Here is a 72,089-nt window from a genome sequence, read left to right as displayed (position 1 = left end):
TCATCCAGAGACTGCTGTTAGCATCAACACACATTACTTGAATACAGAGAAGGTAATAACATACATAAACTACTCGCAGGCAAGTTTCGTACCAAAGCTGGTGAGACAGATTGCAAAGGCCTGGAAAGCTGACAAGGGCTGCCTGTAATCCATAGTGAACACATCATCCCCAACCTTCCCAAACTGCAAGAGTACCGTGTCCTCATCCCCTTTCCCCTCTGGCTGACTGGGATCCACGGCTGCAACCAACTGAAAATTCTTTACAGAGGCAACTGTAACTCGACCATGGAAGTTTAGGCACCAGCATTGCAAGTGCTCGTGCCATCTTGGAGCCTTGTTCCTCAGAATCATGGACCCAGAAGTGGCAGCTGGGCTTTGCATCTCGGAAATCTTCATTTCATGGGAATTTTCTTTTACCCAAGGGCACTGCAGTGTGGATAGCATCCTTCTAGGCCCTCTGGACTTCAAAAGGTTGAACTTGTAGGAGACCTGTCCGATCTCAAAATTGCCGGCTGGAACCTGGGGACTGATTTGCTTACTTGCAAATCTACGACTTGCTCTATTGTTTGAGGGCTTTGCTCCAGTATATGGTGGCTGGCTGTCATATATCGTGAATTTGGTGCCAAGGAAATCTGAGCTGCAAATTTGATTGGGCCTTCAGCAGGAACATAAATGGAAATATTTGAAGGATACAGTTTTCATAGCGTTAATTTATCCAGACTTCAAAGCTAGTTTTTTTTTTTTTTTTTGGAGGGGTGGGGGGGGTTGTCGAACAGAGTGATAGATGCAGACTTTGAGGAGCATACTTCATCGAATGGTTCATGTTAAATTAACAGAATAAATATGGTTGGCCACATCAGAATTAACTATCATGGCGTATAGATATCTATAAAAGGGAGTATAGTAATTGCCTAATTTGGAAAAAAAATAGTACATTGGCATGCAGATATAAAAACAGTTTGTGAGAGGCAAAGATGCACTGATGCAGAGCCAACGAATATATTCAAGTTGGGGAAAAATATGAAAATTGTTCCCTATCTTTCAAATAGCGGAAGGTGCAGCTCCTCTCCAGTCATTGGAGAGGTGCAGTGAGAGAACAGAGGGCAGATGCTAGGGTTTTAAAGATCGGATCAGATCATAGTTGTCAAGGCGGGCGCCTTGGTCACCTTGGACGCCTAGGCGGGTGCCTTGAGTCGCCTAGACACCTAGACGCCGTGACAACTATGGATCGGATCGGCTGATTCTGGCTGGAGTCAATCCCTAGTCCCCCCGATTCAGCTCGGCCGATTCTGTACGGAAAAGCTCTAGATGCCTGGAATATATCAATTCTGGGACCGATCCAGGTCTGGATCCCGATTCCGGGTTTTTAAACCCTGGCGGATGCATTCCTCCAGCAGGCCCCTCACCCCTTCCCTAACTGGAGAGGATCTTTACACAGTCTGATTGTTAAATAAGTGCCCCATTCAAAAGGCTATCAAGCCAAGGGCATACCAACCAATCAATTCCAACAAATACAAAAACCTACATAATATTGCATTCTTGTAATCAATAACAAGTTTTAAGATACATTAAGCTTGGACCTCCTCAAAAGATTATATAAAACATTATTTGTTCACAAAATATTGAATATATATATATGGTGGTCTACTATATGTAATAAACATTAATTATAGATTTACAACAACAACAAACTCAGAATTATCCCAACTTAATGGGGTTGGCTACATGGATCCAATCAAACAAAGTAGGTAAAACTGAGATGAGAAGTGAAAAAATAATCATAGATTTACACAAAATATAAAAGATAATAGCTTCAATTAATCAAGAAAAATATAATTTCTTCTCCAGATATGACAATATTTAATATTAAGCAGGGTTACACATTCAATGTAAACGATTAGCAACACCATTTACCTCAGCTTCCCAACATAAGCATTACTTCCTTGGGACAGGTCATCAGCGTCAAGAGAGATTATATACTCAGTGTGAGCACCATGCCTAAATCTTCGTGCAGCTAAAAGAAATTTCCCTTTATCCATCAATGCTGCAATACCAACCAAGGTAAGAAAGAAATTGAGATTCAGATTAGAAACCCAAATGCAATCAACCAGCAAAAAACAGCTTACACGGAAATTATTTAGAAGAACAAGATGAGAGAAAAACTCAACAGTCCCAAAACAAAATGATCTCATAAAGAGTTCCTGATACTTTCCACCCTCAAAAAAGTAAAAGTGAAATGTCAATGTTCCTGGAAATATTTTAGTTCCAACTATACAAAAACCAGTGATTTTCCTTCACATGCATTTGCCTACTCCTTCTCTTTCTAATAAAATGTCCCAAAAGAGTGAACAAAATGCTCTTCTCATCCCTAAATTGCTGCACAAAAATTACGCCTTTGATACAGTTCCATAATCCATAGAAGTCATAGACATTCAATACTGTTCTGCCACATTGGATGACTCGGAAACCACAACTAAAAGAAAAGAAACAACAACAATGAAGTACCACATATCTTATTAAATATTTAAAAGAAAAGGAAAGGACGGAGGAGAAGATGAACCAAATAATGGTTAAACTATTAATCTGTTTAACACCCACCTCCTAACCATCAAAAAAAAAAAACACCCACCTCCTTTTGAGACACATTCACTCATTGTACAAACACACCCAAAAAGATAGCAGTGCCAAATCTTCAAATTTTAAAAATGTGTACGAAAAAAGTGGCTAAAACATTCATTTTTATTAACAAAATATATACACATTAAGGTGGAGGGTTGAAAAAAAAAACCTCCCAGACAAGATCCCAAGACAAACCCCACTCAGATGGGAAGACCCAAAATTGACTGAACTCAAACCTCTCAGATTAACACCAAACTCTAGGAAACAATAGTCTTTAGGAATGATAAGAACCCCTCAAAAGATGGGAGTGATCCAACAAGTGGTTTGGGAGCAGTTTAGGTAATTGAGATCTCATGGGCAGAGATCCCAGAAACAGCGAAACTGAAATTAAATCCAATCCAATCAACAGATTGACCTGAAACTTGGATCAGGCCTCAATCTCAGTAGCTTAATTCAAATACCAAAGTATGATACATAGTTGTCAAGGTGGCAAGGCGACCCAAGGCAGTGGACGGGTGCCTAAGCACTTAGGCGACAAGGTGACAAAGGCACCCTAGTGTTATTTTTTTATTTCCCTCTTTTCTAACATTATTTAGTATGCTACAATATATACCTCATATCATCAAAAATCAACATTAAGCCACATCAAGCCATAAAAAATCAACATTAAGTCACATCAAGTCATCAAAAATCAACATAGAACTAGAAGACAGCAGAACTGAAGAAGCAAGCTATTGGAAGTTTAAAACAATCAAAACATACATTTGGTTTATACTGTTCTTGGAATTGGTCATATTTCCTGGTATACCAAGTCTCACATTTGGTTTATATTGTTCTTAGAAAATATGATCTTATCTATAAGTAATTAAATTGCTCACGATTTAGAGAAATGTCTATGTTCTTTGAGAAGTTTGATTGGTCAAACAATTTTATTTTTACATGAGACTTTTTGTAGAACACAAAACCAGCTTTCCAACAAATCCAAGATTGCTTAAATCTGATTTATATTGAAGGAGTAATTTTTCGGTCAAACCTTATTTGATGTGTGCGAATGCTGTCAAAACCGCTTTGAATGAAAATATTTTTTATATTTCAAAACAAATGAATATTTTACGCACTTTTGGTGTTTAGCAATGTTTTACCATATTAAGATTTATGGAGTTTTTGGATCTGAGAAAAACTCTAGCATGAGAAAGTTGAAATTGCACCTACCGCCAAAAATCTAGTTTTTGTTCTTGAACTAGGGGGGTTGACTTTTTATCCTTTTGGAATTTTATTTTTTTATCTATTTTTATTAGATTCAAATACGAGAATATTTACTTATTTAAATATTTATGAATAATATCTTAAGTAAATGAAATAACAAATATAAAAACATTTACTTAGATGATATTTGGCATAAATAAGGGTCGATAACACTAAGGCGAGAGTCGCCTAGGCACCTAAAAATCCGCCTGGACGCCTAGGCAATGCCTTGACAACTATGGTATGATAGCAATCTAACAGCTGGATTGAAGTTAATTTTAAAAACAAAATTTCTAGAATTGAGAAAACCCAAAAAATAGTGATTTTTAAGTAGCAGTAGAATCAGGCCTCAGATGGGCCCAGCTTCTGGTTGAGTGTTATGTTGGGTTTTTGGGCCCGATTAATGTGGATTGATCTATTAGGCCAACATTAAACCGGGTCCACTTATCATGGGATAAACTAACCCAGTCTAATGTGGGGATGGACTAGGGTTAGGCTTTCGTGTTATATATAGTTGCCTAGGTCCCTGCTCTCTCCCATAAGATATCATAACTTTTACTCACGGGAGTTACAGAGGGAAAAATCTCTGGGAAAGACGGGAGAAGATTTTGGGCAAAGGTGAACCTTGGGAATGTGGAGTAGCTCAGTTGGTTAAAGCTTTGTGGATCTACATCAAACGAGAGGAAAGGTGTGCAAATCCACTCTACTCTATTTATTATTTCTATTGTTTGTGTTCTAGTATTGTGAAGAGCGATTTAGACCATTTAATTTATAAATGGGGAGGATCTAATAGTGGCATCAGAGCCAGGTCTTCTTCACATGCTAGAGTCAATTGATCATAATAAAAGTATGAATTAAATATTTTTCTTGGGATTCGGATCAATCTCAATGGGAATTTTTTCTTTAAAAAAAAAAAAAACCAATTGCAACCATAGCCGAAGCTATGATTGAGTAAAAGAAATTTTCCGGACAAAACTTGTCCGGCAGTCCATCGTTCCGGCACGGCGAAGGGCTTCACAGTGGTGGCCTGGTCAGCGATGAACTGATTCCCGCCCACAGTAACCTGCTGTAACAGTTTTTTTTTTTTTTTTTTTAAAAAAAAGGAGGCAGCCAAGGCCACCAACGTCCGGCGGTCCATCGTTCCGGCACGGCAAAGGGTTTCATAGACTGGAATGCCTTTCCAAATCTAGTTGTTCGTAGTTTATACATTGATGGCATGTTTCTCTATGATTTATATGTCACTTCTTTGTAGATTTCTCTTCATACAAACATCAAATCAGGCACTCATGTTGAAAAGTAATGCAGAAATAGCTAGGCTGCAACTAATTCTACAGGAACATCGTAAACTCTTCAATGAAGAACAGCATCCACAGAATATTTTGAGGCTTTCTTCAATCGGTTGATCTCAGATTTGCAGGGAATTGAAATAAAAAACAAGAATAGAAACAAAGAAGAAAAATGGTAAGAAAAGAAGATGGATGGATGAAAGAAGGGGGATAGGGATAGGTGGGGTTGGCTATCTCAGCCTGGGCATCTCACTTCTCAGCCTCTCTCAGGACAATGCATTGCAAACAGCAACATAACTTTTTTCATTAAATTGTGGGCTCTCAAGTGCTGATTACAATGTTTATATAGCCTAATGGCTGAGACAAAAAAAGAAAAAAAAAAAATAGATACAAGACTCTAACTAGGATTCCCAGCAAAAATAGAAACTAGACTCTAACTAGGATTCCCAATTAGAAGTACAACTCGAACATAACTAGGAAAAATAAATAAAAGTCTAATAAAAATAAAACCTAACATCAGCCCACGTGAACAGTAACTCGAGTACTGTTCACGTGAATAGTAACTCATGAACAGTATTTTTCCTTGAGTGGCATCATGCTTCGATCTACATTAACTCTCCCCCATTTAAAAGAAGCTCATCCTCGAGTTTGACAGAGAAGCTCCATTGAACCAACAAAAACCTACCACATCATCAGACCAGGCTGCCTCTCACAGCAGTTGAATCCCACAACTACACTGAGCTGCTTTTTGGGCTTGTTCCTGCGCCTACACATGGACCTGTGATCTACATCAGCTCTCCCCATCTTGAAACAAAACTCGTCCACGAGTTTAGTGGAGTTATCAGACTTGCATGATCAATCTTCAATCGGAAGTAGAATTTGACAACAGTTCATCTTGTCTATTGCCTCTCCTTAGCTTTGATACCAAATAATGTAGAAATATCTAGGCTGCAACAAATTCTACAGGAGGATCGTAAACTCTTGAATGAAGAACAACATCCACAGAATATTTGAGGCTTTCTTCAATAGGTTGGTCTCAGATTTGCAGGGAATTGAAATAAAAAAAAACCAGAATAGAAACAAAGAAGAAAAATAGTAAATAGAGAATATGGACATAGTTCGAGAACTCGCGAGATCTCGGCGACATCTCGCCGAGTTTCTCGGATTTTCGAAATCCCGAGACGAGATTGCCTGCGAGTCTCAAAAGTGCAATATCTCGGCGAGATCTCGGATCTCGGTGTGGATCTCGGTTTCAACCCTTTTTTTACCCCACCAACCACTTAAATACCTTACCTAACTTGCCAAAAGTCGACATATCTCGGCGAGATCTCGGATCTTGGGTCCAGATCTCGGGTTGACCCAAAGTTGAGGCTTCGAGTTGGGAAAAAAAAAATGCACCAACTCGGTGAGATCTCGGCAAGATCTCGACTCGTCTCGGTTTTTCCAAGAGCCGAGTTGGTACCGAGACCCGAGTTTTAGTACCTTGAATATGGATAGACAGAAAACAGGGATAGGGATAGGTGGGGGTGGCTATCTCAGCCTGGGCATCTCACCTTGGGTATCTCACCCTTCTCAGCCTCTCTCAGGACAATGCATTGCAAACAGCAACATAACTTTTTTCATTACATCGTGGGCTCTCAAGTGCTGATTACAATGTTTATATAGCCTAATGGCTGAGACCAAAATACAATAGAAACTAGACTCTAACTAAGATTCCCAATTAGGAGTACAACTCAGACATAATAGGAAAAATAAATAAAAGTCTACTAAAAATAAAACCTAACATCAGCACACGTGAACAGTATTTTTCCCTAACTTGCATCATGCTTCGATCTACATCAACTCTCCCCCACTTAAAAGAAACTTGTCCTCGAGTTTGATAGAGATGCTCCATCTCCATCGAACCAACAAAAACCTGCTACATCATCAGACCAGGCTGCCTCTCACAACAGTTGAATCCCACAACTACACTGTGCTGGTTTTGGGGCTAGTCCTGTGGCTACACATGGACCTATGATCTACATCAAAAAGGCTAGTATGTCCCTGATTTGTTTCCTAACCAATTATTCTTCTGGATTTTTTTCCCCAGTTTAACTTGATTTACTAACAGGTAGTAGAGTAAACCTAAACAAATGCAATACATTATCTAATTTTTTTTTTCACAAGCATCCGGATGTGGCATTGCTTACTGACAAGAATTAATGGCATTGCTTATATATGATGTAAAATTTACTTGCTTTTAAACCACTACAACGCTTAACCTGGGTGAATGATAGCTGTGTCAGGCATCATTTCTTGACCAGGTTAGACTTCAAACTTGGGAGTATGTCAAATCTCCACCTCCTATCAGAGCAATGAACGCTTAATTTAATGAAATAAAAAAAAATAACAGGATAAATAAATAAACTTTGATCCTCCCTCAAGTAAGAGAAGACCTCAGAATATGACTTTCTTACCTAAGGCATCTTATATAATTTACCTTCACACCAAACATCATTCCAAAACTCTATCCTAAATGGTAACAGGTTGAGGTTCAGTATGGAACTTCCCTAATAACATTGACGGCGTAAGTTAATGGCTAAAATGATAACAGCCCCTCTTCACTAGGCTTATGGGATATTTACTCCTTATATAATGCAACCTGTGTCAGCTCCTGTGGAGCAAGCTGGGAAATGCTGGAATTTTGGCATTAGGGGTGGTTTGATTTCCCAAACCCCAACCATTGGGGTTGGGGCAAGGCAAGTCCTGTATTTGGCCCGCACCATTGCCATTTCTAACCTTTGAGTTACTTAATCTTTAACTTCAAATAAAACCATACAACCATCGGTCGCACATGTTCAGTATATACGTTGCCTTAAACTTGTACAGCCTATAATAAATGTTTCAAGGTGAAAAAAACATCTTAAGAGTCCTGAGAAATCCAAAAAAAACAATATATGAATATTCTCCTAGGCATTATGATGACCTCACCCCAACCTTTGGGAATATGACAATGGCCATAGAAAAATTGTAGGATAAATATCTGAAAAACAAACTATTGAAACATGGTTGGAGTTGGCATCTACGGTCATCTAATTTTGTAAAACACATTCCATCCTTAAGAAAGCCAGTAGAATAAGCGCCATAGGGTTGTTAAGTAAGCTTTGACGGTCAGTTAAGCTCTCCTGCATTCTCTCCTGCATTAGCACCCTTGTGACGTCTACTTGTCAAAATTATATTTTGGTCATCAACGTAGCAGATGAGTTGAAATTAGAAGGGACTGCTTCAAATAAAATGAAAATCACTAAATTATTTCTATGTTCTCTATGCGAATTATTCCCAACTACATCTGAAACACTTCAAATTGACTCGTGAGAACAGGAAATGTAACAAGTTTCCTTGTATAAAGGTAAATGGCTCAAATAGAGAGTTTAGATGATTTCACGATAATTAAAATTGACTGGACAGAGCAATTATGATCTCATGCCACCATCTTAGTTATGGCTTATAGCTTACAGAAAAGTCAATTGAAAAAGAATGTAAAGTCAAATTTGTCACTTTCATATTTGGTATTGGTAAGTCAAATGCAGAGATGTTATTCAATTCAAACAAATTGAGCTACAGCTACTTTCAATGATCCAGAGAAGAAAGTTCTCATAAGACTGAAACCGACTGAAACCGCGTAAAGCAGGCATTGCATTAGCATTTACTTACTTGGAGTCAGACCAAGATAAAGATAGAAAGTGGAGGTCTTCTTGTTCCGTTTGATAAAACATTGAAGGGGAGAGTCACGGGGTCCCGGCTGCATTTAGCGTGAAATGAATAAGACATCAATCCCAGAACCAATTACTAACACCTAAAAGAAGAAATATTGCTTAAATTGTCCATTGACTGTAGATCAATAACCCAAAAAACACCCATCAACCAAAGTTCACTAAAAATTTAAACCAGCGAAACAGAGTTCTAACGCTGACAATTCACTATGAAATATCAAATTCTACCCCAAAATCAGTGTCCACTCATACAAAGTATTAAACAAAACGAATGACATACTGATCGCGAAAGAAGGTTCTCAACAGGGGGAAAACAAGCTATAAAACCGGGAAATGTAATTGACAAGAAGGCCATTTCCGTTGTGATAACCAACAGTCCCAAAGACATGGATCTAACGCCCTAACTGTACCAGATCCAACAAACCCGAAGGAATCACCAAATAAGAAACCAGTGAGGAGAGGAAAAAAGGCAAAACCTGTTTGAGAGAAGAAGGGAAAGTGATCTTCCCGCAATGGAGAGGAGACCTAACGATGCCTCTGGTGACGTCTCTCCACCTCTTGCATACACAAGCACAGGCAACGACGTTCTTCCGGAGAGGCCACCGATCTTCGCTCGACTCGACTCGCTGGATGATCTCTCCGAGAAGCTCAGGGAGCATTTTGGACCAGCAATCCTCATCTGGAACCACTTGGATTCCTTCCTTTGCTACACCATCACCGTCTCTGCTCTGTTGTTGTTGTTGTTGTTCGTTCGATTCGATCCCTTCTGTTTTTAGGGTTCTGAGATCCTGAGAGGAACTCAAGAGACCCTTCCGAGGACGAAATATCCTTCTCAGAGACATTACTTTGCTACCTTCTTCTCGTCCTCATAGATGGCCCATAGATAGATAGATGGAGAAAGAGAGAAATTGACAGAGAGAGATTTCTCGAGACCGAAACGAAGACGAAGACAGAGAGAAAGCAAAAGCAGAGAGCAAAAGTAATAATTGATTACCGAAAAAGTAATAATAATAATAATAGATTTTTTTATTTTTTTTTTTTGATTTTTTGGCCCTTTTTCTTGTTATTTGGTTAACGTTTTAGTTGTTCCACGCAGGTTGTTCCTTCCATTTTACGTCTGTGTCCCTTTGACGGGGTCTCATCGGCTGATGGGTAACAACCTCAAAAGTTAGTTTCTGATAGGTCTTAGTGTCTTACGAAGCACACCCCCTCCTCACTATAATACTACTCATTTACCCCTATTTCGAGAACTTGCCGCAGATGGTCAAAACACCATTCATTCTCATTCCAAAAGTGTATATATGAGGCCTAAGGAAACTGAAGGTCCTGAGTTCGATTCCACCTCCCCCCTTGGGGCCATTCGTCTGAGAGAAAACTTCCTGGTGAACATGGGGGGTCCAGTATCTCCTAGTTCGTGTGTGTTGTGGGATCGTGCACGAGCTCTAAAGGAATTAGTCGGCCAAAGGTCAGCCATCTCCAGTTCCCCAAAAAAAAGTATATATATGAGGAGATGTTCTCTGCACAACAATGCACTAGGTAGGGGTGTAAAAATAAACCGACCATCCCGACCCAGCCCTAACCCGCCCTAAGCTCGGACAGGGTTGGGCCGGGCCTGGGGATAAGGAAGGGTTGGGTTGGGTTTCATAATTGCTAGGCCCTGGCAAGGCCGGACCGAGCCTGGTTTGAGGTCTCAGCCCTAGCAGGTCCAACCCGACCCTATATTAAAGTATTATATACTATATAGTACATTAATATATTATATATAGTATATAATACATCAAAAAGTGGGTTGGGGCTTTGTTAAGTGGGCTTTGATATACATTAATATATATCAAGTGGGTTGGGGCTTTGATAAGTGGGTTGTGTTGCCATGATGGGCTTTGATAATTTCACTATTCAATGGGCCATCAGGGCCAATCAGGGTCGGGTCGGGCTGGGCTGAAGGTATACTTGGCCCTGGCAGGGTCGGGTTGTGCTTGGGTTTAGGTTAAGGCTTCTAGGGTTGGGCTAGGGTTAAGGTCAAGCTTGGCCCAGCCAGGCCCATTGACATCCCTAGCACGAGGCGCATGGGCAAGGCGGGGCAGTCATTTCACTCAACCCATAAGTTTGGGCGCAGCCTACGCTCCCAAAGCAGTCATTTCACCCCCATTGTGTCTGGGCGTGGCCTGCTTCCCCCCCCCCCCGCACAGAACATCTCTCTCTCTCTCTCTCTCTCTCTCTCTCTCTCTCTCTCTCTCTCTCTCTCTCTCTCTCTCTCTCTCTCTCTCTATGTATATATATATATATATATAAATGTGTGGAAAAAGAATGTTAACCAGTCACATGATTCCTGCACCTAGGCACAGGAGCACACGAAAAGACCGTTTAACCCCCCATTGAAATTAAAAATCCCATCCAACCCCATGCCTCTGTGTACACTCTCATTGGCCCCCACATTGGTACAAGGGCTACGCAATTCCGCCTTTCATGGGTTAGGACGGTCATTTCACCTCCTCTGTGTGTAAGGGTGCCAATTTGGAACTGAAACCATATACCGAAATCGAAACCGACTACATAAAACCGCACCAAATCATACCGTTACAAATTTGGTACAATACAGTACGGGAAAACGGTATTGCCCTCGGTACAATATGGTATCGATTTCTAGGCTGAAACCGTCGATATGTACTGATACTGTATCGTATTACACTATTAGAGGGTGAAATTGTAAATTGAATATGAAAACGAAAAACACTAATGCCTAATCATCCTTTCGGCCTTTCCCTTTCTAAATCTTCATGCTTCAAGCTTATTCCTCATTTTGACTCTCTCTCTCTCTCTATGGTCGATGGTGCAGATTCTCTGTCCTAAATCCTAAAGCTTCAAATTTGTTCCTTGTTGTGACTCTCTCTTTTCGGCTTAAAGTGCAGGCCTTATTACTCTTCCTATTTCAGCACCAAGACGACATTGAAAGGATGTCATATACCAACTAAGATCATCGTACAGGAAACAAAGGTAGCCCTTGTTGCAGAAAGCATCTGAAGCATGACCAGCAACCTTTACGATACAAAGATTTGTAGTTAATAGTTCATAAGGAGTTGCAGTTCACTTAGCATCACAAGGTTCAGTTTCAAATAAAGTTCCTAAAAAATCTGTAATATTCAATTCCGTGATGAACCAAGTGAAATGGTGGTGATATCATGTAAACAAAAAATGTAGGATATGGAGGATATGGGATTCTTTCATCATAAATTTGCTAACACTGTTTGAGTACTGGTATAATACTCTGATCTCTTCGCACAGCTTCGTACAGCGGTGCAGGGCTGTATTTTTATATGAAAGGCAGTATCACCGTTTCTGATACCGAATACGTACCGTTTTCTCTAATACTATTTAAAAACTGAATCCACAATGTTTTCTATACAATTTATATATCGTACTACATACGATATCAGTATAAAAAATACACATCTTATGCAGTACAGTACGGTATCGATATTTGGTACCTATTTTTTGTACCGTACCGAAATATTGATACCGTACCGATTTTTTGTTATAACAATATTGTAACCTTACTTTTTTCCCTTATTTTATTCTCAAAAGTTATTCTAGTCATAGATAAAAAATGATTTTCAAAATAAGTTGAAAGTGATTCATTATTATGTCATTGTCCATATGAAATGGTAAGATTACCCCTGTATGAAATAACTTTTGGGAATAAAACAAAGGGCTAAAAAGTAAGGTTGCAACTTCTTAGTATATATAACTTGTGTTGATCTTGATTGAAATGCATTGTTGCTATTGTTATCAAGAAAATTGTAGTAATCAGTGGTTAGGTCGAAAATCGAAGATACTTGGGTTTTCAAATGGAATTATCTAACGTGAAACTAAGATCCATCTGGTGACCCATAAGTTGTGGTTGTTACCTGTGGACAGGACTGGGCTGGTGACGTTATTCGAAACCTTCAGTTTGAAATTTTGTGTTGTATTGATGTGATGAGTTGTGGTGGTGAAGTTGGTCGAGGCTGAAGTTGTAGCAACGGCCCTTGGAGTCTCTCGACCAACATGGGAATCCATAGATCACACATTTGTCTTTGAATTGTTTGTTGTTCACATTGTATTGGAGCTACTTTGCATACCTTTGAATTCTTTTTGTTCAATAATTCTTAATTTCACTATCTAAGGGCAGTGAGGATAGGGAAGGCCAAAATGGACCAAATGCACTAGCACCAATTTTTTCAAAAATGGCATGGGGGAGGGAAACATATGTCCATAAATTTGTGAGACTTTACAAAGCATAGAGCACAGTTGATGTTTGTTGAAATATATCAGTCTATCTACCGTAGGTTTGATGTGATGAAACTAACATTGAGAAGATGGTCTATGGTATTACGAATATGTGGATGTGAATATGTAAGGATCTATTCAACTCTAAATACTCAAGTGGTCTATCATTCATCAAAAAAGAATTCAATTGATCAAAAATAGGCCCAACCAACCAGATGATGTCATCGAGCAAGCATCTCAATGAAATATCCAAGACAAGCTTGAATGATAAGTGACATGAAGTTGGGAAGCCAACTTGAAAATCAAGCTTCACTTCAATAATATCTAGTGGAAAGTGCTTTAATGCTCAGATGGACATAGACACCTTCAACCAGTGTTCTACTTTAGCATAATGAAGTCTTAGGATAACTTCACTTTTATATTTTTATGTAATCCTAAGTTGTATTTGATTCTTAAGCATTAGAACCCTAGACTTTAAAAGGTCCCTAAATACCTAATTGGAACAATACCCTAACTTAAGTCGCTAGAATAATGACTTAATTCCATCTAGACACAAAAAGTTGTATTAGAGTACATCCGTGCCCAGTAGGAGATGTCCATACTCAAGGACAAGACGTCTACACAGTATGCGAAGATTCTGAAGTTAAATGGAAAATAAATCAATTATTTAGTCATAGTACGTTTGCATCATTAAGAATATGTTTGTGCCCTTGGACAAATGCCTACACTCTTGTGCAGCCTACACTCTTGTGCAGATGACCTAATAGTTTAAATAAATTTAAGGTCTCTGTCTAGAGTACGCCTACACCCTTTTGCAGACGTCCACACACTTCATTGGATGACCTCACAATAAAAGGGCTCTCAACCCAGACCAAGTCCCTCAGACTGGTAAATATACGCATTCTTGTAAGAATGACTGCAATTTTGGAGCAAACCTTCGCACTCTGGTGAAGACGTCCACATATTAAAAAAATGGCTATTATTTAATGGTCATATTTTCGACCATTTGAACTATGATAACTATATTTTTTACCATTGGAGGCCAGGAGATGTTCAAAAAAGTTAGCAGTTGTTTGCACTAGTATTAAAAGCTTATTTTGGGTTGGTCTTTTCAAAAACACTTGTGGCCTATAACTATGGGACTTTTGGACCTTGGAATACAAGGCTTTGAAATGTCATTTACACATCTTTTAATATTCTGTTTAAGAGTATTTCATAATCATAGTATTGTTATAACAACTTGCTCATACTTCTTGTTTAGAGATTTCATTTGCTTGAGCTTAAACTATAATATCTAATTTTTGAATCTTGAGTTGTTTTCTCTTTTGAAAAATAATAGTTGTTGTGGGATATTGATGAATCTCCAAATGAAATCATTAAGGTGATTAATTAGGTTTGATTTTGAGCCTTGGGAAAACACTTAGGTTAGTTATGAACTAGGAAAACAATTAATTGTAAGGGCTATTAATAGTGAGCCTGAAGTTACTAGGTTTGAGTGTAAACTAGGAAAGGGTTTATTGTCGGCCTAGAAAAAAAATTTGTGAGAAGGCTTGATCATTGTCTTTTGAAAAGTGATCGTTATAGTGAAAAATCAAAGAATGTGTGAGTGTCTCTTGGTAGTAGATGAAGGCAAGATTGTCTAACTACTCTAAAACTATTGTTTTCATCTTTTGAATCTTTATTCTTTTCATTTTTGTTCTTCGGATGTTTAAATACATTTTGTCTTTCACTCGCAACCATTGTATTATCGGTGGGTTGATAGAAAGTTTTTATTTTTTTCATATTATTCTACTAAACCCAATTCACCTCCTCTTGGATTGAATGTATATATCGAGAGAGAGAGAGAGAGAGAGCATAGGCGATGGAAGAAAAAAAATTAAGTTTAGTTTTAAATTTTGAAATTACCTAATGTAACTTTCGATTCAAATAAAAACACACCACCCCAAGGGCGATCAAAGGAAGGTTACAAATTCTGTTTGTAGTCTACTTGGTTACAAATAGATGAACCGTTATGTAAAAAAAAAATCCAACACAATCTAACAATAAAATAATAATTTTTGTTTTTTGTTTCATTATTTTATAGGATTCTAGATGCTAAATACTCTATTTGACATGTTCAAATATGGCACTGAGCAAGCTATATGATTATTTCTGTGAGATTAACAAAACCCAATAAACATATGATCTCTGGAATATAAGTACAATATTTTGAGGAACAGAATTTTATAGGCTATAAGACTTACAAGAAAAAAAATAATAATAAGACATATAACTCAATTTTAAGGGTATGGTAACTCTATTAACACAAGAGGTACAGGGGGTTGAACTATGCTAATCCTTCCAATGCTCATGTAGAGACATGAATGGATAGTAAAAAATCTTTATCATATCTGATTATCCAAATCATTTTATAATTAGAAAGATTATATATTTATTGGGAAAAGGCTAGGCACACCACCAGGGTGCCTAGCATGTGTCATCCTCTCTCTTTCCACTTTGGAAAAGACCTCCTTGTGCTCCTGTGTCCGGCCCTATTATTGATGTATACTGCTAGCTAAATGAAAGCGTAGCATACCCAACCCTCTTCCATAATTCGTATTTTAATATATGCAGATATTTTTGGATTCAAATCCAAAAATCCGAATCCTCAAAGGATACAAATTCAGCTCAAATGACATGATCGAATTCGGATGGTGGACATGCTAATTAGATACAAATTCACTTTGTTTATATCCTTCTATAGGTGGTTTTCTAACCTCTTATCATCAGAATATTCTCTTTGAGATTGAGCACCCATAATCCTCAAGTTCAAGTGCTTTAAAGCACACTTTGAGGATAACCAATCCACGGGTTAGAATGAAACCAAGCAGCTTGTCTAGAAAGGATTTACTAACAACACAACTTGTTAGTACCACATGAAAAATGTTGGTAGTGGAGAATGCCTGATAAAAATTTACCCCCTAGCCCCGTGGAGTATACAATACATGTTTGATCATATACATACAAGAGAGGTTTAAGGTTACCTCAAAATCCACAAGTGCAGGTTCTCTAAAGGATTGTAACACTTGAGTCAAGTACTTTGCACGGACAATGGAGATGTTCTTCCCAAATTAGGGATTTACAAACCCTAGATTTCAAAAATTGAAGGAGAGGTCAGAGAAGAACTAGAGGATGAGAGAGAGAGAGAGAGAGAGTGGTTGCCACACTTTTTAGGTATTTTGAAACCCTAAAATCGTAGGATATGTGTGGAATAATAATGTATCTCTCTGCTCCCTAACTACGTATATATAGAATATCATCTTGTATTCTCTCATTTTGAGTGTGTCAAACAAGTGTTATGACCTTATAGGATGTTGTCACTAAGGTTGCACATGCAGAACCTAACTTATCTACATTATTTAGTATCATTTATCCAATAAATAACACTAGTTAAATAACTAGTGTATAAACATTTGAAAATAACATAAACCCCTAAGTGATATAAAATATTATATGTAAGTACCTCCACTTTAACAACATCACATAATAGATTTTCGAATATGAAAAATACAACCATTGAAATCCTAATACATTGAAACTTTCAGTATAGAGAATCTCGACCATAAATTGGACATAAAATATTTTAAAATATAATTATTTAATAATAATATTTAAATGTATTTGTAAACAATTTTTAAAACTACCACAAAAATTCGAAATTTCATAGAATCATTGTCAATAAATTTTCTTAGGATATTCTCCCTAATCAAAAAGTAGAAGTGGATTCCATGTTAAGCATCTCCTCCACTCACTAATATATATCATGAATCTAGCGTACTGATATAGCCAGTATAGGCATCAACCATTGGCATACCACGACACATATTTGTAGTGATATCTTTTAGGTATGGGAGACAAAAATAACTATCAGTGAGCTTTATTGCATAAACAACCGACGGTAATCTATAAAAGATTCTCACTTAGATCATGTCCAACAAACATACAATATGAATGTTCATGTCCATATTCTTAAAAATATTCCAAGAAATATACAACATGACAACCCTATAAATAGTATACTCAATATTGTCCATTGTTTTGGACACTTAAAGGTATGATATTAGGATAACACCTCACACATAAAATGATAATGCAAATTATATGTTTAAATAGGGACTCATAGACACACGTATCTGACAAAAAGATGCTATGGTACTTTTTATCATTAGATATATAGGGAATAGTGGATGCACAACCTGTGAAATTTTGTGTGTTTGCTAACCATTTGAGATCTATCTACACTACTTCCAACCTTCTTGATCCCTCATTTATTGATAGTCTTTTCGTGCCAATTATTTCTACTGAAAATAATTATAATATTATTGCTATTCCTATGGAGGAGGAAGTTAATGGGTTGTGTGTTTCTTATTAAAAGTATTGAAAATTTGTTAAAAATTATATTCTTTCTCTGGTTGTTGAGTTTTTCTATGATGTTTCTCTCCCTTTTGATGTAAATCAGACCTTAATAATACTATTCCTAAAAAAAGAAAAGTCTACACATGTTGATTACTTAAACCCATAAGATTATAGCTAAATTGTTAACTAATATGCTTGAGCCACCTCAAGCCCGATTTATCTCCCCCTTTTAAGAAGCATTTGTCCCATGTAAGCAAATTTGAGATAATATTGTTATAGCTCATGAGATCATTCATTTCTTGAGAAGTCATAAAGAAAAACTTGAGTGGGTGGCTTTTAAATTGGACATGTCAAAATATGATCGTTTGGATGATGTTATTTGGATGCAAAATTGGAGAATCTAGGGTTTTGTCCCCAATTGTGGGATATGGTTTACTATTTACTTTCATTTTGTTCTTATTCTACAATGTTGATAGGTAATAGATTTGATTATCTTGAACTTTCTAGGGGACAAAACCCCTAGGGGAATTAGACAAAGGTGCCCTCGGAATCCATATTTGTCATTAGTGCAATAAAAGATTTTTCTAGGCTTTTATATGTATATCGTCACCTTAATATGTTTCATGGACTGAAGATTGGAAGATCTGTCCCAAAAATTTCTCATTTATTATTTGCAGATAATACATTTATATTTTGTAAAGTCTCTAGGGATGATATGTGTAGTATACAGGTTATTCTCAATCTTTTTCAAGTCCTTCAAGTCAGTAGATCAGTTTTGTTAAAAGTGGTGTTAGCATTAGTAAATTGATTTCGGTTGAAACCCAAAATATGATTTATCAGATGCTTGGGGTCCATACAATTTGATGATGGATCAAGTCTATTTAGGTAGTCCCATTACTTTTCTTCGTGCGTAGTCAAATGCTTGGAATCTTGTTGTAAATAGGGTTCAAACAAAGTTAAGAAATTAGAAAATTCCCTTCTTGTCCCAAGCTGTTAGGACTATCTTGATTAAATTTGTTCTTAATTCAGTCCCAATGTATGGGATGTTTTATTTTTTTTTTATTTCCACACTCAATCTACCAAAATTTGGATTCAATTAATGCTAATTTTTGGAAAGGTTCAATGCCTAATCCCCAAAATGGTCCTTAATTTCTTGGAGTTCAGTGTGTGGGTCAAAATCTTTGGGTGGTTTAGGATTTCATGCAACTAGAATGCTCGATAAGACGTTGCTTCTCAAATTATCTTGGAGATTATTAATCAACCCATCTATTTTGTGGGCGCAGGTTTTAAAGTTGGGCAAGAGATCGTTGTTTGGTCTTGTAGCTCCTACATCAGCGCGGGGCCAATGAGATTGTGTGCAGGGCATCGACATAGATGAGATTTTTTATTTCATGGAGAGCAAGACGGTAATTTTGTGTGCTCCTATGTCTGGGCAGAGGATCCATGCAGCCAGACATTATTTATTTATTTATTTTTTTGTCAGTCCTAATCTAATCTAAGCTAGAAGGGAAGGCTAAAACAAGCCAATAAAATCCTACAACTACCAAAGGGGAGGGGGTAGAGGGGTGCCTTTATGACACATGCAATCTAGGAGAGTCGATACCTTAACCTCCTGGGGGGGGCATGCACTCAACCGACAATGTGTCTAACCAACCGAGCTAGTGGTTGTTTACGAATAAGGAGTTGTTAGTTCCAAGTACTTTACGTAAGAGAATTTCTATTATTTGGAATAATTTAATGAAACTGATGCCTATATTTCAAAAAATGGTTTGTTTGAAAGTTGGAAGTTGTGATAACATTATAGGTTCAGAAGAATTCGTGAATTCCTTCCCTTGCTAATTACACCATGTCTATGGAGCCTTTAGTCCATTCTAGTGTTACTACTATTAGTGATTTAATATCTGATGTTATGTGGAACCTTTCATTAATCCATAATTTGTTCCCTAATCATATTTTTAGAGCCATTGTTTCTCTTCGTCTAAGCTATGCTCCATAAGAATGGGTGTTCACTACACGGCTTGTTGTTTCCTTTATTTTGCGGAAGTGTTGATGCCTCTTATTGCTATTGATAGTCGAGGGTTTGGAACTTCTTGTAGAAGCTAAATAAATATTGTAAGGTAAAACTTTTCTATGGAAACTGTTAGTTGGTGTCTTATTAACTAAAGATAAGGCTTCTAAGGTCATATCTCTTGATTCAACTTGTGTTTTTTGTCATAAGGAACATGAAACATTGTGACATCTGTTCTTATCCTGTGATTTTTTTAAGCATCTTTAGATAGTAAGACCATTGAAGTCACACCGAGACTCTCCAATCATTTTCCTTCTCTCATTTGATTGATTCGTTTTTTATTGTTAAATCATTTTTCAAAAGCAGAGAAATGTTTTTGTTATGTACCCAATTGGGCCCACTCTAGTGTATGGGTGCTAGAATGAGTCAGTCTAATATTGGATAGGTTAAAAGGCTTGATTTAACGTTCCATCAACTCCGGAGTTTTTAGTGTATCGGTCAAGTACCTAACAATTTTTTATTTTCTATTATTACAATATCTTATTATTTCATTTTTTTATGGAAATAAAAAACTTATATTACTAAGATGAAAAATTTGCAGAGTTTTGGACAGGCCATAGATCCATACAATTACAGCATTTGAAAGCTATACTAGTGAAATTATCCGTTTCTTCAGCCAGTTCAAAATAATATTAATTATCTTGTTACTTCATTTTGCTAGCTCGGAATAACTGTCTTTTGTCAAGGTAAGCTAAATCCTGAGACTATTATCCATCTTATGTATCGTTGGGTTTGTGATTCTCAATTGTTTCCTGTTCAATCTGATTTACAATACTTAGAGCATTCTCTTACCCAAAAAGACTATCTTGAGATATCTTCTATAGGTCGTTATTGTTATGTACATAAAATATCAAGGAGAAATAATAGGGAGATTAGTTATAGTCTAGGAGTTTTATAATTATTTATATTAATTAAGTAATTATGTTTTATGCGGGTAAGTAGTTAGGGAGACGTGTGGTTAGTAATAGAGATAGTTTGATAATTATCCAAATTTGTATTCTCATTTATAGTTGAAGAATGTAATGGAAAAAAGGGAATTTGTTCCTACAATTTCTCTGTTGGATAACAGAGGTCATGGCTTCCTCAATAAGGCCAAAGCCGCCCGACTTCATCTGCAAAACCACAATTTATCTAATTTTCTATGTTATTTTTATCTCTATGCTCCTATTTTCTCTCTTTGTGATTTATCTCTCTTCCGACCACATGTGTACGCAATAATTGGTATCAGAGCCAAACAAGGTGGAGCAATTGATGGAGCAATTGATGGAGGAATCCTCTATCTCGGTTCTTCTCTAAGGAGTTTTCTCATCGGCAAGCAATGCTCGACCGACGAATTTCTAAGAAGAAACCAAAATCTTTATCCATTGACGAGGTGTTTCATCGGCTCAAACAACTCGGAGGAATTAGAAACCATGAAGATTCAGTTTCCTACAATTGGTCTTGAAGACAAGACCAAATTTTAGGGGATGGATTGTTACGTGCATAAAATATCAAAGAGAAATAATAGGGAGATTAGTTATAGGCTAGGAGTTTTAATAATTACTTTATATTAATTAAGTAGTTATGTTTTATGTGAGTAAGTAGTTAGGGAATTGTGTGGTTAGTAATGGAGATAGTTTGATAACTATCCAAATTTGTATTCTTGTTTATAGTTGAAGAATGTAATGGAAAAAGGGACGAGTCTTTGAAAATTTGTTCCTACAATTTCTCTGTTGGAGAAAGGAGGTCATGGCTTCCTCGATAAGGCCAAAGAAGCCTGGCTTCGTCTGTAAAACCACAATTTATCTATTTTTCTATGTATTTTTATCTCTATGCTCCTATTTTCTCTCCCTGTATTTTATCTCTCTTCCCACCACGTGTGTACGCAACAGTTATGTTTTGATATGTAAAGGCTGACTTTGATACCAAGACTATTGTAGCTGGATGGGCTTCAGTTTTACTCCATAACTCTCAATTTCTATTTGTTACATTAGATTTAGGACATACAAGATGTGACCAAGTAGAGGGCAAGGGGGACAGGGATGCTCTCAAGTAGAGATTAGGACAAGTAATGATCAGTTGGTGTATTGACTGTTGGAGAAACATTGGGAAGACTGGTTGTGGGGATATTTTGTGTCTTACTTGATTTTCCCATTTGATGATTTGGTGTGGATCTTTAACTTTTTCAAAATTGTTAATTCTTTTTTTGATTTTCCGATAACGAACACACATTGGCCTGACAAATAGGACTTCCGAGTATACGATTCGCCCCAGCTCTTTACCATACACCCCTTGGGTTAAATTGTTAATTTCTGTAGCCTGTAATTTGAGGGTGGACCTTGGTTCAATGGTAAAGGTTACTCCATTTTGACAAAGTGGTCACAGGTTGAATCTAAAAATAGCCTCTGTGTGAAAACAAGGGCGTACATTATGACCCTCCCCAGATCAAGCAATGGCGGAAGCCTCGTGCACTAGATATGCCCTTTGTAGCCCGTAATTTGGTAGGTAGAGCTGGGTTTTCTAAACTTACACAGTATGCATCTATTGATGTTGAATCATTTTGTTTTTACTTAATATTCATTTTTCTTTGCTATTTATAAAAATAAATAAAATATAAAAACTGAAATTTTAGACTCATTCAATGATATATGCCGTAGGGAATACTAAAGAAATCTTATCAACCAACAACTAGAACTTGCAACATCATCTTCACATGGCTCAAACAAGTGGGCCATTGTGCAAAGACGGGACAAAAATGACCATTTTCATTTTCAAGAGTCTGTTATCTTAGCCATTCTTTTTAAAAGTTATTGGGAAATGGTTCTCTAATAGCAAACAGCATAAAAGAGCGAAATAGTTTCTTACACAGTAGGGTAAGAACTTTTCCCAAAGTTGGTAAATAAAAATGACCATTTCCAGTTGTAAGAATCTGTCTTGGAATGTCTTAAAAGTAACTAAATAATCTTTTTTTTTTAAATAAAATTAAATTAATGCTACTATCTACAAAATATGTAACTCTGCAGAGACAAAGAAGGGCATTTTAAGTTAGTTTTATTTATTTATAGCAGATTTTTACACTCGCTGGGGAGGATTTGAAAGCCAAACTCTATTGTCAAGTGCAGCTCATCCACTATAAGACAGACGAAACCCCTAGTGAACAAGTTGATCTCACTAGTTCCCAAGACTTGTCACAGAGCCACTTTAAGAGAGTTTCCTTACAGTGAACGCTACAAACGGCAGGTAGCAACAGACAGTTCAAGGATTACACACAACAGTTGGACTCTGACAATTTACTTCAGACTACCAGTTCAATTATCATATTTGATCAGTTTACATGCCAAATTTCTACTTCTTTCCTCGCAGTTTCACACCAAGAAACCTTTCCAGTTTGATAATAATTTGTTGATTTGGAATGGCTTTGCCACACTCGTATTCTTGGATCACTTGAGGCTTCTCATTGATCATCTGCAGATAATAATTCCAAGCCTTCAATTTCTGAATCAGAGAAGTACCTTGTCCCCCTCCACCCCCAACTCCAAAAAATATAAATTAACTAATTATGAAAAGCATGTGGGAACAAAATGAGAACTAGAAAGGTACCTGTGCAAGCTGAGCTTGAGTGAGCTTCTTGTCCATTCGAGCTTGCATGATGGCTTTCTTCAGTTCTGTGGGTACACGTTCATCTGATCACAAAACAGGAAACATATTATCAAACACTGTTGTCGGCATTAACGGCTGCAGACCATCTCACATTATATCAATATGCAAAATGGTTCAAACAAAAATGATAATAAATAAAAACTACATTTAAGATATACGTGGAATCTAAATTGCTGAAAGTACCAACCCCATTCATAGAAGATAAAGCATGTAAATCATTGATCAAAACATTTGATGCCAAGGCAATCCCCAGCTGTGAGGTTAATAATCCATATAAGTTCCTCAGTTCCATACTTTGTACCTAATACAGTTCAATGTCTGCTTATGCTAACGGAAAAATGCACATTTAGGACATTGGTGTCGATCAATGACACTTATGTATCACAAAGTTCTCGCTACTGCATGCCTGTGGCCTAATCAATAAGCTGATGTTGGATCTACATGGATAACCCCTATCTCAAAGTCCTATCCTTTCAAAACATGTAACATAGCAACCTTGGGTTCCAAAACCCTGATGTAAATTGCTTTGGCCCCACCAAAGTGAATAATCCAAATATAAAAGAACAATGGCAATTCAGTAAATTCTGATAAAAATTTAGTACCCCATTATTGGGAGGAACAAAGGATCTTGGGATAGAGGGGTAAATAAAATTAGGTGAAAATGACTTCTATGGAATTTTAATTTAGAATAGGGGTATAATAGATTCACTTTGTAAAATCAAGGGCTTTGGGTAATGAAGGACATTTTTGTCCTTCTAATTTTCAAAACTATTCATCACCTACCTTTAGTTAGAACAAAACCAGCGGTAAATCCAACAGGTTACAGGTGTCAAAGCCCAATCAACGTGCAATTTTAGGAATAAATTCTTAACCCCCAAACTTCTTGAAATCAATCGTACCAGAATAAGATAAAAGTGTCCTGAAACCAGACTGAGTCAAAGTGTCACAAAGAAGGATTCAATTCTCAACTCTGGGAGATCCTGATGGGTCCAAATTGAACAAACTAAATCAGCCGAAGGTAATGATTTATATTCCCACCCACCCACCCACCACCAGCACCCCACACACCCCCCATACACTAGGAATCCGAAAACAACTGAACTTCTATTGGCTTCTATTGTTATCTAACTCCTGCAATAGCTAACAGTATCCAACTGCAATAAAAAAAAAATCCAAATTACAAAAATAAAAGTTCAAAATATAGGCTTGGACCTTGCTCTTCTCAGCCTAAGTCAAGCTGGTCCAGCCATGCAACTGCATCAAATCATCAGTTCTTCCGAGTTAGGTCACAAACCCAAGATGCCCTTGTAGTGATCTCGAACTGCACCTCCATGAGTGAGGAGACTGGACTGGCTCATAGCTGACGGAGAAAATTGTTGCCATTGAGGCATATCCGTCAAGCATGCGGCAACATCAGAAACGTTCACCCTCCTTGTTTCACCTTGATAGTGTTCCATGCACCACTGTAGAGAATCCCAATCTAATCCTGCTATGGTCGTTCTAAGAAAATGTCATAATGCATCAAGGGAGTGACTAGGCAAGGCACCTGGTAGTAAAGCGGCCCAATCTATAAGTGAACTCGTACAACTAGATCAGCCTCTTCTCCAGCATTTAGCCAAAAACTCCGCACATAAACTTTCTTGAAAAGTTGTTTTCGAGGGAGGCTAAGGGTCTGTTTGGTAACTCTTTTTTTTTTTAATTATTTGTAGTTTTTTTGTTCATAAAAGAACAAAAACGTGTTGGGTAGCACCAATTCATTTTTGGGCTTTTAATATAATGAACCAGGCAAAAAGAAGACAAATTTTGCGAAAAACTTGAACAGATTTAAAAATGCTCAACTCTTTTAGAAACAGAAAATAAAAACCCTCGACACCTACCCATAACAGCCCTTTTTCCCTCATGTCTCTCATCTCTCCCATACCCATACATCCATTCTTCCCTCAAACTCTCCCATGTCCCATATCCCTCTCACTGAACTTGGCACTCCCCCACTCACACTGGCATCTGAAGTTATGTGAAAGATCCACTCTCAGCCTCTTTCACTCGCTCTACTAGTTCTTGCCCTCTCCCATCTCCCTCTCACCGATGTTTGCATTTTGCAGAGAGTATCATCGCTCGGTGGCGGACATTATGGGATTAGCAGAGATAAGTCAAACCAATACTTCCCCTATGTCGATCTCTCTCACCCTCCCCATTTCTACCTCTTGATCTACAGACTCACGGTTTCCAATCGTTGTTACGAGGTTTGTTCTTCGGATCATGTGATTTGGGGTTTTTTTGCATCTAATAGTTGTGATTTACGATTTGGGTTTTTTTCATCTTGTTGAAGAATATCGATCATGTAGGGAATCTCAATTAGAATATTCCATTGTCTAATCAAGATCCCCTATATTATCTCTTATATTATTTCTGATTGGTAGTTTGTAACTAGGATTAGGCTAGGTTTCTATTTTCCTTTTTTGTCTATGATTGTGGATCCTAACATGATTAGGAATCCTCCTCTCGTAATCTAAAGACATAAATAAAGGCTGTGAGAGGGGACTGAATAGTTCGACTATTTTTCTTGCTGGCTCACGCTCAGGCTGCCCCAGCTCCCAACTCATCTGGAGAATGAATTGGGCCCCTGCGTTGAGGATCTACTACTTGATTCAAGATCTGGGTGAGTTCTGGTATTCTAAGGTTCTGTTCTGTTACATGGTATCAGAGCACTACCATTAGGTTGTTTGTGATCTGCGATTCTGGTTTGAGAGTCTACTACAGCTTATTTTTTATTCGAAGGGTGAAGCACCCTATGCTGTATATCGCTGAGAATTAAACCCTAGATGAAATTTTCAATTGAAAACTATGGTTTTACTACTACTGCTTACCTGAAGTGAAAGATCGAGTGGAGATTCTCATATTGAAGTTGTTATTCATGCTTGAAGACTACTTCTACAGCAGATTCGATCTACCATGTTCTTCAAAGTAATTTTCTTCTACTTCTTGCGGTACCCCAGTGAGGGATTATTATCTGGTTAATCTCTCTAATTGATCCAATAAATTACTGTGACTACATGAGATCTGGTTTCCTTCTTCAGGTACAGCACTCGACTCATCATTCTACTGTTTTTTTTTTTTTTTTTTTTTTTTTGAGATTTGGGTTTCCAAACCCTACCTCTCATAAATTACCCTTATGGCAGATCCCAAACCACCAACGGACAATGTCCAAGTTCAGATCACTACTATCAAACTCTCCGGAGTTTCAAACTCTCTTATAGGCCCAGGATGTGCAAGCATACATTCATGCCGAAGGAAAATAAAATACATTACGGATGATCCTCCTATTGCTGATCCAAACGATCTTGATACAATCACAGCTCATGATGAGTGGATGTATGAGAACTCTATTATTAAAATATTGTTATGGAACAGTATTAAACCTGTTATTGCATCCAATGTGATGCGTCACACTCCTGCTAAGGATGTCTGGAATGATTTGTGTAAAAGCTTCTCTCAAGAAAAGAATATCTCCCATATGTATGATCTGTATGAGAAGTTTTTCACTTTCCAACAGGGAGATAAATCTTTGAATGAATACTTTGCCAGTTATAAAGGAATGATTGAAGAACTCTAGCTACATCAGCCACTCCACCAATTTGGATCAGTTAAAACGACGACGAGATGAATTTCATGTTGCTAAATTTTTGGCTGGGTTGCATCCTGACTATCAGTCTATGAAAAGTCAACTACTCACAGCAAAGAAGGTTCCTTCTCTCAATGAAGTTTTCTCTCGCATCAATCGTTTGGTTGATCCATCTAAATCTGATAGTACCTCCAAAGAGAGCTCAGCTTTTGTTGCTAGTCGTGGTCGCGGACGTTGTCGTGGACAATCCAAGGGCCGTAGCCAAGGCATTGGTGGAAGAGGTACAGGTTATCAGTCTTTTGACAAGTCTTTCTGCCAATGCACTTATTGTGGGAAACCAAACATATTGTGGATACCTGCTAGGCTAAACATGGAAAGCCTGAATGGCCGAATGAACTCGCTAATACAGCCACAACTGACCCTTCTACTGAGAAACTTACCAGTGATATGACTCCAAGGTTCTAAAACTCGGGTTTCGACCAGCAAGAAACCGAGATATGGTCGAAGCTTGTGATTTTTTCCCAGCCAATTCAAGTTGGTGGTTTCGAGGCCCAATAATACTTTTTTTTTTATCTGTTTTTTTGTAATGAGCCTATTTTTGACATTCTAAACATAATGCATGAACTATTTTCACAAAAACAAAAAACACTCTAAATGGTACTTTTGGTTTTTGACCCAAGTTTGATAGTGTATTGTTCTTGGATGTTGGCTAGAAACCAGGACAGACACCCAAGTAAATGGTTTTATATTTCTTATATCATTTACTTAAGATATTATTCATAAATAAGCAAATACCCCCTATTTGAGTCCAATAAAAATAGTTAAAAACCAAATTCTAGAAGGATAAAAAGTCAACCCTCCAGTTCAAGAACAAAAACTGGATTTTCGACGGTAGGTGCAATTTTAAACTTTCTAATGCTGGGGTTTCTCTCAAATCTAAAATTTTACTATGGTAAAACATTGCTAAAAACCAAAAGTGCGATAAATATTAATTTATTTTGATGTCTAAAAAAATATTTTCATTCAGACCGATTTTGACAACATTCACACATACCAAATTAGGATCACTGGAACATAAGTCCATCAATATAAATCAGATTTAAGCAATCTTGGATTTATTGGAAAGCTTTGTTAAATTCTTGAACTAGGAGGGGGGGGTCGACTTTTTATCCTTCTAGAATTTGATTTTTTTAAACTATTTTTAATTGGATTCAAATAGAGGGGGCATTTGCTTATTTATGAATAATATCTTAAGTAAATGAAATACCAAATATAAAACCATTTACTTAATTGATATTAGGCATACATAAGTGTATGTCCTGGTTTCCAACCAAGTTTCCTCAAGTTTCGATGGGGATAAGTGACACTTATACAGGTATTCAGGTCGAAACTAACGAAATATGGTCGAAAAATGTCTTGTGAAACCGAGATATCTCGGTGGTTTTGACCAAGATCTCTTTCCATGATGACTCAGAGTTCTACTTCAGATATCTCATCTACTATGTCTCGTGATGAATACAACCAGCTAATCAAACGCCTTTAACAACTTGAAGCTAATTCTGCCTCCACCTCTACCGCCACCTTAGCAATAAGTAACTCTGTTTTTTACCCTTCTTTTAACTCCTGGCTAATTGATTCTAGAGCTTTGTGTCAAATGACTGATAAGTCAAACCTGTTTTCTTCCATGAATCAAATTCAAACTTCTTCCTAATGTTATCTTCACTGATGAATCACATTCAAACTGGTCATGGAGCTGTTTCTCCTACATCTTCCATGACCTTCTCCCATGTTCTTCATGTTCCTAAATTACCTCTAAGACTTTTATCTGTTAGTCAACTTACCAAATCTCTTAATTTTGCAACATTCTACCCTTCTTATTGTGTTTTTCAGGACCTTTAGAGAAGGAGGACATTTGGTGGAGGGCTTGAATGCGATGGTCTTTATTACCTAATGGCACATGACCTACTACAGCTACTTCTACTACAATACCCTCTCCAATGCAATGGCATTTATCTCTTGGTAACCTGTCTCTACCTAAACTTCAATTACTGGTTCCTAGTTGCAGGCCTACATCTCGTCTTGGGTGTGAAGCTTGTGAACTAGGCAAACACTTCCGTGCATCCTTTCCTGCACGTACGACACCTAGAAGTTGATGCAGGATATTTGGGGCTGCTCCTACTAGCCCTAGCCCAGGCCCAATTGGATACTCCAAGAGATACCATCTCAGGCCCAAGCCCAAGCCCTACCAGCCCTGCGTTTACTTTATTTTTGTTTTATCTTTTATTTTTAGAGTTATTTGGCAGTTATTGCTATAGAAATAGTTATTAGGGGGCAGTTATTGCTATAGAAGTAGTTGTTAGGGAGTTTTTTTCTTCTTCTTTTTTTTATTTTTGAGTTTTAGAGGAATGGGAACAGAATTGAATAACCAAAGAATGAATTGAGTTTCTGACTGTGTGCGTGTGCACCCTCCTTCCCCCCCCCCTTCTTCTCTTGTCTCCCTGCAACTCTGATCCCCCCCTCTTCTTCTTCTTCTTCTCTTTTCGCTCCTGCATTTCTGATTTTCCCTCTTCTTCTTCTTCTTCTCACGGTTTCTCCTCTTTACCCCCTGCAATTTTGATTTCCTCCTGGATTCTCTTTCTTCCTTTCCCCTCCCCCCCATTATCTGGTATCAAAGCCCAAACCTAAGTGAATCTCTCTTTCTCAGATTCTTCTCCCTTTCAGCATTTCTTCCCCTCTTATCTTTCTTCTCTTATCTAAGTTCTCTTATCTTGTTCCCTTCCCTGTTTTGGAAACCCCAAGCCAGAACTCCAAAATACTCACATACACTACCTTATCTTCTTTACCATAACATCCATTGACCCCCTTTAACCACACGATTGCAACCACCAATCATTCCATATTATTCCACCCTATCCCAAGTTGGAATGAAGAACAACACTGGAGATGCTGCAACAGTAATGACGTATGACTTCGACATTCCACTCAACAATATCGAGAGGACGTGCTGTTTCAAGATTTCATCTCCTCTTCTAGTGAATTACCCGAGCTTTTGAACGGCATGGATGTGCATCACATGGACTGGTTTCTTGGGTTTATCCAAACTCGAGGTCGAGTTTTTTTAAAGCAAGGGAGAGTTGATGTAGGATATTTGGGGGCTGCTCCTACTAGCCCTAGCCCAGGCCCAATTGGATACTCCAAGAGATACCATCTCAGGCCCAAGCCCAAGCCCAAGCCCTACCATCCCTGCATTTAGTTTATTTTTGTTTATCTTTTATTTTTAGAGTTATTTGGTAGCTATTGCTGTAGAAATAGTTATTAGGGGGCAGTTATTGCTATAGAAGTAGTTGTTAGGGAGTTATTTTCTTCTTTGTTTGATTTTGAGTTTTTAAAAGAATGTATTTTGAGAGGAATGAGAACAGAATTGAATAACCAAGGAATGAATTGAGTTTCTGGCTGTGCGTGTGCACCCTCCTTCCTCCCCTCCTCCTCTTGTCTCCCTGCAACTCTGATCCCCCCTCTTCTTCTTCTTCTCTTTTCACCCCTACAATTCTGATTTTCCCTCTTCTTCTCACGGTCTCTCCTCTTTTCCCCCTGCAATTCTGATTTCCTCCTGGATTCTCTTTCTTCCTTTCCCCTCCCCCCATTAGAAGTTCTTCATTGTTCTCTTTAGTGCATTCTGATATTTGGGATCCGTGTCGCATCCGTAATAGATTAATTAGGATTTTTTTTATTTTGTTAGTTTTGTGGACGATTATTCTCGTTCCACTTGGGTTTACCTGTTGAACTCAATTACTTACTGTATTCAAAAAAATTTATGAGGAAATAAAAACTCAGTTTGATACGTCAATTAAAATTTTTTGTTCTGCTAATGCTCTTAAATACACTCAATCTGAGATTTCTGATTTTTGTCGTACTCATGGTATTATTCACCAAACTAGTTGTTTGTACACTCCATAGCAAAATGGGGTGGCCGAACGCAAAAATAGGCCCTTACTAGAGGTGGCCTGGACTATAATGTTCCACATGAATGTTACCAAACGTTTTTGGTGTAATGCTGTCCTCACTGCTTGTTACCTTATTAATCGCATGTCGTCTTCCGTTTTAAATAATAAAGTCCCTTTTTCTTTTCTTTATCGAGCTAGTTCCTCGTTTGCTTCCCCACCACTTGTTATTGGCTGCGTATGTTTTGTTCACATGCTTCACCCTGTGGTTGATAAGTATCTCCTAGATCTATTAAATGTATTTTTCTTGGTTACCCTAGGGCCCAGAAAGGGTACAAAGGTTTCTAATAAGCAGTTTATTAGTACTTATGTCACATTTTATTAAAAATACTCCTTATTTTTCCTCTCCTATGCCATCTACTACGACCAATGAAGACCTTCTAGGTCCGCCTCTACTTGTGTCTATACCCATCACCTCACCTCAACCGCTTCATGTTTATCATCATCGCTTAAATCGCCCACTTGTCTTACCATCCACAACCACTACTGAGCCTGCCCCCACTGTCATGGCTCCAGTACCTTCTGCTCCCAGTGCTCAAGAGCTGCCATCCACTACCGTAGACGTTGATCCTCCTGCCTCTCAATCCGATTCTGATGCTGAGGTCTCCATCGACTTACTAGTCGCTGTCCGTAAAGGTAACTTGCTCAAGTACTCAAAAGTCCCATCAATCTTTAACTGTTTATCCCATTGAAAAGTATGTCTCAATTTCATGGAAGAACTCACGAGATCTCAATGCATTTCTCGCTTTTTGAATGTGTCGAGACAAGATGCTAGACGAGTTCAAAAAATACACCATCTCGGGCGAAATCTCGGTCAAGTCAAGATCTTGATCCGACCCAAATTTCGACCCCTTTTTTCCTTTAAAGACTTCTAGAACTCGACAGCTCTCGCGAGTTCTTTGTCGAGTTCCAGATTTTGATCCTTTTTTCCCCTGTGCGCTGTTGTTGCCTCATTTTGCACTTGGATTTCAACGTACAACCTGCCGAAGACTACATTCAGCTACAAAATTGAAGGATTTGCATCATATTTGTGATTCTGCAACACTACAACAGCATTATCACATGGGAAGAATGTGGACCGAATCGTTCTGAATGAATAATTCGGTCACATTTTATAGGATGATAGATATAATATGTTAAACAAATTGATGTATTGTATACTTTAACATTTGTAATGTTTATTTAAGTTGTTTTATATTAATTGTATAATTTGATTGCTTTTAATTACTAAATTATGTGTTGAATAGGGCCTATTAGTACGTCGTCGCCTACCAACCTAGGGTCCAAAGTGAAACTCCTATTTGGACTTTGTTTTTGCAAAATCTGATAGTGCCATTGTGTTTAAATGGGCTAAAATAGGCTGAATACCAAGTTTCAGCCCCAAAATAGGTCTAAAACCCATTGAAACCAACCATCAAGTTGGAAAAACAATTTACCCCAACTTGCTATTTTGGCTGGTTGAAACCTGTACTTGAGACGAGTTCTTCTTCTATGCTCAATTTCTCATCTTCGATCCCACTATCACCCACTTGCTTCTGCTTTGTCTACTAATTTTGTTCCTAAGTCCAACCATGAGGCGTTTCCTCACCCAAGCTGGAAGGCAGCAATGGACACAGAAATGGATGATTTATTATCTCAAAATAATGGACACTGGTTTCTTTACGTATTGGGAAGGATCTTGTAAAGCGTTGATGGGTTTATACTATCAAATACAATCCTGATGGTTCTGTTGAGCTGCTTAAGGCCAGATTGGTTGATAAAGGCTATACTCAGACTAATAGTGTTGATTATTTTGAAACCTTCTCACACCTTTTCGCATGCTGCCTGCTTGATTTCTGTTCGGGTTCTCATTTCTTTGGCTGTCAACTTAGATTGTCCATTATATTAGATGGACAAAAAAATTGCCTTTTTGTATGGTGATCTTCAGGAGAAGGTTTATATGGAGCAACCTCTGGGGTATGTTGCTCAAGGGGAGGATTCTACCAAAGTATGCAAGCTTCGTAAGGCAATCTATGGGTTGAAACAATCTCCAAGAGCATTGTTTGATAAGTTCAGCTCCATTGTCATACAGTTTAGGTTCTCACAGTGTTACTCTAATCACTTCATCTTTATTTGTTGAGTGTTTTCAAGTATTTCCTTAGTATTGAGGTTTTGCGAAGCAAGACAAGTATTAGCTTATCACAAAGGAAATATGTCCTTGATATCCTATCTGAAACTGGAATGCTTGCTTCCAGACTTGCAGATACTCCCATGGATCCCCATCAAAAACTTGGATCCAATGAGAGTGAGGACTTTACAGCATGGTTCAAAATCTCGCGATATTTCGCCGAAATATCGCTTAATTTCGTATATCTCGAGCTTACGAGATGCGAAATCAGGTCGAAATGAAAAATACCATATTTCGTCGATATCTCGTGAGATATCGTGAGATATCGACGATATCTCGTGAGATATCGACAATATCTCGATATCTCGTGAGATATCGACGAAATATGGTATTTTGGCTTAAAGTGTCACGTGAAGGGGGCTTTAATACAATATTTCGCAAATTTCGGTCCATATTTCACCGAGCTGCATTTGCTAAGGAATTTCAGTCTTTTGCCTATTCTTCCACTCTTCCAAGCTCTCATCCAACACTCTAGCCATTGTTCAAGCACATTGTTGTCGGATTTTCACGTAAACTCATCGGAGGGTCATCTAAGCTCATCATCCAAGCTTTTTTCCACTATTTAAGGTAAATTCTATTCCTCTAAAACTATTTTTTGAAAAGACTATGTACAAATTTTGTTGGATGGTGATGATATTAATATATGTTAGACACGGAGGCCGATCTATAGCCTCACGTAGGTCGAAATTTTTTTCCATATGTATTTTTTTTTTTTTCTGGTTTTAAAAATTCATTTTCCTACAATTAAAATAGGAAATAATTAGGGGTAATATGACTTAGATGGTAATGAATTAAATATATGTTAGACACCAATGGCCGATCTACGGCTTCACGGTGTCGGATTTATTTTTCTGCTCTTAAATAATTATTTTAATTTTCGCACATACCACTCCATTGGCATCGGATTATGGTGCATCACAACCTTACGATGGATATAGATATGGATCATCATCATATGGGCGGTTTAGTGGGGTAGGGGACTATGACTACGTCCCATCCCAGGGGACATCTTGGATCATCTTTTGTAAATAACATCTTTGCATACCCTAGCGGACCTAACTACCAACCTCACCACCATACATGCGCCAATGCCATCGCCTCTTGCGCGGCGCCAACATCATATCACGAGGGATCATCTTCTTCACGATTTGGATCGATTGGTAACCCTAGTTTATATCCTAGGATAGGTTACCTACGATATGTTGATGATTCCATTTACGTGACACTTGTGGATGACTACACTCGTTTCTTCTCCGATTCTATACCGTGGTCCACATATGTCCTTCAAACAGAGAGCAATGGACGTCGACTCAGCGAGGCATGAGTGGGATTGATCCAGGGAGGCACAAGAACTACTATTAGCGCTTTAGCACTTGTAATTTGTAACTTAAGTTGTGATTTCATTGATCTATGAACTTGTGAGTTGTGACTTGCGAGTTGCGAGTCTTGTGACTTACTAACTTTGACACTTAGTGTATTGCCTTTAAGGCTTTAAGCGAGTTATTGAATATTATGGAGTTTATGAGAATCATGGCACTCATCAATGTGTATTGGCTTTAACTTGATATGTGATGAAGTTAAATACTATTATTAAATATTAACTGCCTAATCTATGTGTATTTAACTATTTATACATTAGGGTCGGCGACAGTATGTCAATCAAGGTGCAAGCCCAAAACACCAATTTGAATTCACATTTTTACAATTTTATGGTTTAAATGTGTTTATTAAGCTTAAATAAGGCTGTCCATGAAGTTTCGAGGCCTAGATATGGCCAAAAACCCCGAGATGGACCCCCGAAATATTGCAGAAAAAATGCAATATTTCGGCCATATTTCGCGATATCTCGGATATCTCGGTAGGCCCGAGATACCGATATATCGCGAGATATAGTACTATGCTTTACAGATGTACATTGGTATAGGAGATTAATTGGAAAACTCATTTATCTTATTGTTACTCGACCAAATATATCCTTTGTTGTTGGAGTTATTAGACAGATTATGCAAATACCAAAGAAGTTTCACTGGAATGTTGCTTCTTGTGTGCTACGCTACCTAAAAGGTGCTCCTAGCAAGGGTCTCATTTAAAAGGTCGTACCCAGTGCGCAAGGCTCCCGCCTTTAGCAAGGTCTGGGGAAGGTCAAATGTACGCAACTTTACCCCTGTTTCCAGAGAGGTTGTTTCCAGGACTTGAACCCGTGACCAAGCGTTCAACAAGTGAGCACTTGACCAACGCGCCAAGCACGACCTTCCAAAGGTCTCATTTATCAACCTCATTGAAATGTTAACCTGGTTCTAACAATCGTGTGTTTTATGAGCTGACAAAGCATATTGAAGTTGATTGTCACTTTATTTGGGATGCTATTCTGAAGAAGTTGATTTCTACACCGTTAGTTTCCAGTGCCAATCAACTAAGTGATATGTTTAGCAAACCGTTGTTTGGCCCTGCTTTTCATCAGAATTGTTCCAAGCTGGGTCTAGGTGATTTGTACGCTTCAGCTTGAGGGGGAGTGTTAAAGTATATCGACCATGTAGGGAATCTTGATTAGAATATTCCATAGTCTAATCAAGATCCCCTATATTGTCTCTTATATTATTTCTTATTGGTGGTTTGTACCTAGGATTAGGCTAGGTTTCTATTTTCCTCGTTTGTCTATGATTGTGGATCCTAACATGATTAGGAGTTCTTCTCTTGTAATCTAAATATATAAATAAAGGCTGTGAGGAGGGACTGAATAGTTTGACAATTGTCTCTAATCAGTCCTAGCTCCTCTTCCCCAGCTCCTCTTCATCTTCTCTGTTCTGGTATTCAGTATTCTAGGTTCTGTTCTGTTACACATCTCTTCTGAAATGGCGAATAAGTACATACTTGGTCTTTTGGGGGGGGGGGGGGAATTTCATGTCAACATCTGTGGATCTTAGTCTGCATGTAAGTCTATATGGTCTCCTGGTTTGGTTGTCAAAAGCCATTGAGTGATCTTGCTTCACCAGTATAGGTGCCACACATTCTCACATTCAGAATCCGAAGTTTTACATTAGTTAGAAACTTATTTTCAATGTTAGGAAATGAGAAACAGAGACAGAATGACGTAACAGTCCGAATGGTGTATGAACAAGTCGACAAACAAATAGATAACGAAACAGCCATTGTTGTTCTTTGAACAATACCAATTATGAAGTGAGAGAAGGGGGCTTATTTGCTGTTTTATTTTTTACTAATACTGAGATAAAGAAAGAAGCTGTTTTTCTCTAATCTGGTATCGTTAAAAAGCCGTTGGTAGTTTCTGGGTATGCCATTTCTATTAGAAACCTTGGCAAGAGAATGTGTAACAGTGTCGCTTGGAATAATTGCCAATTCTGAGACAGTTTCTAAGCATTATCTCACAAGGTGTTTGTCCATGCCATATTTACAGTTACCATGAACATTGATATACATAAAACAAAATTAGAATGATGTATTCATAGGCAAGGCGCATAATGTCTTTTCTGAATATTAATACAAGTGATCTGTGTCTATAGTCGGTCGGTAAAAATAGTCTTCCAATTGGGGTTTGCTGAGGGCTATATCCCTCTAAATTTTCTTTATCAGCAAGGATTTGTGAGGCACCAGTGATTGCTTTGAACAACAACTCAGCCTTATCACAACTAAATGGGGTCGGCCACATGGGTCCTTACCCTCCAATCAGCCCTATTCGAGGTCATACTTGATACAAATCCTTCAGCCTTATCCCAACTAAATGGAGTCGGCCACGTCCTTGCCCTCCAATCAGCCCTATTTGAGGTCATACTTGATACAAGGCCTAAGCTATGCATGTCTTTCCTCACCACTTCTCCTAAGGTAATTTTAGGTTTGCCCCTGGCTCTTTAGTTCCTTCAATCTTATTCAAATCACTACTCCGTACTGGAGCATCAAATGGCATCCGTTGAACATGGTCATGCCACCTCAAACAACTTTCTCGTAGCTTATCATGCATGAAAGCTACTCCCAAATCAGCTCTACTATGATCATTCCTTTAGTTTTGCCACTCATCCATCTCAACATCCTCATCTCCGCTACATGAGTTTATTTACATGATGTTTCTTCACTGCCAACATTCCATACGTCATAATCAGTCGTATGACTGTCCAATAAATTTTTCCTTTAAATTTTAAAGGAATACGCCGATCAACACAACACTCTGAATGCACCTCTCCACTTCATCCATTCTATTTTAATTCTTTGTGAAACATCATCCTCTATCTCACCTTCTTCATTTATCAAGGAGCCAAGACCTAAAATAATCACTTTGCAAGATCTCCCTCTCATCAATATTCACCACCTCATTATCCTTCCTAGTGTAACCAAAGTTACATACCATAAACTCCGTCCTCATTCTGCATATCTTAAAACCTTTTGATTCCAAGGTTGATCTCCATAACTCCAACTTGGTGTTAATCTCTGCTTTGTTTCATCCACCAAAACTATATCATCAATAAAAAGCATACACCAAGGAACCTCATCCTGAATGTCTCTGGTTAATCATCCATGATAAGCACAAACAAATAAGGGCTTAAAGCTGATCTTTCATGTAGCCCAATTGTAGTTGGGAATTCACTACTTCTCCCCCCCCCCCCCCCACAATTCTTACACTTGTCACCGCACCATCATACACATCTTTAATTATGTCCACATATTTACTCGAAACACTTCTCATTTCTAGTACTTGCCAAATTAACTCTCTAGGGACTCTATCATAAGCTTTTTTTAGGTCAATAAAAACCATATGCAAATCCTTCTTGGAATCTCCATATCTTTACATGTCTCCAAAGTAAATAGCTTTTGTCGTGGATCTTCCTGGCATAAAACAAAACTAGTTCTCCGTAATAATAGTTTCTTGTCTCAGGTGGGTTTCAATAACCCTCTCCTATAATTTCATAGTACGAGACATTAATTTTATGCCTCTATAGTTATTGTAGCTCTGAATATCACCTTTATTTTTGTAAATGCTTCTCCTCCATTCAACTGGCATTTTCCTTGTGCTCATAGTCTTATTAAACAGCTTGGCTAGCAAAGATAAACAAAGATTCCTAAGCACTTCCGCACTTCTATTGGGACCTCATCTAGGTCATGTGTCTTGCCTACTTTCATCCTCCTTAAAGCTTCTTCTACTTCAGACTTTTTTCCATATATATCTACGACATGTTGTATCTTAATGGGTAATGTAGTCTTCTGGAACACTATCACTTGAAGTACCTTCATTTAATAAATAGGTTGCAGAAATAACCTTCCCATTTTAGTATTTTACCATCTTCACTTTTAATACATCTAGCATGGTCGAGATCTTTACTCTTCCTTTCCCTCACTTTAGCAAACCTGATAGATAGCTTTTTCCCCTTCCTTTATGCTCAGATTGTAATAAGGATCTTCATACATATTCGCCCTTGCTTTTCCCACTATCTTTTTAGCTTCTTTTTTTGCAAATGTATACCTTTGTACATCCTCTACATCCTTCGTCATGTCTTAAAACTTCTTTCTTAGTCTTAATGGTTGCATGACCCTCATCATCACACCACCAAGTCTCTCTAGAGGAATGACTCGCTTAGGACATCTTTAGTAACCTTCTTAATACAAGTAGTCATCTCACTCCACATCGTATTAATGTCTCCCTCAAAGTTCCACTTTCCTTGTTTGACCACTTCATCAATAAATGATTTCAAAGTATCTCCTTTTAAGCTCCATCATCTTATCCTAGGGCAAATAAGCTCATTTTTCTTATGATTTTATGTAGTGAAGCACATATCCATGACCACTAATTTATGTTGTGTGTTACATAACAATCTATCGGACTTTCTAGTTAGGAAGAAATCTATTTGGCTACTATGATGCCCACTTTTGAGGGTAACTCAATGCTCCTCTCTTTTCAAAGTAAGTGTTTACAATGGATAAATTATAAGCCACAACAAAATCTAAAACTGAGATCCCCTCATTCCTCTCTCCAAACCATACCCTCCATGTACACCTTCATAGCCTTTTAGGATCTTTCCCAACATGCCCATTCAAATTAGACCCCTACAATAAACTTTTCTCCTTGACTAAAACCTTGCACTAATCCATCCATGTGTTCCCAAAATTGTGACTTACTACTTTCATCCAATCCTACTTGAGGTGCGTAAGCGCAAATTATATTGACATCCTCGTTCTCCATCACAAGCTTGATGGATATACTCCCATCTTAAAATCTTTTAACATCCACCACATCATTCTTTAAATCTTTATACTCTACCATGGCCATTACAATCTATGTTAATCCTTCTTCTCCTCGTAACATCTATCAATTCTAGACTCTAACCTATTAAAGATCCAATGTTCCAAGATGCTAATCTAATCCTATGCTTTTGAACTAGTCTTGTATTGAGGTGGGTTGTTTATGGTTTTGATTCTAAAGTTGCAGAAGAGGGGTACCTTCTCCATAACAGTATATGTTCGGGGGTTTTATTTTTTTCATGTATTGTGGCTACAACTTCTCATGCTCTAAACTTTTACTTGGACATTATTTGATTCTCAGTGAAGTGTTAATGCTTAACTTTTACTAAGTTTCTCATTATTAACTCCAAACATAGCACTATGATTTTGATTAATGAAGTTCCACATTTTATATTAAACCGTGTGTGGACTTATGATTCATGTTTAAGATGGACTCCTCAACTCCTTGGGTGTTATGTTTGAACTTCTTCTTCTTCTGAGTAAATAAATCATAGAAGCACTCCTCCCCTTTGAACAAATCCTACTCCAAGTATTAGTTTTGTAAGTAAGACGGCTTCATAAGGAAACTTTGTTTCTTTCTCATGGCATGTTCAAATTATTGCATAATGCTGTAACTACCATTGTGTATGTGAAAATAGAGGTGTAAAATTAGTATTTTAGTGGTACTTTGTATAGGTTCAACATTTTATAATCATGTTACATCCTTCCTTTATTTATTTGAAACAAAATTTATTTCAAATGGATAATGGAAAGGAAATTGAATAGCCATGAAGGTTGATGCAAAGGGTATAAGAGAATCATTATATTGTTGGACTGATGATAAGATAAAATTACAACACAATATTGATGTCGATTGTTCATGCAAAGGGTACAAGTTGAATAGATCTTTCACGAAGGATAGTTGGGCCTGCATCTTGAAAGAATTTAACCAAAGATCCGAGAAGAAAGTAACCATGGTGCAACTTAAGAATAAATGAAACAATTTGAAAGCTTTGTGACAAGCATGGTTGTATTTAAAAAATAAGAATAATGGTTGGGGATGGAACACTGATCTAGGAACCGTTGATCCACCTAGTGATGAACATTGAAATGCATAAGTAATACTACAACTGGCAACATCAAACAGTAATACTGGCTATGTAAAGCTTACCCTCAATATAGTGGCTGTGGGATTAAAGCAGTGCCCGGCCTTTGATATACCGTATGCAGTGGAGAGGAAGGGTATTGGTAAAACCCTCACATAGCAAACCAAATTTTAATTTGCCGGTTTAGAATTCTAAACAATTTTGTAAACTCATTTTATGTCAAAATAAAATTGTCAAAACATCCCCAAGAAAAGTACTTTAAAAATGCCCCTCTGCAAAATGAAGATGAATTATGTGAATTATTTCATGATATTGTTGCTGATGGGGATGGTACGTTTTGCATCATTGAAGAACGACCACCACCAACACCAAAGGAGGGGGGTATTTGCTTCTAATAATGCTGTAAACTTAGATCCCGATGTGACTCAAATAACGATGATGATGAGCCAATTGAAGTGTCAAATACAAAGAAGCAAAAAAAGAAGTCTGTTATGGGGTCATTTAAGAAATCAAAAAGTGGATTAGCTATTGATAGAATGATTTCTCTGGAAGAGCAAATATGGCATGTTAGAGATGAAAAAAGCATCTCTAAGGAACAATTGTCAACTCAATTGAGAAGGCTTTTCAAATTCAGAATTCTATGAACGAGATTGAGCCTAGTACTATGGACTATGTTGTGGCTACAGACCTGGAATTGTTTTGATGCATGAATCTTCTCGTTTACTATGGCTTCGTAGAGCAATTGAGAGGAAAACAAGAGAGGAATTTGGATCGTCTATTTGATACATGATAGGTAATTTAGCTTATGTGATTGTGTGGTTTCAAATATTTTGTAGTTTTTCTTGTACAACTCATAATGTGTGTAAATGTTTTTCATTTAATATTTTCAAAGTTAGACATACCTGTGTGCGTAGTATAAAAATATTTTGTAGTCACCATCCATAGCAACTGATCATACATAATATTTCATATTACACACGTAAAATTCAACTTTCAAAATTCAAAAGGAAAAAAAAAATCACACATAGTCTAACAAAAACTACAAAATATCTTCAAACTACACATATATAGGTCCAACTTTGAAAATATTAAATGATAAACATTCACATATTATGAGTCTTACAAGAAAAAACTACAAAGTAGAGGATCTAGACCTCTCAATTGCTCTACAAAATCCATGGTAAGTGAGAAGATTCATGCATCAATGAATCTCCGTCTTTTGGTTTCATCCTCAAACAAATCCATAGCCATAACATGGTCCACAGTACCAGGATCAATCTCGTCCATAGAGTTCAAAATTTGATAAGCCATCTCAATTGATTTGACGATTGTTCTTTGGATAGATGTTTTTTCAATCTCAAATAAAGACGCCATATCTACTCTACTTTGCTCTTCCAGAGAAATCATTCTATCAATAGCTAATTCCATATTGGGATTGTCACTACTTTTTGATCTCTTAAATGACCCCATAACACTCTTTTTTTTCTACTTATTTATATTTGACACCTTAATTGACTCATCATCATCATCATTTGAGTCATCGAGATTCAAGTTTACAACACTATTAGAAGCAAATACCCCCCTTTGGTAGTATTGGTGGTAGTTCTTCAATGGTGCAAACCGTACCATCCCCATCAGCAACAACATCGTGAAATAATTCAAATAATTCTTCTTCATTTTGCAAGGGGGCATTCTTAAAGTGTCTTTCCTTAGGGATGTTTCTACAATTTTATTGACATAAAATGAGTATCCAAAATTATTTAGGATTCTAAACAATAAATTAAAATTTGAGTTGCTATGTGAGGGGTTAACCTTTACATAAGAATTCCAATGCTCATCACTAGTTGGATCAACAGTTCCTAGATCAGTGTTCCACCCCCAACCGCTAACCTTATTTTTTAAATACAACCATGCTTGCCAAAAAGCTTTCAAAATGTTCCATTTATTCTAAAGTTGCACCATGCTTACTTTCTCGGATCTTTGGTTAAATTCTTGTAAAATCGTGAAAGATCTATTCAACTTGTACCCTTTGCGTGAACAATCAACACCAATATTGAATAGTAATTTTATCTTTTCATCAATCCAACAATATAACTCTCTTATACCCTTAAATCAACCTTCATAGCTACTTCAACCTGTTTTCCATCATCCATCTAAAATAAATTCTGCTTCAAAATAATAATAAAAAAAAAAGATTTAACATGATTAGAAAATGTTGAACCGATACAAAGGGCCTCTAAAATACCAATTTTGCACCCTCTATTTTCACATATAGTAGCAATTACAACATTATACAATAATTTCAACATACTACGAGAGAAAAACAAAGTTTTCTTTTGAAGTTGTCTTACTCGCACAACTCCTCATACTTGGAGCAGAATCTCTTCAAGGGGGAGGAGTGCTTCTTTGGTTTAGTTACTCAAAAAAAGAAAAAAATTCAGACATATTACCTAAGGAGTTGAGGAGCCCACCTCAAACATGAACCATAAGTCCACACACGGTTTAATAGAAAATGAGGAACTTCATTAATCAAGATCATAGTGTTGTGAGTGGAATTAATCATGAGAAACTTAGTAAAAGTTTAGCATTAACACTTCACATTACTACACTGAGAATCAAATAATGTCTAAATAAAAGTTTTTGAGCATGAGAAGTTGTAGCCACAATACATGAAAAAAATAAAACCCCCAAACATAAAACTGTTATGGCTCAGATACCCATCTTCTAAAACTTCATAACCAAAATTGGAAAAAAAATAAAAAAGTAAAAAAAGCATGAAACCCAAAAACAGAAAACACCCAAATCGTCCACACACGTAGAGAGAGAGAGTTACCCAAATGGTGTGTGAGACGTATATATATATATATATATTGTCACACCCCGGAACCACCCCCTGGGAGGATCCGATGGCTGACCCGAATACCTGAGGCACTCAGACACCTCCAGGATCCAGATGCAGAAAGTACAAGTCACAAGCAACCAAAAGAATAAAATATTTACAAACTTACATAGTCAGAGTGCGCACAAGTCGTACTATTAACAGAAAGTTCCAGTTCTCTAGTCCACTTACTATTCCCTACATTCGGTTACATTCTATATACATTTCCCAAAAGGAAAAGTAACCTACCTAGTAATTACAATGGATTTCCATCCATCAAAAGAATGTAAGGAAAGAACAAAAAGAAAACAGAAAAGTCGGTCTACATTGTTAGTCTCTATTCACCAGATACACTCGGATTGTCCATGTAATAGGGGTCACACCCCTCTCCGTCCATATCAGCATATACATCACCACCACAATCCTCTGGCTCGAAATCACCCTCCCCACTATCGTAATATTCACCTGTAGGATCATCTAAAAGAGAATTTCCACAGGGGTGAGCTCCACTGAGCCCAGCAAGTAAAGATATACCACACACAGAGAATTATGAATTCTAAATGCATGGGTTCAATTTTAAACTTAATTTTCACCTAACAAACAATGCCTAAGGTCACTAGGTCAATGCCACACCAACAACTCGGGTAACGATCTTAGTTCTTTCCCATTTCCCTGAGACGTACCTCAATTATTATATGGAACCCATACCGGTCGTTGGTATTACATACCTCCCCGTGTGTAGACCCCGATAATCATAGCCTGGAGCCCACCCCGACATGTACTCCTCGGGACAAGGGGCTATGAGCACCCAACACCTGGACACCTGTTGGTAAGGGTTGTAGCATTAAGGAATGACATCCCTAGCCATATACATCTAAATGACATAGTACGAGGTGTACAGTGCTCCCGCATCCCATACTACGGCACACCATACCACTCGTTTCCAAGCCTACTACGGCGTCTATTTTAACACAAGCATTCACATAGCATATCATTTACCCTCGCATTGTTCACGTTTATAAGTCATAAACAACGAAACCAATAAATATCATATAAAACAGGAATTAAATATGCAAATGATTACTGGCAGTTATATCTAAAAATGGAATTAAACATTCTTAAAGCAATCAAAGCCTACCCCCACTTACTTTGTTATCCTTGCGACTAAGAAGTCGGGTTATGCCTCGTATCAGTTGTCGGTATGATTTGACGAGTGAAAGGTAGAGTCCTACGAATGTTTAATCACACACAGTGTTAGAAAGCGTCAAAACTTGTGCGGAGTCCTAGGGTTACCTTGTGGTAAGGTCTAGGACGTGTTTACGAATGAAAGAACATCTCAGGTTGATGAGGCAGTCAACCGAGACATCAACCTGAGACAATATTTGGTGTAAAGGCTGAGACAGCATTCTCTGGTTGATGATCCAGTCAACCAGAGATGGCAGTAACTAAAAAAATGAGACAGCATTCTCTGGTTGATGTCCCAGTCGCCCAGGACATCAACCATAGATGTAACAGCAGCCAGAATCGCAGATATACATGATTTTGATGGGGTTTTGGCCGGATTTCCATCAAATTGTTCGGGGATTATTGCTCACACAATCAATTCTATGGGTTGGACCCATTTTAAGATTCGATTACCTGAGAAATTTGGAAAATTCTAGGGTGGGCACAGCCATGGATGGGGTTCTTGCTTTAGATTAGCATAACAACCATTTTTCTCCTCTCCTTTGTTTTTCTTTTCATCGTTATCGGTTAGAATAGTGTAGACGGATTAATTAGATAAGTTTTTAATTTTTTTATTAATCCTAACATGAGTTCGTTTTGACTTTAGATAGAATTTAGTTATTTAATATCTTAGTATCTCAAATAAACCGACTTTAATACTAATTGCAAAGTTTGTCATTTAGTGGTGGGTTTTATTTGTTTATGCTTTAAGCCGACCCAGCACAGGTATTTAGATTTTGTGGGCCCTATGGGTCCAAAAATATTGGGGAAACATTCCAACCCATTATTTAGGACGCGGCGGCGAGATCCCCGACCCAAAACACTGGGTCCCGCGCCTCTAGGAGCAAAATTCGTGGTGGCAGAAATCCCTGGTCGATGCAGCAATCGACCAGTACATCAACCTGTGTTTGTTGTCTTCGCTATCTTCCTGTCGGAACACCCAAAAGTCGATGCATTTCATATGCGAACCCACACGGCCATATTTATAATACTAAAAACACCTAATATACGATTAGGATCTCTTACCACGAGTTGTACATCTGTGTGTGGATCCCACAACCGCACGGGGGAGGTATCCGTCGTTTTATCAGCAGATGTCGAATTGACGCAAGGATTCCATCTTCCTCTTCTACCCGCTCGAACACCCAACCGACATTCCATAAAGAACACGGTGCTATGGCCTCGGGTTCCGGACCTACATTTGGATTCGGGTTAGGGTTCGAGTAAAAAACATGCCAAGCTGTAACATCCCCCCCCACCTTACAGAAATTTCGCGCGAAATTGACGTATCTTGTAAGTTGAAAAGGTGTGGATACTTTTCCCGCATCTCCTCTTCACGTTCCCAAGATGCTTCTTCAACTGCGTGGTTTCTCCATCGCACCTTTACATAAGTGACAGTACGGTTGCAGAGCTTGTGTTCTTTACGCCACAATATTTCCTCGGGCTCACTTTGTATAGGCTTTCAATTTAATGTTTCTATTTAGCGGCCGTGGTTATTGGCAAGAACTTATTGAATCCATCGTTTGGGCTCATATCAAATTAAAAGTAGCTCCTGCTACTTAGCCTAGAGCCTTGAGCATTGTACAAAGACATGCTGTAGGAGTCGCTCATTACCTTCTGGGTGGAATTGCCACAACATGGGTGTTCTCTTAGCAAGAATTATTGCAGAAGGATAATGGCTAAGAGGATTTGAAAGGAACTTGAGTTTCAAGTTGGACAGAAGGTATTTCTTCGGGTTTCTCCAATGAAAGGGATCATGTGTTTCAGTAAAAAAGGAAAGCTAAGCCCTAGGTACATTGGACCCTATGAGACTCTCAAGAGAATCGGAGTGGTAACGTACCGACTGGCATTACCACCCTCGTTGGAAGGCGTTCATAACGTATTCCACATATCCATGTTGAAAAAGTATATACCAAACCCAGCACATATTTTAACTGCTAAACCGGTACAACTCGAAGCGGATATGTCCTACGAGGAATAGTCCGAGGAAATATTGTGGCGTAAAGAACACAAGCTCCGCAACCGTACTGTCACTTATGTCAAGGTGCGATGGAGAAACCTCGCAGTTAAAGAAGCATCTTGGGAACGTGAAGAGGAGGTGTGGGAAAGGTATCCACACCTTTTCAACTTACAAGGTACGTCAATTTTGAGGGTGAAATTTCTATAAGGTGGAGGGGATGTTACAGTTTGGCATATTTTCGACCCGAACCCTAACCCGAATCCGAATGTAAGTCCGGAACCCGAGGTCATAGCTCCGTGTTCGTTATGGAATGTCGGTTGGTGTTCGAGTGGGTAGAAGAGGAAGATGGAATCCTTGCGTCAATTCAACATCTGCTGATAAAACAGCGGATACCTCCCCCGTGCAGTTGTGGAATCCACACACGGATGTACAACTCCTGATAAGAGATCCTAACCGCATATTAGGTGTTTTTAGTATTATAAATATGTCCGTGTGGGTTCGCATACGAAATGCATAGGTGTTCCGACACGAAGATAGCGAAGACAGCAAACACAAGTTGATGTACCGGTCGATTACTGCATCGACCCGAGATTTCTGCCACCACGAATTTTGCTCCTAGAGACGCAGGACCCAGTGTTTTGGGTTGGGGATCTCGCTGCCGTGTCCCAAATAATGGGTTGGAATGTTTCCCCAACATTTTTGGACCCATGGGGCCCACAAAATCTAAATACTTGTGCTGGGGGTCGGCTTAAAGCATAAACAAATAAAACCCACCACTAAATGACAAACTTTGCAATTAATATTAAAGTCGGTTTATTTGAGATACTAAGAAATTAAATAACTGAATTCTATCTAAACTCAAAACCGACTCATGTTAGGATTAATAAAAAAAATTAAAAACTTACCTAATTCATCCGTCTACACTATTCTAACCAATTGAAAAGAAAACAAAGGAGACGAGAAAAAAAAAAAAAAAAAGAAGAAAGAAGGAAAGCTGAAGGAGGGGCTGTTGGTGCAATCGATCCCTGCTCTAAGGTAAAACTCATCTCCCTCATCATCCAACATCACCCTAAACCCCCCTCTCTTGCCTAATCTTTCCCTAAACTTATGGGCTCTTTTAATTTCTTTTCTTGAGATGGAATTGAGTAAAACCATCTCTTGATTCCAACTTCAAAGTAAGTCTTGACCTTAGCTTTAGGTTAGCCTTTTCAATATCGAACTCACACCTACTACTGGAATTCAAACAAGGGGATCTTGTTTCAGCCATAAATGGTTGTTATGCTAATCTAAAGCAAGAACCCCATCCATGGCTGTACCCACCCTAGAATTTCCCAAATTTCTCAGGTAATCAAATCTTAAAATGGGTCCAGCCCATAAAAATGATCGTGTGAGCAATAATCCCCGAACAATTTGATGAAAATCTGGCCAAAACCCCATCAAAACCATGTATATCTGCGATTCTGGGCTGCTGTTACATCTATGGTTGATGTCCTGGTCGACTGGGACATCAACCAGAGAATGCTGTCTCAGTCTTTTAGTTACTGCCATCTCTGGTTGATGTCCTGGTTGACTGGATCATCAACCAGAGAATGTTGTCTCAGCCTTTACACCAAATACTGTCTCAGGTTGATGTCCCGGTTGACTGCCTCATCAACCTAAGATGCTGTTTCATTCGTAAACACATCCTAGACCTTACCTAACCTTACCACAAGGTAACCCTAGGACTCCACACAAGTTTTGACGCTTTTTAACACTGTGTGTGATTAAACATTCGTAGGACTCTACCTTTCGCTCGTCAAATCGTACCGACAACTGATACGAGGCATAACCCAACTTCTTAGTCACAAGGATAACAAAGTAAATAGGGGTAGGCTTTGATTGCTTTAAGAATGTTTAATTCCATTTTTAGATATAACTGCCAGTAATCATTTGCATATTTAATTCCTGTTTTATATGATATTTATTGGTTTCGTTGTTTATAACTTATGAACATGAACAATGCGATGTGAAATGATATGCTATGTGAATGCTTGTGTTAGAATAGATGTCATAGTCGGCTTCGAAACAAGTTTTATGGTGTCTCGTAGTATAGGATGCGGGAGCATTGTACACCTCGTATTAGAACTGATATTGCCTATGTCATGGGCATCGTCAGTCGCTTCCTTCATGATCCCAGGACATCTCACCTAGAGGAAGTGAATTGTATACTGAAGTATTTAAAGATTGCCCCTGGGAAGGCACTCCTCTTCTACAATAATGGGAACCTTCAATTGGAAATATTTATTGATGATGATTGGGCCGTATCCATTGATGAAAGGCGATCCACCTCTGGTTATTGTTCCTTCCTTGGCGGAAATTTTGTCACATGGCGTAGCAACAAATAGTCAATCGTCTCTCGCTCCAGTGCAGAAGCCAAATTCCGTGCCATGGCACAAGGAATTTGTGAACTTAAGTGGCTTAAGGGAATTTTGAGTGATTTGGGAATCGTTGTTGAAAATCATATGCGCCTTTACTGTGACAAGGCTGCCATCAGTATCGCGAAAAATCTTGTCCAGCATGATTGCACCAAACACGTGGAGATCGATAGACACTTCATCAAAGAAAAGCTTGAAGGAGTAATCTGCATTCCTTTTGTTAGTTCTGATAATCAGTTAGCTGATGTATTCACCAAGGGCCTAAATTGTAAGGTGTTCCACCCATTGGTCTCCAAGTTGGGCATGTTTGATATATTTACACCAACTTGAGGGAGAGTGTTGAGAACCGTGGGATTGGAATATCGTCTCTTTGTCTTTAGGGATTTATTATTTTTTCCTGTTTATTATTTTGCCCTTGGAGTGTAATTCTCACTATAAATAAAGTGGACCTCTATCTTTAACAAGAAGTCGCATCATTCTCATTCTCTGATTTTTAACTTATATTTCAATTCCTAAACTATAACTTGTGGGCAAGTATTATGTTGTAGACTCTTAATATGCAAGTCAAATTGGATATTTCACACCATTTAGAGGTGAGAGGTACCATCTACAAGATTACAGAAGGGGAAGAACTCCAAAAACAACTAATTAGTTGTTCAACCACAGACATTCATCTTTAAGGAATGTCATTAAACGTACATTTGGTGTGTTGAAGAACAAATTCCAACTTTTAAGAAAAAAATGAATGGATACATTCTAAAGGACCAAAGCTACACTGTGCTTGCTTATTGTGGCCTTCATAACTTCATCAGTGATAAACAAATTGCAAATGAAGATTTTGCAAGACTAGGGGATGAAGACGCACCTATAGATCCTAATTTATTAAACCCCCTTCATCAAGATTATAGTGGGTCTACATCAAATGGTAGTCAAAAGGATCGGGCAAGAGATATGAATGAAACTTGGAAACGAAATGAGTTGGGTAGATATCATAGGATATAGGAGCTTTCATGATTTGACGTAATTTTTATTTTAAACAATCACTTATGTTGTTGGACTTATGTTTTATGTTGAAACTTTTTTATATCTAGAAACTAATTGTTGATATTTACAATTAGATAATGTTTTTGATTGCCTAGTTTGTCACGATTCTTCTAAAGTTAAACAATGTGTTTGATTGAATTAATCGTTATATGGAAATTAGAAAAAATACGGCTTCTAATCTGATTATCATTACCTTATATCTAGAAACTACTTGTTGATATTCACAATTAAATGATGTTTTTGTTTGCCTAGTTTGTCACGATTCTTCTAGAGTTAAACAATGTGTTTGATTGAATTAATCGTTATATGGAAATTAGGAAAAATACGACTTCTAATGTGATTAGCATTACCGCTACTAAATGCGAGTTATGCGGTATTTGTTGTTGAACATTCACAACTAAATCAGGCAAAAATATTGGACGAAATTATTTCAAATGTCCAAGGGGTTGTTCCTTTTTTATGTGGGTTGACCAGCTACGATCATAGTACAAGATCTCAAAAATATCTCGGTTTCGTGAAGTCTCGAGACGAGACGGTAATAAATATAGGATTTGTGAAAGATCATGGTCAAGATCTCTATATCTCGATCTCGGTTCGACTCGGGACCAAACCGAGCTACAAGAAGGCACCACCTTGGCTCGATTATGTAGCTGTGGAAAAGGTCGATGCAAGATAAGAACACGAAAACAGCTAAAAACTATGGACGACAATTCTAGTGTTGTCGACAATCAACAGGATTATAACTACCAACTTGAGTTTCATTATTTCCAATTGTAACAAATAGTGTAGGGATTTCGCTTTGGGTTTTAAGTTTTATCAATAGTGTAATTGGTATGCAGGGTGAGGATCATGGGTGTGGGATGTTCCAATGGGTAGAAGAGGGAAGACCTTTGATGCAGCACCAAGTAGGAAGAAGAAGAAGAAGAAGAACTCTTGAACTTAGGGCTTAATTAGGGAGTCATAGCTTAGGTTTACAATCTAGACATTTTCATTCCATACTTAGTTTATTTTTCTGTTTTTAATTAAAAACAGAAAAATAAACTAAGTATCTTTTAACTTTTAAGTTAGTAGGGTCAATTAGGACATTTTACTGTTTTAAGTTATTAGTTGTTAATTTTAATTCCTTCCCTTCCACGACTTATCAAGGAAGAGGTTAGATTGTAATAGGATTGGGCTGTTAGCCTATTTTATAAATAGTGAAAACGTGGGAGGCTCCTTCACCATTCAAACTTTAAAAAATCGATCTCTTTGCTGCTGCTGTTTCTCTCTCTTGAGACTTGTCTTATGAGTCATATCAAGACCCCCCTTGTGAGTCATATCAAGGTTGAAGGGCTGGTGGATCTCCAATGACTCCTGCATCTTGTAGATCGGGAGGTTCATCTTCAAAGCTGTCTTCAAGGTTGCTGCCATTGAAGATCTCCATAAAGCAGTAAGTTATTTACTGTTTCAGTATTCCCTTCTTCTTCTTAATCCTCCAACCCAAGCCCCACCTGCCCTAATCGATCCACATTGTCTCCTCCATTAAAAACCCATTGACCTCCATAAACCCTAGTGCTCTAAATTCTGTCCAGCCTTATCCCTCCACTCAAATCCATTAAAATTTCAACCACAGTCACCTCTCATCTCCTCTTCCACTCAACCTAGTCTGCTGCCCCATCCTAGATTCCTAGCACCCTAAACCCTAACTGACATTGTCTCTGTGAAACTCTAAAACCTGTCCAGCATTATTTAACCATCCAAATCCACTCAAACTTCAACCATAGGTCCATTACAGCCTCTCCTCTACTCGACCAAGCTTGCAGCCCAACCTAACACTCAAAACCCTAATTACCCCTCATCTCTGTAAAACCTAAAATCGACCTAAATTCTGTTCAGACCTAATCTGCCATCAAAACCCCCCCATAATTGGATCGAATATCCCCCTCCCAGTTTAGGAAACTCAACCTCAAGCCCAACACCAAAACACCACTCTAAACCCTAGTTTCAACCTAAGTTCTAAAACCCGAAACCCGAACCCTAGAAATTCCAGAATTTCAAACCTCTTCAGAATTTGACCTAACCTCCATCATTGGACTTCTAAACGCCTGCCCTCTTTTATTGTTTATCACATTCAATCATTCCCCGTTACCTAACCCTAGTTTTGAGTCAACTCAGCCTACTTTGCCCCAATCGACTGGCTATTTCAGAACCATTGTTTACCTGGCCTCTAATAGGACTGCCTCCTATTTAGAGCTACATTAACCTTACTCTTCTACCCAGCATAGTGCACCTTCATCTGAAGATTGTCTGAAAACCTCGACATCTTCAGCTAATTCGTCTTCAAGAGAATTTACCAAAGGATATTTAAAAGGCTAATAGAATCATGCAAGGATGTTGTGAGCAAACTTGAATTGGGTGAAGGTGGAGATTAATACCATCACATGATGACATGAAGCCACCTACAATATGTAGTAATTTTAACAATAATTTAATACTAATGTCTATAATTTTGAAATAATCGATTTGGTTATATTGACATTTCCATAAGTATTTTAGGAGAATGGGTATTGTAATGAAATTTATGTAATTTTTTGTTGAACAATAAGATAATAATGACACTTATATAATTTTGTGGTTAAATAGATGTTTTTATGCAATAGTGGACTTATTTGGATTACATATGGAGGTTAATGGCATTTATATGAATATTGGAAATAGCTTTATGAAACCGTTCCGGAACAACATTACCAAACGCCATTGATGTTGTTTTTCTGTTATGAAACGTGTTCTAGAACAGGATTACCAAACGCTCAATTGGAGTAATGTAATCCTAGATTGGTAGGAATCCAACTAGGAGTTACTACATCATGATCTGATATGAACTGGTTGTCCAATTGGGGCAAAATATGATTTTATGTCAAAATTAGGGTTAGGGTTTGAGGTGTTGGTTAGGCTAGGTAGGTGTAGGGAAGTCTATCAATGAAGGTCCTGAGATGTTTTGATGGATGGAAGCATAGTTGTCAAGGCATCGCCTAGGCGGCACCTTGGCCGCCTAGGTGGGCGCCTTGGATGCCTTGTTGGCCTGGTTAGTTTCGCCTTGAATTTTGTCCCTCCCACCACCTTGGGTCACCTAACCGCCGTGATAACCATGGATGGAAGCATGTAAACTTGAATAGGCAGCCAATTAGGGTTAGGGTTTCGAGTTTTGGAAAAATGGAAACGATGGATTTCTAGGGCTTGGCTGGACAGAAGTTAACCAAACTTTAATGGTTTTCTTAAGGAGAGTATGATGGATAATTTGTCACATTTGTAGACTATTCTGACGGTTGGTTTGGGCTGGGCAGAAATTAGGGTTTTGGGTTTCGATTTGAGATGGGGGGGGGGGGGAATTAGGGTTTCAGTGGTTGGAATGGACAGCAATGGAAATCAAGTTCTCCTTATGGGCAAGGGGTGTTGTGGTTGAAGTTTGATGAATTTCTGATGGTTGGTTATGTCTGGACAGAATTATGGTTGTTGGAAAATTGAAACTAAAAAAAGGGGGAAAGTTAGGGTTGGGGATGTAAAGGATTAGAAGAAGTATGGGGATGGGAAATGTTTCAAACTTACTATTGTGCAGGGAATCCTTGGCAGCAGCTTGTTTGAATTCAAAAGTTGAATCTTGGACAGAAACTTGAAAGTAGAACTTGAGAGGAACCACTCGGGCTTCACACCACAGAGTGTCAATTGGATCAAACACCAATCCCACCAACAAAAAAACCAGGCTTCACACTGCAAGGTGTCAATTGGATCAAACACCAATCCCACCAGCCTTGATCACACACAAAGCAGATCTTCAATAGAAGAAAGGTTGCAACAGCTTGCAAGAGCAGATTTTATAAAACAGTGAGGTAAAGAGGAGCCCCACGGTTGTCCTTTATAAAAATATTGGCCAGAGGCCCAAATTCCTATGTAGCCTAGGAATAGGAAATCCCAAATCCTTGGCCGAGTCTAAATACAAAACACTCCCTCTCTAAAACTCGTGTAGAGGTGTGGACCCTAAAATATAACTTAACTTAAGAAGATTCTATCCTAAAAGAATATTCTAAAATCACTTAAATTGGACCAGGGGTTCAACCGCTTCAATTTAAAAAACACAAAACACATACAGAGAAAACAGTGTCCATGTTTCTTGAAAGCACATCCTAGTATCACTCTGTTGTATCTGCCAATGCTTTACTACTCAACTCATTAAATAGATAAAACCAAACTGAAACAAAATATTGTATGCCTGCTTTTCCTTTGAATCTATATTCTCAGGCATGTAGCTAAAGTTCATACAAGACTAATGGTTAGACAAATGATTTAACTTTGGCTTCTGTGTAAGTCCATAGGAGCAGGTTCTAGTTCAATCCAGTGCATCAGTATCTGCAGGAAGGCTGATATAATCCCAACTTAAATATGCCAAGGAGATAAAATACATCATATGGAAGTTATTTATGGCATATGATAACAACATTTGAGGAAGGTCAATGCACTACGAAGAATGATACCCAAAAAAATTGAAAACCTAATGACTGATAGCACAATCACTAAGAAATGCAAGTTCATAAATAGCAGATGTGAACATTCTTTCTTAATGGTAATGATTAGTACCCAAAGAAAGAAATAGAAAAGCAGCAGTAACAAAATATCTAAACATTACCAGACTGCTAATATAAATAGAAAAAAGAAAAAGTACATGACAGGAGAACATAACATCAGCTACAAATCAAGACGCATGTTCCTCATACCAACCCCTTCCCCCCCCCCCCCCCAAAAAAAAATGCTCCAAAGTGACATCAAATGAGAAGACCTACTCATGGGATGAAATGCCAAGTACGCTAAAGGAAGCACAGAATGAGGCAAGCAGCAAATATTGTCTCAGCCATCATCCGATGATGCCTTATTTAAACCTAGCTTTCACAATGCAAAGACACTTTAAGAAATCATAGGATATACATCATAACTCCTAATCCCCTGTGCATTTTATTTCAAGTACCAAGACATTTCATAATATCTATTCGTTTACCATTTTATGTGACATGCAAAACAAGTCAGACAGCAGCATCCAGCTACATAAGTAGGCAATCTAAAATTCTGACCGAAGCTAAATAAGCTACTCCTTTGTGATGCAGGTCCAAGCATGAGAAAGAAGAAGAAGCCTTAACTAGGCTATTTCGTTGGAGCCTCTTTCTGTTTTCTATACTTAGTTTTTTTTAGAGCTCTTATATTAAACCAGTCCAACCACTGGTCCAATTTAAGTGACTCATTCTTATTGGTTGTTTTTTTGTTTTATTTTTATTGGCTCTTAGAGCATCTTTTGTATTTCTTTTAAGACTTTGTTTGTAGTCATATTGTGACTAGGATTAGGACTAGGACTCAGATCTGGGATTCCTAATCCAGATCTGACTATTTTGTAAGGCCTTTTTTGGCCCCTCTTATTACTATAAATACACCAATTGTGGGCAGGCTCCCCCACTACTTTTCTGCATAAAAAAATCCTTGTTTTCAATCTGAGATTGCTGCCTGCGTGCTGCTGCCTCTGCTCCTCTGCGAGCTTGCATCCTTGTGGACTCAAGGTGGTGAAGGGTGGGTGGACTCCTGCAACTCCTTGCACTGTGAAGGTCAGGAGGCTCTATCAATCTTCAAGCTGCTGCCTTATCTCTGCATTACAGTAAGTTAACCTGTTGCACTTTGTTTTCTCCTATATAAACCTTATCTATACCCCTTTTCCCATCAACATTCGACCTCCATTAAACCTGCAACTTAATTCTGCCCCCTACAGCAGAATTTGAAAACCTATCCAAACCCTAACCTCTTTACATCATTAGGATCCCCTAAACCTGCATATTAAAACCCTATAAGCCCCTTTCCTAAAATCTGCCCCTAAACCCTAGATCTCACAAACAGTCCATTTTCATAAGGCATCCTACCCGAAACCCTAGATTTCCAATCTCATCCAAATTTGATCCAACTTATACCATTAGACTTCTAGAAACCTGCACTTCAACACCAAATAAACCGTAGTTCGAAACCCTAACCCTAACTCTAGTTTTTGGCCTAATTACCTAAATCTGTCCATTCGGCCAGCCCTATTACATAACTCTGTTTCCCCTGGTTCCTAGTGGGCTTTGTCCTACCTAGGCTACATTACTTTGACTTGTGATCAACCCAAAGGACTGATCCATATACAGACAAATACTACTACAGAGAAATTCAGACAGAGAGAGAGGTCCACATGATAACAATATGGAAAGCCAATCCAAAACAAAGGATTGCCGAATTCAAGGCACAAGAGCCCAACATACACAAACAGGTTGAGATGTTCCACTGTATGTCATAGATTAGATTTGTCCTTTCCAACAAACATTCCAACCAATCCGACATCAATCACTAAACAATGTCATTTTAGGGTTTCCTGGCAACCCTTTGACTGCAGGATCATATAATAGCCCTGAGATTCCCAACCATGACACAGGTGTGTGAACTTCGTATGAAGTCATACTTCAACTGTTGAATGCACAACTGGTTCTTACCATTTAGGTGGGGAGTGGAATTCATATATTCTAGGACTCGCTGGTTAAATCACATTAGTACATAGTCTCAATTAGATATGGCCATCTACCCTTAGTAAGGCAAATGCTAAACAAACATGAGTATATGAAGTTCATGAACCATTAAAGAGAAAAGAGATGTGAAACTACATTTATGACTACATCACTAGCAGATAGCAGCTATTGATACAACTGAAACAAATCAAACGTCATGCCTATGTGGATCCAGAGAAAGAACAAGTTGAAAATACTCACGAGCAAGATTTTCCGTTTCATCATCAAGCTTCCTTGTGTTCAAAGAAGTACTGCTAGAGGCAGCTTTGTTTGTCCCCGCAGTAGCTATAAAAGATAAAAGAGGGAATTTCAACAAAGAGTGAGAATCGGAATTCTGATATAGATGCGATGCCGCACATTAAAAAATTAGTAAATTTGAAAGGACGCACATTAAAAAAATTAGAAAATACAATTGAAAGGCCACACATTGAAAAATTAGTAAATACAGTTGAAAAGTAATGTAGTTCAAGGAAGAAGACTGTTCGCGTGGATCTGTTTACATGAAGCAGTGGTACGGGGTTCTAGTGCCTAGTTCGAGCCAGCCTTTGGGCCAGCATATGGACAGCTCACATGTTTCAGTTTTGGGCCATCAGGACAGCTGGCATGAATGAGACATGCTGCCAATATTCTTTAGGGTCTTATATATTTAGTTTCTATTTTCAATACTTGCTATCTTAATATTGCTGTCTAGTTAATAGCTAAATTTATATGAGTTTCCATTTTGATGTTAGTTACTTTTTCAGTTAACTTGACAGACAAGCATTCTCGCCTCACTATTGGCAGTTGCTAATTTTGTAATGTTGAATTGAAGATTATAAATAAAGATGATGCACCTCCATTGCCCATGTAGGTGAAGCCTTTCCCTAGGCCAGTGGTGGTGAAGCCCTGGTCATATCCCTACTTCCTTTCTTCTTCTCTATTTCTCTCAATTCTGTCCAGCAGTATTTCTACAACTAACCTTCACTGTTGTGGGCTTTATTCAGGTAATATCAAGTACATCTTTAATGTCTAAATAATCCACTAAATCTGTACTTTAAGTTCTGATATTTTATAGTATTGGTTAGTGTCCATAATAGGCTATTTGACAGCATCATATCCTGATCTTCAGTCTTTGTTTTTTTTTAAATCTAACCATCGGATTGAATTGAGTTTTGAGTATGTTGTTTTGTCCCTTTTCTGCTCCCTTCGATCCATGCCGGAAGTCCATCAGACTGCTGGATTGAGCGTAGTGTTAAATCTCCCTATTTACTAATTTTTGTTTTCCATACTCTATAATTTCTGTTCATCGTTGTTTCTCCCAATTCCACCATTGGATGAACCTAAAATTTTAAGCATGCATCCAGCCCCATCTATCGCCCTGATTTAGGAGTTATTGATTCTTCTATTTTCTGTTCACAAATTCTGTTGTGTATTGGTCACTGCGATTCTGATCTTTTCTTAGGTCTGTTAGTGTTGACTCGTTTCGGCCTCTACCGTAACTTCATCAGAAAGCACCAAACAACTATCGAAGTCCTAACACATAGATTGAGAAAGAGAAAGGAAAAGAAGTATGAATGATCTCAATGCACAGAAGGGATGTCTTAAAACATCATCTGTGTGAGCATCAATTATGCCACATAGGCACCACATGCTTTAAAGGATAGCGTGAATATATATCAAGTTTTAAACCTTATCAACACAAGCGTCGCCTAGCAATTAAATTCAAATCAAGCTTCGGAAACTGTCACCATCCTCAAGTCAAATGGGGATGAAGTTATATTCAATTCTGCACTGGCCTGACCGATATATCCTAAAATTATACTTGGGAACCTCGGTACTCTTACTTAGGGGATAAAAAAAATCCCAGAAACTCTTCCCCGGACAATGTGGTGTGTATTAAATTTGAAATTCAAAACTTAAAAAGGAATCCAATTACAAATAAAAAAAAGAATTTGTTATAATTCTCCTTCAATGTGGCCATTGTTTCCAAGGCACTCTGCTTGTACCTAGCACTACTTCACTAAGGCACGCACCTTTGTGTACCTTAATACCCCTTGTAGCTCAGACGCTCTTTTTTCTGGTCCATCAAAGAGAGCTGACTATGTAACTCTGCAAGTTGGTTAGCCTATAAGCTAAGGTGGTTATCTTGCAGACTGGTTATATGCGATACATATTTTCGTTCACCGAACGGTGCAAAGCCTCAGCGACCAAGGCCTATTTTGCCAAGCAACAATTGATTATTGGATCCACTCTCCAGAAGCAGAAATTTTGTTGGCTGGTTCAGATCGGAAGCAAAACCTAGAAAAATGAACTTTGACGAAAACCGATTATACATTTCCTAACCGATATATGAACAAAAATTTGAAACCTAATACAATCTAGCGCAGTAGAACATTCTTAATTATTCAAATCTAAAGTTTTTTCTTCTTTTTTTAATAGGTAATATTCAAATCTAAAGTTGTTCTCCACAAATCAATAAAAGGCAAATATATTACAAGATGGAAGGAAAAAATCCATGCGTACTAAATAGAAACCAGCAACAAAAAACAAGGTAATGTCAAGAACTTCTATAATTTTATCAAAAAAGTCAAGAACTTTTAAAATAAAAAAATAAATTTATAACCGACACAAAAAGAGAGATACAAAGCAATAGTGAGGAAGATGAAACCGCAGATTTCATACAAGGAAGTAAAAACCTACACTTCTTCAAGGTTTCTATATCGGCGCCCATGCGGCGAGCGGCGTTAACAGCCTTCTCGTCCTTCTTAGCAGCCGCGGTAGGAGCCTTCTTTCGGATCACCACGGGTTCCCAGTCCTGCGTCAACGGACCAACTCCAGCCATTTTTCCTCTGCTACTTTGCTTTTCGCTTCAAAAACGACAAATTAGAAACGACTCACTATCTTTCGCAGTTTTTAGGGCTTCTGATTATGATCGGCGGCTAGAGGTGTCCGTCTCTTCGCGTCTGGTCTAATCGAAGCACTTTATAGGATGCGAAGGTTATCTTGTCCTGCAGTTTCCACGAATTTAGAATGTTTTCGTTTCCGTGAAGGGCCCCGTCTATTTGTCACTAAGGACAGTGAAATACTCCACTAATTTTTGTCTTAACGTTTTTTTCGGGAATTAGGAGCTTTATTTATATATTTTGTAGGGGGGGGATCGAACCGGGGAGGGGTATATATTTTGGTTGGGGAGGGGGGGGGGGGATCGAACCGGGGAGGGGTATATATTTTGGTTGGGGGGGGGATCGAACCCGGGAGGGGATAAGGTACCTGCCAGGAGACTCGAACTCGCGACCTCCTGGTGAGCATGGGCATGAAGCGCACCACGGCTTTCTATATTTTAAAAAGGGTAATTTACACATACCACCCCTGAGGTTTGACGAAAGGATAATTTTACCCCCCAGTTTTGAAAAATTCTGCATACCCCCCTGAGGTTTGCAAACAGTAACAAATAAGCCCATTCCGTCAGTTCATGACTACCAATGTTAAAAATAAGAGGTGAACTGACAAAATTACCCTTGCAAAAAGAAAAAAAAAAAAAAACAGCAACTCATCTACCCCAAATCAATTGGGGAAGATGAGTTGCAGGTTTCAAAACCCTTTCAACCCTTAAGGAATTTAGGGTTTCAAATTGGGTTGAAGAGGTCAGGCACAAATCGGATTATATCAACCAGCCTCCTTGGCCCCTAATTGTCTTGTACCGTTCGGATACTAAGATACCCAAGTGAGGATCTCGAATTGATTGCTCTGCACCTCCCAGGTGAGACTGTAATTCTTGGGGTTGGGCTGAGGTTCATGAGGCTTGAAGAGGTCAAACTCATGGTGAATGCCAACAAAGCTTCTTTGAAAGACAGAAACGCTCTGGAGATAATCACACGATAAATGTAAACTTCAATCGATGCGACGGATCAAAAGTAAGCAATCAATTACTTGTTTTGATAAGTTTGATTTTGATTGATATAATACGGGGGATGTTTGGGATATCAGTTTCAAGTCATATGTAATGCAATTGAAAATAAACCCTAAACGTCCATTGCTAACAGATGCAATTTAATAATAGGGTTTCTGGTAGATGTGAAAATGGGGCTATAATCGCTATCTATCAATGGGATAGGCTAAATTACTTCCTCAGTTATGCCAAGAACTTGTTTTTATCTATAATCTACCCTTATCAGTGTCTGAGGAATGAAGTCTTCATCGTCACGGTGAAGAAATGATTCGGACTTACATTCTAGGGATTCCGGTGGAGGGGAAGGCAAGAAACAAGAGCATTATCAAGGACTAGAGAGAGAGAGAGGTGGTTACCGTAGGTCCTTTTGGACTTTTGGGAACTCAGTGTTCTTCCAAAAAAAGGGGGGAAAAAGCACGCCCAGCTATAGAGTCCACAGACTGCGAAACAGAGGCGACTGTTTGAGGCAATGGGAAAGTAGAATAAGACAATTCAGACTAGTGCCATCGCAATATGCATGACCAGGATGATTGAATCCGTTGCGAACTTGCCTGTTGTTGCAATTCAGAAGCTGTGCCCTAAGATCTCAAATTGAAAGGGTTTTGAAACCTATAACTCATCTTCCCCAATCGATTTGGGGAAGATGAGTTGCAGGTTCTTTTTTTTCCTTTTTTACAAGGGTAATTTTGTCAGTTCCCCTCTTATTTTTAACACTGTTAGTCATGAACTAACGGAATGGGCTTATTTGTTACTGTTTGCAAACTTCAAGGGGGTAAGCAGAATTTTTCAAAACTGGGGAGTAAAATTATCCTTTCATCAAACCTCAAGAGTGGTATGTGTAAATTACCCTTTTAAAAAAAAATTCGTTAAAAAAAGGGTAAATATGTATTTTCACAACCTCGACTCCCCCTCCCCTCCCCTTCTGTGAAACTTGAATTGCTTCGCAGTTTCCGCAAATCATCTCGTTTCTGTCAAACTTGATTGCTCCGAACATGAGGAGAGGGGAAAGCTAGTGGCAAACACAAATCACAGGGTTGGATAAGAGAAGGGGGGAATCGTTATCGTCTATGGTTCCCTGATCAGTGCGGTTTCCTAGTGCCTCTCACAAGAGGGGGTGGGACCCACCCGGGGCACCTGATCGAACATTCTGCCCAGGTGGGGTCCACCCTCCTCTTGTGAGAGGCACTAGGAAACCGCACCAGTCAGGGAACTGCATACGATAAAAATTCGAGAAGGGGGTCTTTTCCAAGGACGAGGCACTTAATGTCTTGAAAAACTATATAAAACAAAAGTAGATAACAAACCGGTAATATTATTACAACAACAACAAACTCAATCTTATAAGGGTGTGTGGGTTTAGTCCCACATCAGGTGTGTGAGTGTGGTGTGTGTTGTGTATATCCACCATTCCACGGTCCTAAAAGTCTTAACCTTATGGGATTGGTGTGTGGTTTGTGTGATTACACTTTCATTAAAAAAAAACCCGGTAATATTATTACAATAACAACAAACTCAGTCTTATCCCAACTTAATGGGGTTGGCTACATGGATCCAAACAAGACAAGATACGGGATGATAAATGAGATGAGAAGGTTGTGCTGCGTCAAGAAATCTCCGGTAGGTCCTTCAGGTGCTGCAACCTGTAAAAGGACGTCAGGGACAAGGGAGAACTGGTGTGGTTCTGGCCTAGGACTCTCTGATGCCTAAGTTAGATCTCTCTTAGCAATAGATGAATTACTAGAATTCAAGATGAATAATAGGTTAGAATACCTGAGTATTTATAGTTGAATATGGCGGTGTGGAGAGTCTCTATTGGTGATAAGTATTATTCGTGGAAGAGTCTATCACGTAGTAGGGTGTCTCTTTATGAGACATAGAGTCCTAGTAGGGAAGACGCTCCCTAACAGATAGATATGCATGTTCTTCACATGTTGGACAACGATCCTTGATGTATGAGTCCGGATATGATCACATCTCTTTGGGATAACGTCCTTCTAATGATAAGATGACGTAGACCTTGGCGGTGACATCATGGTTGGACCTCGTTGGCTTGCATGGAAGACTTGGTCTCTGGATGACTTATTGGGTCTATTCCTCTTGGATTTGCCGAATGGGTTCTGTCGTGGTCCGGCTTGGGCCAACCTCTCCTTTAGGTTAGGACACGTAGCATCTTGGGACTGGCCTGTATATTTTTGGTTTATCACTTGCCCCCTACTCTCTTGAAACGGAGTGCTCAAGAGAGTAGTGTCCTTGTCGTCTTCAAGCTTGTGAGGGGCTTATTGCAATTAAAGCTTCTTGGAGGGAGCTTTGTGATGAGCATCTTGTGACCGTTGGATGAACTTTGCTTCTTGGGGTAGATAACTTTTTCTCTTATTAGTGAATGAGAGAGGTGAGGGGTTCAAACCCCCCCCCTCCACTATACTTTTCTCTTCTTGTCCTTTCTTTTTGGCCCATTTTTCCTATTTCTTCTTTTACTCTCCCCCCTCATTCTTCACTTACTTCTACTTTACTCTCTTTCATCTTTGGAGCTAAGTCAATCTTTCTTGCCCCCCAGGTGTTTATCTTCTTTCTTCTTTGGGAGACTTTGCTTTTTGCTTCTTCTCTCTTTCATCTTGTCTTCTCCTCTTGGTCTTGCCCATGTGGTCTTACCCTTGTGGTCTCGCCCATACTTTTGTTTCACCCTCATAGCGTAGGGGTCTCGCCTGCGTCCTTGCGCTAGCCTCACGATCTTGCCCTCGCTTTCTTCGCCCGCGACCGACATCTTGCCCTTGACCTCTCTTGTTCGCGACCTGCTCGCCTTCTATTGGCGTCTCGCCCACGATCTCTTCACCTATGACCTTTTGCCTGCGACGTCTCGCCCGTGACCGCGACGTCTCACCCGCGACCTCTCTCGCCCACTACTGGTTTCTCGCTCGCTACCTCTTTTGCCCGTGACCGGTGTCTCGCCCGCGACCTCTAGCTCGTGATCTCTTCTCCCGTGACCTTTTGCCAGTGATGTCTCACCTACAATCGCGACGTCTCACCCATGACCTCTCTTGCCCGTAACCTCTAGCCTGTGATCTCTTCGCCCGCGATGTTTCACCCGCAACGTTCTGCCCACGACCTCTCTCACCCTTCAGGTATGGCCACGGCCGATAATAATAAATTTTTTTTTTGGTACTGACCGAACCTTGTCTTCCTTTGTAGACGTATCTGATCTTTGGTCTTGGCTCTCACGGTGTCTTCCATTTTTGGTCTTCGACCTTTGCTTGGTGTGCCTGGTATGTTACTCTTTGTTTGTCATTATGTTCTTTCTTTTTTATTGCAAAAAGTCATTATGGTTTAGTTTCTGAGATTGTCTCTTGGTTTCTTGCTTGTGCATGTTGCAGTTCTCTTCTCTTTTGAGGTGCTTGGCTTGGCGTTGGGGAGCTTCACCCGAGTAAGTCCTCTCTACCTGTGGCCATGTCGATCGACTCTGACCTTGAGACTATACATGAGGGATACGACACTGATGGGCCTATTTCAGGCTCATCTTCGTCTAAGTCTGATGTGGACACCCTCCCTCCATTGCCTTCCCTTAGACCTCTACTTAGTGATGATGGGGAGGGTGCCACTGGTCCCATCCGCACTGACTAGAGCCCGGGTTTAGATGGTTGTTTTGATGGAGATGACTCTGAGGTGTCTCCCCTAGTGATGGATATGACTAGTAGGATGGGACAGTACCAGAGTATCTTGACCACCTCTAACCTAGCGACCTTACATCAGTTATATCACATTCCTTCTGAGATCATCCTCCATGCCCCTAAGGAAGGTGATCGTGCTTTCTCTCATCGGGCGGATGAGATATGCCTTTATAAGGTTTCGTTCTCCCTCGGCCTTCGCTTCTCTATCCTTAAGTTTGCCGAGTTGGTGTTAGACCATTGGCATCTCACCCCCGGGCAGGTGTTACCCAACTCCTGGAGGGTCATCTTGGGCATCTTTGTGTTCTTTGCTCGGCTGGGTCATGCTGCTACAGTTCCTTTATTCTTGCATTTTTATATGTTGAGGAGGGGAGATGTGTTACATCCGCACCCGGATTTGCTATTTAATTATATTTTCTCTCTCTTGTGATGTGTAGATACTGCTGCCGTGTACGCTGGTGAGCTATTTTCACTGGTGGTCAAACCTAGCCACAAGATCATTGACCAGTTCACAGGCTTGCCAGTGGAAGAGAGGTTCCTCAACCGGCAGTGGGGGAGATTTGTTGACGGTGATTTCATCGACCATCCTCCTAACACAAGCCCCTGGAGTGAAGAGTACCGAAAGGCGTTTCCTGTGTCCCCACACTTAGACACCTCTTTTGGCGATGAGCTTAGCATCATGGTCGGGAAACTCTTCAGAATCACGAAGGGCACGTCGTGATAGTCGAGGGGTAAGATACTGCCCTTATGAATGTTAGTATACCCTCCCCTTGTTGTCCTTGAAGTGTGGGCCAAAGCCCAATAAATTTCCTTAGGGTTCTGTCCTTTACAGCAGCAACGGAGTCACGGACGGACTCACAAGACTGCTTTCGTCCGTACTGTTTTAGACTTTTGGGTGTTTTCCTCGTGTGGGACCCATAACCCGTGTTCGGGCATCCTACCTAAACGCCAGATAAGGTGGACCCCACCCTTGGTCTCCTTGAATTGTGTGTGTGTTATGTAGGTGGACCCACTTGCCAATGATGGCATTTAAATGAGTTTAACTCTTAAACCCCAAGCCAAACAGGCCCTAAGTGGGAGCTTAGCTATAAAAGCACAGCCCATCCATTTATGGCTTTTTCACTTCTCCTACCTACCCAAAACCGTAGGAGCTTGGAGAGCATTAAAGGCATTGAAGAAGGTGATTGGAGGGGAGTTGCTGGAGGTGGAAGTCATTCATTGGCTATCCTTGAAGTGAGTACTCTCCCCTTCTCCTTCTCTTTCCTTTGCAAACTTGGAAATCCCCTTGGGATTGATTCCCAGCTTAGGGTTTCCTTTTGGAAACCCAATACCCCTCTTTAGTTCCTAATTTGAGACCTACCTTTCCTTTCCCTTGATGCTTTCATGGCTTTAATGGCATGAGCTGTTGCTCAATGCCTTAAGACCTAGATCTAGGTTTGGGAAACCCTGGAGATGGCTCCAATCCTTTAAAATCCTCTAAGTCCCATGTAGGGCTAGGTGTTTTGGACCCTAATGAAGCTTGGGACTCACCTCCCTAACCCTAAGACCCCTATGGTCTCATGGATGAAAGGCTGGAGAAGGAATTCCTCCCAAATCTCTAAGAGAGATTTGACAGATCCACGAACAGATCCATCATCGTGGTTCCGTCCGTTGATCCGTTCAGTATGACCTGGTTGACTGGCTGGGATGGAATCAGGAACGGATTCACCCAAGTAGTTTCGTCCGTAGCTCCGTTCGCTCTCGGGAATGTCTCAGGGTCTAGACGGATGCACGAATGGACTCACTTGGAAGCTCCGTCCGTAGTTTTGTTCGCTCTTGGGAATGTCTCAGGGTTTGGACGGATGCACGAACGAATTCATTTGGAAGTTCCATCCGTGAATCCGTCCCATTTATTTTCACTGAATGCTTAGACGGAGCCAAGAATGGACTCACCTGGTTGCCTCCGTCCCTGTGTCCATCCGTGGTGTCTTGACTTAAACTTCAAACTAACAGTCAGGACCCCTCATGGGACCCACCTATACACTTCTAACTTTATCCTCACACATCCTCAGACTTCATAACTTATATGGGAGTGCGTGCGCCAAGGCAAATCTTAGCAAACACCCTGAGTAATAAGCAAGCAAACTGTGAGTGGGTTTTGGGTGATGTTTGGGCTTGTTATATATATAATTATATAGATCATATAATTGTGCTTATGCTTGCATCCATTCTTAACATGTTGCATCCTTGCATATAAACTATGTTGGTTACGAATTGATGCAATGTGAATATGTTTACTTTACATTATTGTATCGGGTTACGGTGTCAGGGTGTGCTGGTATCGGAACCCCAGAAATGCTTATGAGATTTATTGTTTGCCATCCTGATCTGTATGCGCCATGCTGTGATGGTACCTGGGTACTAGATGGAATGAGATGTTGATGCACCCGGAATACCTCCCAGGATGATAAGACTTGCATGTAGTATATCTACGACTGGGATTTACCTTCCCATGCTACGACCCTTACCAATAAGGGTTTAGGTGTTGGGTGATCAGGGCTCCTTATTGCCTGTGGGGGAGAGAGGCCAGGTCAGGGATGACCACTGATCATCGGTATCTACTAGTGGGTGGTCAGATGGCTTCTGCCGGCGTAGGCTCCCGGGTGATAACTGAGATTTCATTGTGGCGATAAGTTAAGTGACCCACAGTGTCTCTCAAGTTATCATAGTAGTATATACCCTGACTTAGATTATTTGTTAGGTAAAAAATCTATTTAACATTACATTCATCATAGACTATGTGTGATTGTGTGTTTGTGCATTCCCCTTCCCCTCACTGGCTCAGTGGAGCTAACCCCCTGTGTACACACTCTTTTAGATTTTGATGTAGATGGTGGATATCTAGTTGGTCTAGAGGCCTAGCCAGCAGATTACGATGGTATTGGTGCGGAGGAACCTGACGCTGTGTCGGAAGAACACGACGACGGCTGCCCCTGTGATGATTGTGCCTACGGGGCGTGATGTTGTTGGGGATAATCCCCTCTTTTGATTCTTTTGGGGCGATGTGCCTGTTATGAACAATTGCCTGTAATTATTTATTATTCTTTTGAGTAGTTACGCCATGGTCAGTCGGCAAATAGTGTTAGACTATTATTGTATCACCTAGCCTATTGAACATATAGTAACTACTATTTATATCACTTTCGATTGTATTTACTCAGTTTTGAATGAAATATTCCTTCCTTCCTATAAATTGTAATTATTTATGTTTATCTTTGGCTGTTGATTATGGATTGGGACACTGTGTCATTGATCCTAGTAGGAAATGGCATGATGCGTGCCATATAGTCACCCTCTTGACTGTGCTTATTCCTAGCTTGGGATGGGGCCATGATAGCGTGGTATCAGAGCGCGATGCTCTGCACCAAACATAGTCCATCAAGGACTCTTGATTTACTCTACACAGTAGGGTCTAAATTAAAAGCTTTCAACAGACATAATGGGAATGTGTGTAAAACATAAGGAGAAGACTAGCTAGGGTGGAATCCGAGAACCATAACAAGATGACGGGGACAACATTAAAATTAAAGAGCTAATATATATCTAGCTGTTATTGTTTACTCAACCTCCCTTAGAGGTGAGCAAACTATTTACAATCTCAAAAGTGAACTCCAAAAACACAACTGGGCACCATAATTTCATACTTGAAAAAAAAAAAAGAAGGAGAAAAGACAAAGGAAAAGTTAATCTTAAAACATTGTTTTGAGACAACCATCCAAATTAACACCAAAGAAAGAAAATCTATCATAACTCCAGTAGTCCTGGGGCCTAGTCCCCCATCTCCTCATTGCTGTCCTCATCCTCTTCATTGTTGCCTTCAGAGTACAGGCAGGCATTGATGTCATGGATGTCCTTCTCTACCCTCTCGAAGCGGCGGTTATATGAAGCAAATTGTCCTTGTATGCCTGTGAACCCCTGCACTATGTCAGAGTTGAGCTTGGTCATGTTGGTGTTCAATTGACCAAGGGCATCTAGGACTGCCCCCATTCAGTGGTTCCCGAACTTGATGCTCCAGCAGAAAGTTGTACTGGTGCTCCCTCCTCGTCATCATCACTCTCTTCCTCACCCTGCTCCCCCTCAGGGTCAACTGGCTCTCCATCACTGAATCTATCACACTTGATGCGCATCCGAGACATGGAATTGTGCCCAAGTGGCTCCTCAAAGCTCTCTGATGGTGGCTGATCCTCCAGGTTGACCTAGAAGTATTGGAAGATGCGAGTGAGAAATCTCCCGTAGGGCAGGGTTTTCTTCTTCCTAGACTTGAACAGAACTTGCTCCATGTGTTTGATAATGACATAGGACAGACACACCTGAATGCCTTGATGCCGGTAGTAACCTAGGGCTACAGCCATGAGTGAGGGCTCGGTGTTGTGGCCCCTGATGGGAACAAGGTTGGTCTTTGATAGCATAGTCAAGACCCTCTGCGACCTACCAAATTCGGTCAGATTCATCTGGTACTCGAACTTCCCATTAGTCAAGGTGGAATACAGATGCTTGTACTCTGTCTTAGACACACAGGAGAGTGGATCCCTCCATGGTGGGTGGTAGACTCGATCTCCAATAGAACTTACTCCTAGTATGTCCCCTAGCTGTACTTCATTGAAGGAAATTTTTACTCCCTTCACGAAGGAGTTAACCCGAAGCCTCGCCGCGTCCTCCTGAGTAACTAACAGGTTGGAGTAAAAGTGCCTGACCAGCTTGTGATAGTAGAACTTGGGTGGAGACAACATGCTGAACCTCCCCAACCTATCAAACCTCTGCCCCACCTTGAAGGCAATCAACTCATCTAGGATAGCTTCCCTCCCCACTAAAATCTTTCTATCATGAAACTTCTCAGCATATAGCCTCTCTGCCTCAGCAGACACAAACAGACTAGCAGCATAATGTGCTGGTGCAAAAATCTTTCTATCATGAAACTTCTCAGTATATAGCCTCTCTGCCTCAGCAGACACAAACAGACTAGCATCATAACATGCTGGTGCTGCTGCTACCGCAGAAGTGCCACTTCCTCTTGTTTTGGGAGCCATTCCACTCTATTTACCTACGCACAAGCAATAAGAAGACAATGCATGAGTTTGGTCACTCTAACTTTAACAAGAATATAAATAATATAGGTAAATCACAGTAACTAAATCATTCATGGAAATTTGGGAATTTAGGGAATGTAGATCCCTTGAACTTGGATTTAAGGAGAGAATCCCCAAGTTGAATACTACAATAATAATCAAACACAAACATATAAATAACATACTTGTAGGGGTAATTGGAAAGGGGAATCAGTGCATCCAAATCATAGCACACATTCCTTCTCAAAAAAAAAAAAAAAAATAGTAGGAAATTGGGAGTTTTCTCCTAACTTCCATTGAGACATTGACAATAATACCAAACAAGTAAGAACACATCTAGATTTCAACAAATTCATGGAAGGTATGAATATTTCGGTTATGTTTTTGGTATAAAAAAAATTTAATTGCCCAAAAAAAAAAAAAGAGTTAGAGTTTTTCGGTTTTGGGAAAGGCCTAACCAACCCTTGCCCTAATCGATGGATGTAGGGCTGAATAGGTATGTTCATTCTTGAATTGAGAGCAAGGAATAACGAAAAACAATGTTCCAATGTCCTTCATGCAACTTAACACAACCTAATGGAAAAGAGAAGAAAAATCCAACAAAAACCATAGAAAAGGTCTAGAACAAGCCCTAAGAAATCCAAAATGGAGAGAAAATCATCTACTTGTGGATGAGAAGCTTGAATCTTGGTAGAGGAGGGCTTGAATCCACCGATTTAGGGTGTAGAAACTTCAAACGGACGAAGGCTAGGGCTCCCCTACTTTGTGCCTCCGCTCTCTTGAAAAGCCAAATGAGTTTTGAAAACTCGCGGTTTCGTATGAAACTTTTTCGAACGGACGCACGAATGGATCCACTATCGTGATTCCATCCATGAATCCGTCGAGCTTAAAAACTTGAGTTTTCATCCTTTGAACTGCACGGAACATCGAGTGAAACCACGACCAAGGATCCGTCCATACGTAGTTCCGTACGGCTCGGTCTTTTGGCCAAAATAGGCACCCTGAGAATGGATGCACAAACAGATTCATGTTCCAAATCCGTCCAGCCTATTTCGGCGGCAGAGCCACGAACGGAGTCAGAGGACTAGTTCCATCCGCATTCTAAAGGGCTATTGGCCTACATTTTTGGCCCAGCCTTACTTTTAGGGCCTTAGCTTCTCTTGTGTGTTGCTACACACACTGTGAATAAAATTTTGTACATGTTCCCTTGAGGCCCCTTACCTTGCATTTGCTACCCCATGTCCTTGTGCTAACCTATGAAGCATCTTATCTATGTCAGGTGCTGAATCATGGTCAACACCCACAACTGGAATCATTCCCCTCCTAGGGACGACGCCGATGACATCTTTGAAGAAGGTTTGCCTGTACCGCCTCCAGTTAACACTAATGCGGATGTTGCCGCACTCTTGGGGAACATTTTGCTAGATATGCAACGGGAACATCGGGAGTCGCAAGATGAGCAGCATACTTTCATACAGACTATGACTACTCAGCTCCAGAATGTTGGTCGGGAAGGACAACGAGTACCACCCGTGGTGCGCGTAGTCCCTATTCCCGCAGCTGTTGCCACACCTATCATTCCTCCCCCGGCACCAGCTGCAGTTGAAGTCCCTGCAGTGCAAGTAGTGCCAAATCCACCTCCCCTTGCTCTGGCTGCCCTACCAGTCCAAAATGTGGCGCCAGAGTGGGCTGATGCCTCTAAGCTTTTGGAAAAGTTCCAGTAGCATCGTCCTCCTACATTCTACAAGCTGATTCACGACTCTATGTTTCCAGCTACCTGGATAAGAGATCTAGAGAGGATCATTGAGGTACTGTTGTGTAATGACATTGGCAAGATTCGATGTGCCACTTTCCAACTCCAAGATGACATTGATGCTTGGTGGCGTTCCTCAAAGGAGCACTTCTGGGCCAAATACCCAAATGCAACCTGGGCACAGTTCACAGAACCTTTTCTCAAGAATTACTTCCCAAGGAACTTTCGGGAGAAGAAGGAAATTGAATTCATGAGCCTCAGTTAGGGATCAAAGTCGGTCCTTGAATACCAATAGGCCTTTGAGGAGTATTTTTATTTTGCTCCGGCACACTTGAAGGCTGAGGAAGTTAAGGCAAGAAGGTTTGAAAGTGGGCTGAGAGCCAGCTTGAGTACATCTATGGTACTACACAAGTACCCTACCTATGCAGAAGTGGTTCAGGCTGCTAAAATGATTAAAGATCAGCATAGAGAGAACTACAAGGCCATACAAGCTGGCAAGAGGCCAATGTCATCTTATGACTCTAGGAGACCTAATAAGTTCCAGAAGAGAGGGGCCTACATGACTGCAACTCCAATACAGTCCAGTAGACCTGATGTGGCCCAGGTACCCAAAGCTACATCGGCTCCTTATTATGGGACCCAGACTCTTATTTGTTACAACTGCAAGGAATCCAGTTATATGGTCAAGGATTGCCCACATCCGCGATAGGCAGGCTCGTGGCCAACTGTGACTTCCAAGGCACCCCAAGTAAAGGCCGTAGCTCGCCCACTTCTTCCTCCTCTAGCAAGTAGAACTCAGGGGCCAGTGTATTCTATCACTCATGAAGAAGCCTAGTTTGACCCTGGTGTCATCACAGGTATTGTACTCAACCACTTGAATGAAATTCTTTATGTTGAGTTTATCATGTTTGGCTGTTCGATGTTTGTCAGGCATGATTTCTATGTGCTCCCTACCTGCGTATGTGTTGTTTGGGAGCGTCGCACTCCTTTATATCACCTTCGTTTGCCGAGAAACTACCTATTAGACCGACAAGTATGGAACAGAAACTGATAGTTTGTACACCGACTAGAAGTAAGGTCAAGCTTGACCAAGCCTTCAACTCTTGCCCTGTTCGAGTAAGCAACCAT

General features: G+C 39.2%; 2 protein-coding genes across 3 annotated transcripts in view; both read right to left on the bottom strand.

The window, feature by feature from the left end:
* LOC122640447 (tubby-like F-box protein 7) overlaps nucleotides 1-9,864 on the bottom strand; it is a 9,944-nt gene extending 80 nt beyond the window's left edge. The window contains exons 1-5 of one of the 2 annotated variants that reach the window (XM_043833647.1): nucleotides 9,379-9,863; nucleotides 8,844-8,931; nucleotides 7,384-7,386; nucleotides 1,915-2,044; nucleotides 1-637 (exon numbers count right to left, since the gene is read on the bottom strand). The exon at nucleotides 1-637 is cut by the window's left edge and continues 80 nt beyond it. In XM_043833647.1, the coding sequence (XP_043689582.1) occupies nucleotides 70-637; nucleotides 1,915-2,044; nucleotides 7,384-7,386; nucleotides 8,844-8,931; nucleotides 9,379-9,744 (1,155 nt within the window). In that variant the 5' untranslated portion in view covers nucleotides 9,745-9,863 and the 3' untranslated portion in view covers nucleotides 1-69. Of the gene's footprint in view, nucleotides 638-1,914; nucleotides 2,045-7,383; nucleotides 7,387-8,843; nucleotides 8,932-9,378 lie in introns of both variants that reach the window. The other variant, XM_043833648.1, reaches the window with a different exon arrangement.
* Nucleotides 9,865-22,743: 12,879 nt separating this feature from the next.
* On the bottom strand, nucleotides 22,744-59,429 carry LOC122639268 (multiprotein-bridging factor 1a-like). Its single transcript, XM_043832085.1, has 4 exons — nucleotides 59,196-59,429; nucleotides 56,718-56,801; nucleotides 23,211-23,293; nucleotides 22,744-23,075 (listed from the first exon to the last, which is right to left on the bottom strand). The coding sequence occupies exons 1-4, from the start codon at nucleotides 59,335-59,337 to the stop codon at nucleotides 22,956-22,958; spliced, it is 429 nt and encodes a 142-aa protein (XP_043688020.1). The 5' UTR covers nucleotides 59,338-59,429; the 3' UTR covers nucleotides 22,744-22,955.
* Nucleotides 59,430-72,089: the final 12,660 nt, after the last annotated feature.

The sequence above is a fragment of the Telopea speciosissima genome, chromosome 9 (genome assembly GCF_018873765.1).
Source record: "Telopea speciosissima isolate NSW1024214 ecotype Mountain lineage chromosome 9, Tspe_v1, whole genome shotgun sequence".
NCBI classification, from domain to species: Eukaryota; Viridiplantae; Streptophyta; class Magnoliopsida; order Proteales; family Proteaceae; genus Telopea; species Telopea speciosissima.
Note: the sequence above shows the minus strand (reverse complement) of the source record. Positions and strands in the feature narration are given on the sequence as shown.

Excerpts from the sequence above, each read along its gene's own strand:
- LOC122639268 (XM_043832085.1), bottom strand. The coding sequence starts at position 59,337 with ATGGCTGGAGTTGGTCCGTTGACGCAGGACTGGGAACCCGTGGTGATC. Across the intron at positions 56,802-59,195 it reads TATAGAAACCTTGAAGAAGT|CTACTGCGGGGACAAACAAA; the intron begins GTAGGTTTTTAC and ends TATCTTTTATAG. Across the intron at positions 23,294-56,717 it reads TGAAACGGAAAATCTTGCTC|ATGAACGTGTACCCACAGAA; the intron begins GTGAGTATTTTC and ends TTTTGTGATCAG.